Below are 72,089 nucleotides of genomic sequence, written 5' to 3'. Positions count from 1 at the left end.
GGCATAGGTCAGCCACACCATCTGATGCTAGCCAATGTAGCCATGCCCTATCACACTCCTGTAGTGGCAGTACTTCCTTGGCACCATCAGGAACATGGAAGGCCATGGAGTCATGGCCCTGGGTGTTCCCAATAAGGGAGCATGTCCAGCAGACACCAATCACAGCCAGGTAGTAGCATTGACCTTGGACATGGAGGTGCCAGTGCTTCTTCTGGCAGAGCCAGGTCTCATGGTGTGGGGGGGTGACAACAATGAACTGACAACTATACCATGCACAACTCACAGCTGTCCTACATACCAAGAAGTAGAGCTAGCACTGAGCTTGGCTATGTTCATGCACACTGTCACACACTGCTTTCATATGCAGGGCCCCTACAGACACACACAAAACAGTTACATGTTTCAGCCTGTCAGCTTCCCCATTCTTATACACACACACACACACACACACACACACACACACACACACACACACACACACACACACACACACACACACGCACACACACGCACACACACACACACACACACACACACACACACACACACACACACACACACACACACACACACACACACATATAGTCAACAACCTTTATTTTCAGCCTGGGCCTCCTGCTCCCCCCACAACACCCTGTGCAAGTGATAATAACTATGCCATATCCCTGACTTCTCTCTTTTGGATTCAGGGAAACTAAAGCTTTGTGTCTGATGAGTGCTTAGCTACATTATTGCTTATTATATCTACATTTGTGTTGTTTAAGTTTTAATTGTACCTGTGAATTATATTTGCCTTGCCAAGCTGTACAATGGGTATTATCATCACTGCAGTACTATATAATGTATTGTCTTGTGAGGATTGTGAAATCAACAACTGCAATGTGTCTTATTACTTTCTAAGTGTTCTCTTTAATGATTATCCAGTATGAATGTATGGTGCACATCATAAATCAGGAAATCACATTCAGATCCCTGGATTTCGTGACAGCACTGTAGTATAATCTCATCAAAAAGTACAGTATCATGCTCTCTGTTGCATGTAGCTCACCAGAAAAATGCAGCTGCAGGACAAGCCACAGGTCTTTCTTATCAAGCTTACACAGAGCCTACAATGCCATGGTGTATGTGTACAGATTAAAGCACATCACTTTAATCTGTCTTGTATCACATGGTGTTTTGTTTGCCTAACATCAAGGCCACTGTCTGATCATGCCCTAGTGAGATGCATGCATATACAGTACTCTGATATAGTCGATGACATCAGCATGTGTGCTGAGCATATGGGAATAACAGTTTCTCACCTGCTGGTGTAAATGCTGGCTGTAATATCAAGTTACAGCTGACTCACACACACACAGTTGACTGCAGAGAGCATAGAACCCCAGCCTATCTAAGTACACAGATTACAGATCACTGAACATAACACACACACCATGGCAGATGTTTGACTTGCAGTGTGTCTGATAATCCTTTATACCTGATGACATCATCGGCACCTATTGAGGGGAATGTAACAGTTTGTTACCTGCTGGTGTAATATGCACTCTGTAATATCAGGTTACAGCTGACTCACACACACAGAGACACATACACACACACATATAGCGTTTACTGAAGTTTGAATAGAACCCCCTAACTATCTAAGTACACAGACTACAGAACTCAGCACTTTACACATGTAGTACAGCACAAGACTTACTTGGATGTGTCAGACAACACTTTATAGTTGATGACATCAGCAGATTCTGTTGAGGAAAATTTAACAGTGTCCCACCTGCTGATGCAAAATGCTGTATGTAATATCAAGTTACAGCTGACTTACACACAGACACAGACACACACACACACACACACACACACACACACACACACACACACACACGCACACACACACACACACACACACACACACATACACACACACACACACACACACACACACACACACACACACACACACACACACACACACACACACACACACACATGACTGCAGTGAGAATAGAGCCACTACCTATCTAAGTGCACAGAATATGGAGCACAGTTCATAAAGCACATTACATGGAACAAGTCTGACTTACACAGGAATGCAGGTGGACTTACAGTAGATGACATCAGCAGGCCCTGTGAGGGACAACAGCTTGGGAGGCCAGCAAGGAATGACTGTGTAGGGATAAACAGCTATCAAAAATGGCCAGCTATAACTGCAGGATAGCACTTCAATTCTGCTGACTAGACACACACACACACACACACACACACACACACACACACACACACACACACACACACACACACACACACACAATCAAAGGAAGTGAGAACAGAACCCTTACCTATCTAAGTGCACAGACTACAGAACACAGTACTTAACGCATGTGCCATGAAACAAGTCTGACTTATATAGGAGTGCAGGTGAATTTATAGTGGATGACATAAGCAGGCCCTGTGAGAGACAACAGCTTTGGAGGCCATTATGTAATGACTGTGTAGGGAAGAGCAGCTATCCAAAAACTGGCACTCCATGCCATTGGAGAAGTAACAGCAGGATAGCACTTCTGTTTTGCTGACTAGAAATACACACACAGTCAGCTGGTAAGAACAGAGGCCCTACCTATCTAAGTGCACAGACTATGGAACACAGTACTCAATGCATACACCGCAGAACAACTCTGACTTATACAGGAGTGCAGATGAACATATAGTAGATGACATCAGCAGGCCCTGTCAGGAACAACAGCTTGGGAGGCCTGCATAAGCACATAGGGTCATAGTGTCATGTAAGGCTAATAGCCTAATAGCACTAGGCTGCTTAGAAGCCTAGCTGTATAACAACACAAGTACCCTTATTGAGCATATTTGGTTGTTGGAGTTTAGAAGAGCATGGTTGTGAACACCACCAACCGGCACTGTCCATGAGAGAGCACACAACATTATTAATTACACTTTGTCATATGGTTGATATATGTGTGGAAGAAAATGAACCAAGAACCCAGGGTTGTAACACTTGTGGCTGTGTGGCCAACACATGGACTGAAAATCAGACAGCATCATATATACATTTCGCTAGCACATTGGGCCATACCTCTCAACCTGTTATAGCAAAGAATCTGGACAAAGCCATACATATTGAGTTGAAAAAGGGTCAAACATAGGAACACATTTCACATAGTGCTATTACAAAGTTATACAGTTGATAGAATAACATGTTTTGCATTAATGTGAATTGTCTGAAGGGTAGGAGTTCTGAAATTCAAATGTCTGTCATTGTTTTCTGGCTTAAATAGTCAAGTATTTTCAAATTATTTGTCAGAAAAAAAACTGTTTATGAGGAGTAGGGCAAAACTGTGATGTCAAAATCAGGACATTCTACAAATACCTAAACAGCTGAAAGGTGTGCATTGGGAAGCAGATTTACACTATAGTTAACTAAGTGTACATGCATGCAAGATACAGCTGTTCACACATAGATAATCAGTCTGTAAATGAGAGATGCATTATTAATGTGTGACTGCTACACTGCTCCAGGTTTTCATGCTGGCCAAAAGCATTTATTGAATGTATCCAGTTTCAATGTCTGCCTATCTGCTTCTTAGATGATATAGTATTAGTAATGCCACACTTTGTGCAAGCCACATAAGCACAGCCAAACCTGCAGTCATTTGTTTGGTCCATGCTGTGCATTGCAAAAACAGTGGAATAAAGAAAATAAGAAGAAAAGTAGGAAAATAAAAGCAAAGGGAGATCTACGTGAGCTGAGCAAAAGCACGGTATGACATACACACTACAAAATGATACTACTTATCAAATATTTCTACATAGCTCAGAATATGAACTCACACACAACTGGAGATTCAGAAAACAGGGTGGATGTCTTAGCCCTTTGCAGCAAAGAACAGAAGTCATTGTTCACACAAACAAATGCATCAGAATGTACACTGCTATATGATCTTCAGCTGTGACTTGTACTTTTAACCCTCTTTATTACATTTGGACATAGTGCACTTACTGACCACACAACTTGTTAGGATTCTGTTTTCAAATATACAGTTTTGTTGGAACTTGTCTGTGTTTCTTGATACTTCATCAGTTATCTGAGCAGTTCCATTGGACATTCAAGTGTGTAAGGCATTCAATATCCTTGGCCTTAAAATTTGTGCGGATATTAACTGGGAGTTATATGATATGTATTTGTCAGCAAGTGAAGGTCAGGTTGGATGGCACAAACAGCCATATACTGTTCATTTGGGGGGACCATTGTTGAGTTACTGTTAAGGCAGAAGCAAGGTTACACTGCTTTTGGTGAGGGGGGGGGGTGGAGCTCATCTACTGTTATGTACTGTTATATACCTTATAGAAAATACCCTTGTCAATTATAATAGACTATTGCTGGAGCATGCAGACCTAAATGTTTTTCTAGCAGCCCATAAAAGTGTGCCCACAGTTGTCAAAGCAAAAAATGTAGTATATACCAGGCAAATCCAGATGTGTAATCATATGGAATCATATACCACACCTAACATACAGGGATAGATATTCTGTAAACTCCCTGTACCAGACTGTCAATATGCTGACCAGGTATGCAAACAAATACTAGATCAAGTCCTCACTAATATGGGGAGAGCTGCAAAACCCCTTGTGTAATGTCCTCTCTGGTAAGGGCAGACCACAAAATTGTCTTTTTTAAAGGAAATATAAAACCCAGAACCCTAGCTAACCTTGGAATGTTCGAGAACAACTCTAAGGCCAATTTCCTACCAATAAGTGATAGACTGGCAAAATTTCAAGCCCCCATAAGTCCTGAGAACACTGCTGCCTATGCTGACCTATTTACAGAAACCCTATACAAGTGTGTTGATTGCATAGAGACAGCTGTACCCACCAGGAATAAGTACAGAACTAACACAAGAAACAAGCCACCCTAGTGGAATCACAACATCAGTAGGCTGTATAACAGGAAGAAGAAAATCATGGCAAAAATTGGGAGGTGTAGAAGTGAGTAGGATAAAAGCATTCTCATCAAACTAAACAAACAACTCAGCAGACAAATAAAGTCTACCAAAGCTAGCTTCAAGGTACATTAAGCCTCCCAGGCCAAGGACAACCCCAAGGCATTCTTTAGCTATGTCCACAATTTCAAAGTCAATACACAATTGTGTGCAGAGCTCATTGTTAATGAAGCCACCTATACTGAGCCAGAAGATATAGCAAACCTACTGGTAGACAAATTCAGTTCTAACTTTATCTCCTCTCCCTGTCAACATCGCCTCAGGAAATGCCATCAAATATAACTCTCTTTACTATCACTATGGAACAGGTCCTCAGTGCTCTCTCTGAGGCCAATAACACTGCATTGATGGGCCCAGGCAATATCCAAGGATCCATTCTAAGCAGCATGAAACATAACCTAGTATGCCATCTGGAGTCACTATTTAACCTTAGCCTACAACCAAGGTTTGTGTCTCACGAATGAAGAGCACCAGCAGTCATCCCTCTGCAGAAAGGTGAGGTATCTACAGACCCTGAAAACTACTGACCCATAAATCTCAATAGTCTCATAATGCAAAGCCATGGAAAGAATGTGCATGGAAATGATCAATAATGAAAAAAGAGATCTCCAAACACTGGACCTGACTCAATTTGGTTTTGTCAAGGGCAGATTATGTCTACTCAACCTGGTGGATGTCTTTGAAGGTAAAATGATTTACACTGCCTACCTTGACATGGCCAAGTTATTTAACAACAATACCCCACTCAGGTATTGTTGACAAACTCAAGATGTTAGCTATAAACCCTTATATCACCTGTTGGATAGCCAGCTGGTTCACAGACAGGACACAGGAAATTAGTATTGAGAAGCCACCTCAGCAAAGAGTTCAATCACATGCCAAGTCTCTTTGGGATCAGTCTTGGGACAGCAACAGTCATTTTCCTGCAAAAGGAAGGACCTTCCACTGACCCAGGCAATCCATCATCGTCATCATCATCATCATCATAATCACCAACCGCCTTTTTTCACATGTTCTTCATGGTGTTGGTGTGTTGTGTCAACTGTCATCATTTGATTCAGTGCCACTGTCCTATCTTCCTTGATAATCATGACTGACTGTTGCAGGTCTTCCTTATACAGTCCATCCAGCTCTTTGCTGGATGCCCTTGTTTCTTTTTCCCTTCTTTCTGTCTTTCCCAAATCTTCACCATATTGTCATCTGTTCTTTTTTTTTTTTCTTTTTTTTGCACATGGGGCTGAACCACTTTAATCTGTTCTCTTTTACCTTCTCAGCAATTGGAGCTAATTGGACTTCTGCTCTTATGTCTTGATTTCTTCATTTGCCTCACAATGTGCAAGCTACCACCCACCTCAGAAACTTCATCCTCACTACCTCTAGCTTTTTCAGCTACTCTGCCGTTACTGCCCAGGTTTCTGTACCATACAGTAGAACTGGTCGCACCACTGTTTTGTACACATTACTTTTCAGTTTAATTTGCATTCTTCTGTCATACAATACCCCTGACTCCCTATGCCAGTTGGCTGCAGCTCCTCTGATTCTAGTTTTGACCTCCTCATTCAGACTTCCCTTCTCCTCAACTACCCCTCCGTTACACCTGAAGATTTTAACCTGTTTCTTTATTTCCCTTCTATCTCAATGCTCAGCTTTTTCTGATTTCCCCAATTGCTGCCATTAAAACTGTCTTATCTGAACTCAGTTTCATCCCAAGTTACGTCATTTTTGTAATCTATGCCCCTTTCTATTGTTGACATTCTTGTGCAGAGTCTGCCAGTAATGCCACATCATCTGCATATAGCAACTTTGTTGATCTGTCCCATCTGACCTGTTTGCTAATGTAGTCCATCAACAGTATGAACAACACTAGGCTCTGAGCTAAACCCTTATGCACATTCACTCCTACTAGGAACCCCTCTGTGAATCTGAACACTGTTTGCGCTTTTTCCTTTGGGTCCTTGTACATAGCCTGCACTAATTCAACCAATATTTCTGAGAATTTGAACCATCGCAGGACTGCCCAAATCAGCTTTCTTGGGACCTTGTCATATGCTTTCTTGAAGTCTAGGAATGCCCAATCGGATACCTTCCTCAGCCGTATCTTCTTTTCCATTATCTTTTGTTTTTTCAGTGTGACCTTCTCACTCTTTGTTTTTATTATCTTTCACACTGTAAACATCAGGTCATTTGTACTGCATCCTGATCTCAATCCATACTGGTAATCACCCATCTCACTTTTTACTATTCTATGTATTCATGTACAATCACCCTCTCCAGAACATTCATGCAGCCTAGCAGTAGTTTGATACATCTATATTGGCCACAGTTGCTAATGTCCACTTTATTCTTCTACTGCTATACTTGTTCTCCAGCCATCTGGGATTTGTATTTCTCTCCATACTACTATAAGTGCCATCATGAGTATTTTCGCCCCTAACTCACCAGACATCTTAGTGCTGTTCTTACTTTGTCTAAGGTGGGCTCCTCTTCTTCTTTCTCCAAAGGCTGTGTCTGGGGCAGTACAGCTTCTGTGGGGTTTTCTTCATTTAGAAGCTGCTGGAAGTATTCCTTCCATCTGCCTTTGATGTTTCTGGACTGGTAAGCAGATTGTTGCTGGCATCCCTCATAAGGGGTGCCCAATGACTGTCTTCTTTATCTTTCTGTCTTTGCCTTGCAACTTGATAAGAGTTTTTTTCTTGACATCTACTGGGTCACTTTCTAAAAGTTAGGAAAGTGCCTCTGATACCTTCATCTTTGCTGTAGCAATTCATTTCTTAGCTATTTGTTGGCAATCAGTATTCCTTCTTAGCCTGGTCTGTCCTTTCTGTTTCCTACTTTTTCTCGCACTCCTTTCTTTTGATGACTTCATGAACTTCTGCATTCCACTAACAGTTGTCTGATTGTTGCAACCAGTGGTTTATGCTGAGGGCTGACTGTTTTACTGGGATGACTTTGCAATCACTAATTCGACCCCAGTGCCCTTTTCTGACTAGGAAGAAGTCTACCTGAGTTGCATATTGGCCTTTCTTGTACGTGAGTTTGTGAATGTCTTTCTTTCTGATCATGTTCTGGCCACCAAAACCATTTGCCAGGTAGTTTATAACAGCATTTCCTTCTTTATTCCTGTTGCACCACCCATGTGGACCAAGGCAGTCTTCTCATCCCGTTGTGTCTGTCTGGATATGTGCACTCAGATCCCCTGTTATCAACTCCACTTCATGTTGTCATGCTTTATTTAATAGGGACAGTTTGTGATCCATGTTCTCCTATCAATCTGTATCTAGGAGAAATGGAAAGGCAGAGCAACAAAGCCACTTGGCTTGCATCCAGAGCCAATTTATTACTCAGGAGGATGACAGATTAGAAGTGGTGTGTGAATTGTGGTGAAGTGACAGTCTTCAGATGACAGTGAGAGATACTATCAGAATTAGTGACAGACTCATGGCAATCAGACTCAAGAGTGAAGATAGGGCAATATTATTAATCACAGCATATGGACCACAGCAGGGTTGTGACAGGAGGGAAAATAGTGCATCCAAGCAGCAGTTGAAGTATTACCGCCCCAATCCATAAATTATACTTCCTTCCATTCATCCCCTGACCCTAGATGCTCTTCTGTTCCCTAAACCGACCAAACCTAAATTGTCTGATCACTCATTAGCCTTAACTGTCCACCTCCCACCATAGAACTCTCTTCCAATAAATCTAAATCCTCCTCCTTTTCCTTCTCCCTGAAACTAACAATAAGTGTAAGTGAATGACAAATGCCCATTTGTTTACATTGTCAACAGCTAGTAAACACACCCTGTTGAACAAAAAGTTCATTCGGAAATGACGCATGACTTGAACTAACTCAGTTCAATAAAATGCTCCAAAACTTAAAATCAATGGAATATGAATCACAGAAATGAAACCTTTCTGTACTATCTTCTAAGACACTATAAGCGCAGACTGCTAGATATCTATGAAAGAACATTTGGAAAGGTGGATCCTGGGATAAACTGGATATTGATAAGGGCTATGGGTATGCCATAGCCCACAGGGCAGTGGAGGAGACATTGCTACACTGATCTCAGGTTCCACATCTCTAACCTCCTCAACCAGTGGTAGGAAGAGGTCTAATGAGAGCAAACAGAGATGTGGTATGAACATGCATTTAAATACAGTTCTATATGCTTACTGCATACTGTCGGTCAACTGGCTGTACTGCAAAGGTAGAACTGTAGAAACATATACATCATCCGCTAGGAATGCATGTTAGAGATGCAGTCTGCAACATGCTATTATAAAACATATGTTGTTAAATACATTTGCAATGTTTTTTCTCAGTGAAGTTATGTACAAAAAGCTGTGCTATCTGACAGACTGAAGTCCATGTTCTGTGGTGCATATCATCTGGTGTAGGATACTCACTTGGAATGTTTACCATCTATTGTTATTACTGCTCCAGTTGATGTCTTACAGGTAATGCACAGGAATGATCAGAGGCAGTATTGAAATGTTCCATAACAGGAATGTGGAAATACCCTTTCATCTTCTCAGCATAAAAAGAGTTGTACTCATTATATAAAGCTGAAGGAGTTACTAAAAAGCTTTTGCAGTTGTCTCAGAGTAAGCCTTTAAAGTAAACATGTAACTATACTATTCTGTGATTTCTATTCACTGCATACATAAAATCATAGACAGAAAATAGCTATGACATCCCAAATGTTAACTCTCAAAGGTTTAATCGGAAAGACAGACATCTTTTCAACAACACCCTGTGGAGGGAAAAAATTGTAAACAAGTTTATTTACACTGTAACAACTGTAATAACAATAGAAAATAAGAATTCAGTGTAATCAGTTTCACTCTCCATCAATTAAGAAGTCATACAAAACATTATGCAAATAAATAATTCATCGTATGTTTGTCACAGACTGGCTCACTGTATTTAAATTGGTGACAAAAGCCATCATAAATGTTGATAAATGCAAGTTATATTACTTATAATATAAGCATAACAGTGATGCAGCAAGTTATGTAGTAAAGATATCAAGCAAGGTTAGTGATAATACTAGTGAATCCTCTGATGTATTCTAAATGTGCCATTCAGGAAAGCTGAATGGCGTCAATGCTTTTCATCTAATCCTTTAGCTTTCTGGAATTCATAAACTCCAATGCCCTTGATCAACTTAGCCACACCCCCACCAGAAGCAACAATATCCTAGACCTAGTCATTACCAACATGAGTGACCGGTGTTCCACACCTGAAGTCAACTCCTCATTGGTCCGATCCGACCATAAGCTAATCACCCTTGATATCCACATCCCACCCCCACCCCCCATTAAGGAAACCATGGTAAAAAATTTCTCCAAAGCCAACTTCATGCTTCTTAAGACAGTAGTGGTGAACTTCATGACACCCATGCAGATGGACAATACAGTTACAACTGCTGAATCCTATACAAATGCACTCTATAAGCACTTACACGAGTGCATGGATCGTGCTATCCCAAACAGAACCAAGACGCTATCCTCCAAAAAAAGGAAGCCAATCTGGTGGTCCCCTGCCATAAACAAACTGTACAACAGAAGGAAGAAACTGTTGCAAAAGAGAGTAAAATCCCATGAGTGGAGGAGCTCCCTGGTCAGCCTCAATAAGAACTTGAGAGTCCTTATAAGATCCTCCAAAGCTAGCTACGAAAACAAAATCATCACTAATTCTAAGAACAACCACAAAGCATTCTATAGCTATGTCAAGAATCTCAATGGCAACACCCAGATCTGCTCTGAGTTACAGCACAACAGCATGAAAATTACAGAACCAACTGATATTGCCAACATCCTGGCAGATAGGCTCAGTGCTAACTTTACCCCCCCACCCCTTAAAGGGCCCATATCTATACAGTAAGAATGCAGAGTCCCTGTAATCACAACTACACAGGTAGAAGCTGCACTCTCTAAAGCCAAAAACACAGCATCCATGGGACCGGACAACATCCCAGGCTGCGTTTTACACAAACTTCAGAACAAACTGGCTCCCCACTTAAGCACCATGCTCAATAATAGCCTTGCATCAGGCTTTGTGACCACTGAATGGAGCACAGCAGCAGTTATCCCACTCCACAAAGGGGGAGCCACCACTGATCCCGGGAGCTATCGACTTATTACCCTGATGAGCCTGGTCTGCAAGGCCATGGAACGTATCATCATGGAACTCATAAACAAATACATTGGTAACCTCCAAACTCTGGATCCCACCCAGTTCAGGTTTGTGAAAGGCAGATCATGCCTCCTGAATCTGATCGACTTCTTTGAGGCAGTCACCAAAGCTGTAGATGAGGGTAAGGTGGTTCACACAGCCTATCTTGACCTCGCCAAGGCTTTTGACACCATCCCCCATTCTGGAATTATAGCTAAACTCACTAAACTAGTTATAAATCCCTACATCAAAAGATAGGTTGCCAAGTGGCTCACTGACAGAACCCACACTGTAAAAGTTGCAGACTCCAAATCTGACCTCAAAGCAGTGACAAGTGGAGTACCACAGGGTTCCATCCTGGGACATTTCCTGTTTGGTATTTAGCTATGGCCTCAAGCTCAATGCCAAAAAGTGCAGTGTCATCCTCTTTGGTAAAAACTCTGTACCCATGAACTACTACATAGGCAGAAATCTACTAAACACCGAATGTGTGATAATAGACATTGGGACCCAGGTGGACAGTAGTCTCTACTTTGATAGTCACATCGCAACTGTAGTCAGGAAGTCCTTCTACATGGCACACCTCATCATAAAAGGGTTCTCATCCAGGAAAAAAGAGGTCATTGTTCTCCTCTACTCGACACTCATTAGACCCATTATAGAGTACAAAGCCCCTTTTGGAAAGTACCTCACAAGACATCTGCAGCAGCTGGAAAGGCCACAGAAGTACCTCACAAAGAGGATTACTGGCCTCAAACAAATGCCCTACACTGACCGCTCAAAAAACTCCAGCTTTACTCCATAGTATATCGCCTACTCTGAGGTGATCTCTGCCTAACATATAAAGCTGTGTCAAACCCAGAGCTGTTGGACATGCTACACCTAAAGAAATCCCAATCCCTCTGAGCTACACACTCTAGGGACCTAAACCTGTCACCACAATAAACAAGACATGCTGTAGGGATAGATTCCTGTCCCAGAGACTTCCCATACTCTGGAACAGGCTGCCCATCTATGTCAAGCAAAGTTCTTCATTAGCACTCTTCAAGAAAAATCTTGATGAGTGGATGGGAAATAGGAAATACACCCCGGGGATCACTTCTGTGTCTCTGCTCGACAGTGACACAGGAAAATAACTTTCTTGGGTGGCGTAAGCCAGGGAACCTTGTTGGTTAGGCTTACGTAGGCCCTTGGGCTGATAGCCTAGTACCTACCTATGAACCTATGAACCTATGCTATTTCAGAACTTGTAAAGCACACACAACCATCCTCCTCCTGAATTTTATCTAGCTGTGTAGTGATAAGTACTTCATATCTACTTTGACATAACCATAGATGTTTTTCCTCAACTCTAAATTGAGGAACAAAAGGGAAAATGCCATCTGAAGTTGAATACAAAAAAAGGTTATTTTCATCTAATCCTTTAGTACCTTGTTTGTTAACCAGTTAGGTACAATTAAATCACCACAAACTTGCTTGACATAGGTTGGGAGGGTGGCCTAATGGTTAAGGGGTTTTCCTTACATACACAAGGTGCAGGGTTTGAGTCTCACAAGTGATACTTGACTAGGCTTAAAATGGCTTGCAAAAGCAATTAGCCTAGTACTAATCTATGAACCTATGAAGTGAGCACTTTCTACCTTCAGTCATAACCACAAATTTAGAACTGGCATTCATTTATGAAGCCAGTGCTGTATCCTGCACCATAACACATGCCAGCTGCTCCCCCCAACAGACTTCACTGGGGACAGCAGTCCCCTATGATAGATACATCAATGCATTCTGAGTTTAGATAAGTGAGTCAAATATCTCTTTCTTCAAATAAGATAGCTGGCTTCTTTTAGTAACAGAAGAAAGATTATTTCCAGAATCCTTCCCCTTTATTTGCAGTGGATATTTAATTGGAGGGAAAGTAATAGGCTGATCCCATCTCTTATTGCCCACCAAGGGAGATGGAATGCTCTTGGTAGTTTCAGTATAACAACATTTTGCATTTAGAGCTCGTCAAGCTCTCTGGTGATACAAAAGAAAAGGTTTGGCCACCTTTACATATAATGGGCAAAGCAGAAAATTTCAACATTTCAGAGAAGTCTGTTTCTCTCTCTCTCTCTCTTCACTGATAAAGAACTAATATCACAGTCTTATGCCTTTCATAAATTAATGAACAGTAGTCAGGAATTAAACATACCTACTGATGTCCAACTCATACTGCAATTAGAATATCTCTAGCTTACCTGAGAACCAATACTCAAGCAGAGAAATATAAAACCTTAATAATGAAATGCCTGAGCAAATTAAACTACAATTGTGGTATTTTTCTGTGTGTCCATTCTATTACTGGTATGTTGTGCATATTTAACAAGCTCAGACATGCCTTCCTAACAAAGACAATAGAGTCAGTGCCTTCCATGGTTTCAGGCGATTCTATTACACATAGAATGGTGTACCTGGATCTGTTTTCATGGTTTCTGGATCTGGTGAAAGCATTTGACTCGATTCCACATTTGACAGTTGTAGATGTGCTTAGTATTAGGCATCACAATGCATATAGTATATGGTGAACAAGAAAGTTTGTAGTAAATGTAAATCGATGAGGTTTTACTATTTTGAAGTGACACATAGAGCTTCTCAGGGGCTGGTGTTAGACTTTTTCCTGTTTTATCCATTCATGTCAACAATGTCAATGAATATCAATGTTGGTTCTAGAGGTGTGCAGATGATGCAAAGGTATCTAGTATAGTAAAAGCAATAGAGGACCCGAAAATTATACAAGATTATCCGAATTATGTATTTATTTTCAGTTTGATTACTGGGAAAGTCCACTGGGCCCAAAAGTGTCCATTTTCAGTGGAGGCCCGGGGAGAAAAGTGCCATAAAACATAATGCAGTAAAGAATACACAGGTATAAAAGGTACAGTATATAATACAGTTTGCAGATATGTACATTCAAAGTAAGCATGATCAATACATTTCACTGTGATTGATCTAAGGGTTGCACTGTACAGATTATTTGAACATACATTCTTACATTTGAAGTGTGGAAACACTTTACATGCAGTTATTTAAAGCACGTAAGGTAAACACTTTACATACACTCACTTAAAATAAGATGTTATTTACATAATTTACAAATTTGAAATCACTTGGACTTCTGAGAATTTTTTTTGTAATGCAAAATGTAAACTGATGGATATAAGTATAAATAGCACAGACTTCACATATTTAAAAACATAGTGATATCTGAGTATATTCCTTCTTCATGTATTTTGGAATAATAGTTTGAATAAATTAGACTGTACTGATTATGTCATCTCTTGTGGCAGGTAAAACTTTTGAACATTCAGGTTAATTTTTTGCAATATCTTTTCAAGGATTAAAGATGTTTTACTTCTACTGTTTAAAACCCTGATAAGACCAATACTTGAATATCAATCTCTTTTCTGTTTTTCTTCTAGCAAAGACATTACAAAAGTGGAACATGCTCAGAAGTATTTTACCACACAGATTTGGTCTTTAATTATAAAGAACATTTTAAAAAAATCTAGCCTTGTATAGGATTAAGTGTAAGTTTGCAAGGTGAAATCTAATTTAGATGTTTATGTGCTCAGGTGATGAGGTAACACAAGCAACTGTGGAAACAAAGTTCTAGAATCATATGCATATAAGACTCAAAATATTAATAGGTTAATAGAAATCTATGGTATGGCAGGTTTACTAGAAATACATTTCTTTCAGTATAGGAATGGATGCACCCTCTGAATTACTTTAAAGAAAATATTGATTCCCAGTTTGCTTTATATATTTGACTGATGAAACTTTGACCACAAATCCATTACGGTTATCTAGGCCTAGTACCTTTATGCCTCCATTTCATCCTATGGTGCAAATTTATGAGCACCTATGTGAGTTACAGATTAAGGAAATTTTAAAGGAGAATAGGCACCATGACATAACCAACCTTACACAAGCTGAAAGAACACTATTGCATAGTATTTTGGATAGAGGTGATTTAAGACTCATGAAACCCGACAAAGGTGGAGGGTTGGTAGTTATCGACGATACCTACAACCAAAAAATCTTTGAGTTTTAATATAGTGACACATATACTGAGGTGTCTAGAAACGAGCTTAACATAGCCTATAGAAATATTGATTTGACATTAGAAGAATTACATCTCAATGGTCAAATCAGCTTGGAGGTTCATGAGTTTCTTGATGTTAAACATCCACGGATCCCCACTATTTTTGGAATACCTTAGGTCCATAAATCCATAGTTAACCCACCCCTTCATCGAACTGTGGACACAAAAGCTTCAAAGACATTTTGTTTAGCTAACTTTATTGATAAGTAAGGTGAAGCATGTGTCAGATGACAGACAATGGGTGATTAATGATTCTTGGGACTTTTTGGGTAAAATTAAGCCAGAAATGTACGCAGACAATTTAATTATGGTCACCACTGACATCTGCGACCTCTTTTCAGTAATCTCCCATGACTTAGGTCTTGAATGGTTCTATGATTACCTTTGTTTCAATACAAGCATGGACCATAACACCATTCTCATGCTCTGTAGTTGTATGGAGTTAGTCCTTGGTAAAAATTTCATCACATTTGAGGGACAGATTTTTAAGCAGACACAGGGGGGTTGCCATGGGAGCTTGTTGTGCCCCAGTTTTTACTAACATTGTCCATTCTCAGTGGGAGAACTTGTACATCTTAGACTCGGACTTTAAACATCTTTGGGTACTGTATGTCCCGTATCTGGATGACTTAGTCATTTTTTGGAAAGGTTTTTCACCTATATTAACAACACTACTGATTGTCTGAAATTTACCACGGTTAAAAACAATAATTTTTTGCACTACCTTGACATTACGATCAAGAAGGACTATGATAGGAAAGTGTTTACATCTCACTTGTTCAGGAAGCCAACTTACTGAAATTCTTTGCTACATTTTCAGAGTTGGCATCCTCTACACCAAAATAAATCTCTTGTCAAGAGACAGTTTGTCAGATCGGGCAGGATGGTTTCTGACAAAGTCGACTTTTTGGCTGAATGTGACACATTGCAGGTCATGTTGGAGAGAAGGGGCTATCCAACTTCCTTTATTAGCACTATAGCTGAAAAAGTTAGAACAGAAAGGGAGCAGGGGACTTACACTGCACTGTTGTCGACTTGTTTACCAAAAAGGGATGACATTGATCTGTCTGGCAGAGTAGATTCAAGATGGCCCTAACTTTACCTTTTACTATACATTTTTTTAACATCAAACAGGTCATATGTAAATTTTGGTCCATTTTTAATTTTGACAATGAGGTGGTTAAAAGAGTAGGTTCACATCCCCTGGTGGTGTATAAAAAGGACATTTCCCTGAAGGGGCTGGTTGAGAAAAAAAATATGCAATCCAGGTGACTTTGGTAATTTTAAATGTGGGAGATGTGCACAATGTTCCTTTATCTTTGACAATGACATAATGGCATGTAAATGTTTTGGGACGATCTTGCCTCGTAAAAGGTATTATTGTTACTCCAAGGGAATAGTTTGCAATGCATTATGTGACCTATGCAATGTTTTTTATATAGGTAAAACCAAGAGAGCTCTCAAACAGAGACTCTACCAGCATTTATATGACATCAAACAGTATAATGAGTGAATGCACTATACAAGCATATCAAGATGTTCCCTACACACTCTTTTAAATTTGGAGCAATAGATCATATTGATCTGGGTACTTGGGGGAGGGGGGTCCATTTGATGAGAACCTTGAATTTTTAGAGTTAAAGTGGCAAATTAGGACAAATGCCTGTCAACTACCTGGGCTTAATGGCAGGTTGCCCATTAGTTCTTTACTAAGATTAAAATCTATGTATTGTTTTTAACATCTTGGATGTTGTGGTTAACAGATTGACTTAGGTATATTTATGGATATATGTATACATATATATATTATTATATGCATATATGAATTATTTTAAAGTGCGTGTACTTGGTTTTAATGGCTGAGTTTTCTTTAAGAACTTTTATATTGCACAGTGACTAGGGGAAATGAGGTCTTGTGTTATCAATTAACATGTTAATTCCTGACCAATGAATTGCTTGGGAAGTGTTTAAATAGTATTCCTTGCTGATGCTCTTTGTTTCTTGTTCTGAAGAAGTCTGTTTTATCACAAAAGCATTCAAATAAAGTGGTGGTACGAATACATTCCTATTTGGCATTCTATGCTTGACTTGTGTTTTTGAGCTGCATCTTCCTTCTGGATTTACAGTTTTTTTGTTTTTTATGGGTTTGCAGTAGACACCTGCCAGACATATAAAAATAGAAACCGGATGTCATTAATTATTTATTTAAATGTGATATTTAAGCATATTTAAGTGTGTTTGTGTGATGTGGCATGGATCTCAGCACTGCTTATACATATTTCCGTGGTATATGTGAAGTATGTGAAGGTATAGTGGGTTTCTTAATATCCATGTAGCTAAATGGGTAGAGTGATGGCTTCCTGTGCAGTAGGTCTAGGATTTGAATATATGGAAGGGAAATTAGTATTTAGTTTTAATATACACAGTTTGTAGACTACTTTAATAAATAAATCTGTTGCACTCTGCTAAGCTCTGCCAAGACCTGCTTAACCCTGCTAAACACTGCAGAAACATGATAACGGCTGCCAATGTTTGTGCACTGCTCAGCTCTGCTTGGCTGGTTTGCATGCTGCTAAGCTCCACTAAGACTACGATGCTGTGAGTTTTCACACTTCTCAGCTCAGCTGTGCTACTTTGCATGGTGCTAAGTGATGCAATGCTTTTTTGAATGTTGCCCAATGATGTGTAAGGGCTGGAAAACAGCCTATATTAATCCCAATAGGTGGGGAATACAGCAGAATTTGTTGGAGTTCTGTCTCTGAAGGGTACTATGGCTGCTGCTGAAACACACAGTCCTGGGTTCAAAGCCAGTTTTGTCTAGCAATTCAATTACATTATTGTGAAGATAGAAAGTAATGACTGAGTCATGCAATCCTAATCTGCACAGATTATTGCTAGTTAATGAACTGCTACCCACTTTTGCAAGTCAGTGGCATGCAGGTAGGGACACAGTGCACATATCCGTATACCCTAACTATATGTTGCCTTCTACTCTGTTATTGGCACCCTTGCATAACAGACATACCTTAATCACATGCCTCAATTAGACTGTACAGGGTACCCTTACTCTGGCCCTGCCATAATGAGAGGGTTACCACAGCTTCCACAGTTACATGTATAGCTTGCTGTCCTCAAAAGTGTCCACACTCCCCCTATGTGCACTAGGCTGCAGTAGCAGCAGCTGCAGCCTGTAGCATACACAGATGTATGTAAAGGCAGCTGCTACAGATTTATTATGCCTCCCAACCCCCTACAACAAGGGATCTGGACACAGCCATATATATAATGGGGGGGGCTAAGGCCCACAGATAGGGGCATGTGTAATGGTTCATTCCTACAAATATAGTAGGTTGATAGAATAACAGCTACTGCATTAGCATGCATATTTTGATGGGTATGGAGTCTGACACTCAAGTGTGTCTCTTTCCTTACTGACCTCAACCCAAAATGTTTGCCAGTGAACTGCTAGATGATCACTATGTCATGGGACACTAACCACACATATAAGGCAAAACTGTAGACATTCACCATAAATCTCTACAGTTGACAGTTATGGTACCTACCATCTGCGATGCTGTACTCTCCACACCTCAGTGATGTCCATCTTAACAACTACGAAAGGGGGCCAAGTCTACATGAAGGCCTTATATATTGCACTGTAGTGGCATGTTGAGGGCAGCACAGTGGTGCAGCGGTTAATGTTGTCGCCTCACAGCAAGAGATTCTCCCATTTGATTCTCAGCGGGAGTGCCTTCTGTGTGGAGTGTGCCTGTCCTCCCTGCATTCGCGTGTGTTTTCTATGGGTACTCTGGTTTCCTCCCCATTCCAAAGACATGTATCTGGAGCATTTCTCACTGTGCCTCTGCTGAAAATAGGCTCTGTTCTAGTAGGACTTTTCCCATCAACAAACGTTAAAAAAATAAACATAAAATGTCATAGGCAAATGATAGTAATTTGGCTGTTTTGGCTGCAGTTAGCAATTCTAAGTCACAGATTGGTGCAGAGACAATTACCTGTTAATGAGCAGTACCTTAAAAAGGCAAGCAGCTGCTTATGAGGTTCAACTCACACAGAGAGTGGCTTTCCAAAAGTATACCACAAGCAAAGTTCAAAAAAGGAGTATTGGACTCCAGCAGGTAGGTAACAGATTTCTCCATATAACATGATGTGGATAAGAGGATGGAGGTATGGGGAGTAGACATTACAACAGTAAGCCTGTCTTAGATCTATGGTAATGACATGTCACTGATACTCTGCTGTCCTACACCTACAGGTATGCCTCTCAACTGTCCCTGATTATTAATCACATCTCAGCTGTGTCTCTATCAATCCCTCCTACAATGGTTGACTCTTGTAGGAAACTAGTGGTTTACCCATAATGCATAGTGACAATGAAGGTGTGCATTCCTGTAACGTCAAATGATGTACTGTAATTCACCCCCCTCATTCAGCCACTGTCTCACATACATAGTTCTAATATTTTAAAAGTGTCCCTGTATGTCCCTGATGTACTCTGGCTAAGTCCCTGTTTCTGTTGACATATGTCCCTGTTTGGTTGACGTCTATACCTAACATACTTGTCAACCTCTTAGAGCATCAAACCAGGACAAAGCCATAATTTATGGGGGACAAAAGCCCAAACTCCGTGACAGTGTTTGAATATTTGTCAGAAATCCATAAGTTTGTGTGAAAATGACCAAAACTATGAGGCAAACATCCTGATATTCTGCAAACATTTGTATAGCTGAGAGATAAGATGCCTCCAGTGAACATATACTACAGCAGGTTTGCAGTGTTTTCAGTCATTGTGGCACACTGGTGTTGCTGGACTGTCCCCATACAGTTGCAGTAGCACACTGTTAATTGTCTGGCAGTGGCCAGATGATATATTAGTGGGAGTTTGCCCATAGCAGACACACCACAGCAGACTGCACTGCTGGGTGATGGAACATACAGCCGAATCTGTCATGGCACACATGGACATACCCCAGTATTGATACTATCTTGGTGGTATTCACACATGTAGAGTGTTGCCAGACTGTGGTGTATGACAAGTTAAGGAGCAGTGGATAGTGCAGGCCACTACGGGTGTGCTGGATCTGTACTTAGTGGATGTCCATGTATCTGGTCCCATAATATGTTCCCCTTTTTTTGTCTTTCACCAACCATGTACCACCGAAGACATGCCCCCTTCTCAGAGGTGGAGAATGACATGATAGTGGTTGGACTAAGACAGCACCATTGGATCTTGTTGTCCAGGGGGAGGCATAATCGGACCCAGCGGGCAGCATTGTGGGCAGACCTTTTGCAGGATGTCAGTCAGATTGGCCTACATGACAGGAGCTATGAGCAGGTCTGACACCGGTCCAAAGACATGCTGAATGCTACACAATGAAGGGCAGCTGATGTTGCCAGGGATCATGCCACCACCGGTGGAGGGCCTGCAAATGAACATCCACTCATAGCCACAGAGGGATTCCTGCCAAACCTAGGAACACACAACAGCTTCCAGGCATCCATCACACCATACGTCGTGGAGGTGGGTGCCACAGTGTCCATAGCAGGGGAGCATCCAGGTAAGCGTGCTGTGTTCATCAGTGTAATAATATATCAGTCATTGTGGCAGGCTGTACATATGTACATGAGTGTTAGGTCTATCTGTATTGGGGGGGGAGTTAGGGTTTATGCACAGTTGTGCACACATACTCAGAATGTCAACAATATAACCAGCATCACAGTAGGTACTGTACATGTGGATATATGTACATATTACCTTGTAGTGCTGCAACATTTGGTGGTGCTGACAATACCTCTCCCTCACCTTTTCATAGGTCCATCAGGAGTGCCCCAAGTCCATGGTCCTGTACCTGGTAAGTGGGATACAATTTTTTTTTACAGATCACATATACCCTATGAAAGTTAAGGGCTGCCATATTGCCCTACGTATAAATGTTGTGTTTAGCCAAAGTAAAAAATGTGTATGTTCCATTCTGGAACAGATAACTATGGTTCATAGACTGGTTAGTCACAGGTGTGTATTTGAATGATCATCGACACATCTGCACTTATAATTATAAGCAGCTACACAGCCTGGTATACATGGGGCCATTACTCCAAGATGCCTGTTCAAACACAAGATGGAGATGCTACATACCTGAGGCAGTGACACTAGTACTGGCATATTGTTCTCAAGATTGGTGTACTGGGTTTTATGTGTAGGTCTATCACATATAGTGTCATATTTCATACCTTACAGGCAGATTACACTGGCAACTTTACCTGGATGTGGCTGACATGCATGTTATAAAGGGCTTGACTTGTCAGTGTATGGTGGTGTGAGATTACCTGTTGTGCATGAGAGTAGAGATGAGAAGATGTGACTGGTAATGCAATTGTGGATCCTGATTTGTATGAATCTTTGTGGATTACCATACATAAAAGTGCAGGTAGTAATATACTGCTTTTGTCTTGGTTTTCACAAGTGACCGGTGAGGGGGTTGGAATCTGTCCTCCTCACAACCTGATGTCAGTATCTCATTGGACTCTGATGATGATGGTGGCCATAGTGAAGCACAAGTGATGTTGTTGGGGGCTGAATCTGTCGCAGAGGTTGACATACCTCTTCTGCCCCCATTGTCACTGCCCACACATACCCATTCCCCAGAGGCCACAGATATTCTATAGTCAGAGGGTGGCGACATTAAACAGGACATTGTGGCAACTATGGCATCAGTGAGTGTAGACAATGGCAATAGCCAGAGAGCTGGAAAGATCCTACACAGGTGGATTGAAAGGGGTGCTCATAGGAGGACTGCTGTCCATCCACCACCTGTTGCAGGTGTCACATCATGAGTCACTTGGCACATGTTTAGGGCCATCATGGAGGCACAAGCATGTTGTGAACACAACACCAGATGGATGCTTAAGGTTATGGATGCAGCACAGGCTGATATATGTGACTACCTCCACCACAGTGGGAGCACCCTGGATTGGTTCACTGATGCAGTGGACAGATGGTGGACTGAGACAGTGTATGTCTTGGACCACACATTTTCTGTGCTGGAAGATCTGGTTGGAGTTGGGCATTGAACACTTGGACTTAGTTCAGAAACACCATCTGCTGAGAGTCCACGTGGCCATGTGGTCATGCTCCCATAGTGACAGTACCTCCAGCGCTACAGAGAAAAGTGTGCTGTCCACACCATAACATGGCAGGCCGTGGGCACATGGTCTTGGGTAGTCCCGTGGGGGACATAGCCCCAGCATTTTGCAGTCACCATAAGTTACTAGCATTGCGTCTGACCTAGGCATGGTGGTGTCATTGCTACTCCTGGCAGAGCCAGTTCCCGTGTTCGTGGCTGGAGATGGTGAACTGTCCACTCTACCATGTATGATCCACAGCTGTCCAACATACATATTTTTAGGGCTAGCACTGGGCTTGACTGTGTACATGCACACACTCAAACACCACTGTCACATGCAGGTCACCTAAACACACATACAACACCTCTCCATGGCCCACCTAATCCACACCCCTCATGATTCATACATATGCTGTCAACTGTTCAGCACAGCCTAGGTCTACAGCACCCCCACATCACACCCTGTGCATGTGATGACACCTGTGCCACATTCCTGCCACCAATGCCATCGATGCATGGAAATACTATTATGTGTCTGATGCACAGGGTGTCTATATCACTTGACATGTATTGTGTAGTGCAACATTGTTTTGCCATGCCACTTGCTGTGGGCCACAACAGGTACTGTATGCTGGTGTGGGTCATGACTATACATCACACTTTGTGTATCTTTGTTGCATGATGTTGGACTGGCAGTAGTGTTACAGAATGACAGTTGTGTCACGGATCTGTGTATGTTTCTGTTCCAGAAGTCCAAGGGGATACACTATGGACACATGATGGCAATACAGTGGCACAGGATGGCATTGCAGCACAGCAGAAATATGTCATCAGTAAGGTACTGCAGTATGCGTGCATGGCACCCTAAATGCATATATGTAGAACCGTCTATCAGGTCAATGGGGACAGTCAGCATATTCATGCATTTATATTTTGAGATAAGGTCTGCTATCCTGGCTACATGTCACCTGGGTTATCTGAACTTACAAATCTAGGTGTGGTGATGGAGTTGACATGTCTACAAATATCCTGTGTCTGGGTCAGACAGGTGGTGGCCATAGGTTATGGTTATATATAGGAGAGCAATTTAGGGTGAGCAGCTAGTCACAGGGTCAAAAAGTGCATTACCATTGCACTGGGATAGCAAATAAGGTCATGTCTGTAGTGTTGCACAAGGATATATTTATACACACACATACACACACACACACACACACACACACACACACACACACACACACACACACACACACCCAGTGTTGGTCAATGTGAGATTAGAACCCCTGTGTATCTACTATTACACACTATAGCTTGCAGTACTTATCACATGCACCATGGATTTTATCTGATGCTAGATTGTCAGCCAGCACTCTTGAGGTGGATGACATCAGTAGGCCTTGTAGAAGAGGGCAATATAGAGGCCATCAACTTGGAAAAGGGCCATAAAATGCATAACCATTGCACAGAGATACCCCATACAGGCTTGCCCATAGTGCTGCACACAGATATATTTACAAACACAGAGTTACTTGATGTAAGATTAGAACCCCTACCTATCTACTATTACACACTATAACTTACAGTTTTTATCGCATGTGCCATGGAGTTTATCTGATATTAGATTGTCAGCCTGCACTCTTGAGGTGGATGACATCAGCAGGCCTTGTAGAGGAGGGCAATATATAAAGGTCAGTAGCTACTCGCAGGGCCATAAAATGCATAAAGACTGTCCATACGGGCTTACCCATAGTGCTGCATGGGGATATATTTCCACACGCACAGAGTTGATTGATGTGAGATTAGAACCCCTACCTATCTACAATTATACACTATGGCTCACAGTACTTAAAGCAGGCACCAGGGGTTACATCTGTTGTATATGTGATTGCAGACACAGTACTTGTAGAGTAAGCAAAGTAACCTTGTGTTAGCATGTGTGGCCTGCAGACTGTTATTGCATGGTACTGTTATTGTATCCTAGGAGTGAGGTTCCTGTTACTATCCCTGCTATGTGTGTACAGTTAGCAGTATGGCCATATGTGGCTAGTTGCAGTTAGATAGGCAAACATGTGGCCAGGAACAATATGGCTTGCCCAAGGCATACATTGAATCATTGTACAGTACAACACCTGCTTACCTGTGTCTGTCTACAAGTTGACATTCTGCAGGCACAGAGGTCTGTGGGTGAGTGGATTATGTATTTTCTATGCCTTGGTTTGGTTCCTTTGGGCAATTGTTTTGAAGTGTGAGTGCAGATAACCTCAGCATTCAGAGGGTATGTTGGGAAATCCATACATCCCAATATATACCATATTTCTTTGTAAATAAGACCTAACCAGAGAATAAGACCTAGCATGGTTTTCCAGGGTGGTCATGATATAAGCCTTACCCCAAAAATAAGCCCCAGTTAAGATCATCCAACACATGACAGACGTGTTGAATTATAAAATAATATTATTGACACTGTTGACTGAGGTTATCGTACTCTGTTCATCATTTTCAGACTATTCGGAAACCCAACTTCTTCTCTTTGCAGAAAGTCATAAGATTCTTTCCTTGGGAGTCCTCCACAATTCTTACTGTAACCCTAATCATCACTCACACTTGACGGTTAAGATCCTTGGCCCATAAACTCTGGCAGGTGTACTTTTATCGGTCAAAGTACAGACAATGCTCGTAAAGCACATGCACTTGATAACGAACGGCTATGGTTGTGTCCTCTCTTCTTAACCAGTGCCATTTTGTATTACTACACTGGTCTCATAAGTCTTCAATTACCCCCCCCCCAGACAAGATGAGTGCAAAAAGAAAGAGCTATTCTGTTGAGTACAATAAAGGAATCGTGGAGGACTCTCAGGGAAAGAATCTGATGTCTTTCTGCAAAGAGAAGAAATTAGATCTCTGAATGGTCCGAAAATGGCATGCAGTGTACGATAACCTCAGTCAACAGGCCGACGAGGGAAATGCTAAGAAGTGCAAGTGTGGATCAGGTCAGCAAACATTATTTCCTGAGCTGGAAGACATCATCTGTGAATGGATTGCTAACAGGAGAGCAAAGGCTTTGGTTGTGCGCAGGGCTGCTATTCAAGCATTTGCCCTTGCAATGACACCACAGTTAGAAATATCTGCAGAAGAATTCAGAGCATCACAACATTGGCTGGATGGCTTTCTTCAGCGATATGAACTCACTCTAAGAAGATCAACAACACTGTTCAAGCTGGAAGATACTGAAGTTATTAAAAGTGCACTTGCATTCAAGTCCTTTGTTGATGGCATCGACTTTTCTAAATACCAACTCTCCAACATGATTGCTATGGATGAAACTGCAGTGTTTATGGGCCAAGGACCTAAAACAACAATTGATCAAAGGGGGAGCCTCGTCAATCTACATTCCCTCCACTGGTTACGAGAGTACACGTGTTACCTGTATTTTGGCAATTCATCTAGATGGAAAGAAAACCCCACCTCTAATCATTAGTAAGGGCAAGAAAGATAATATTGAACATGATTCAGGCATTTACATTCTTGAAACCAAAAAGCCTGGTGCACACAAGCAGTTATAAGGAAGTGGGTAGATGTAATGCTGCCAACTGTTTTGCGAGGTGGTGAAAGAGGTCTGCTAGTCTGGGATTCAGCCAGCACTCACCATGGTAAAGAAATGAAGAAATTCCTTGCACGGAGAAGAATAGATCAAATAATGATTCCTGCAGGAATGACTGCCTATCTCCAGACTCTTGATATTGCAATAAACAAGCCATTCAAGGACCATTTGCACATGGAACTCAATGACTACGTTGAAAATAGAATGGAGAGAAATCAGCATGGAAACTTTGTGAAGTCTAGCCTGCAAGAGGTCGTGACTTGGGTGAAAATTTCATGGGATAAAATCACTGGCAGCTGTGTTGCCAATGCACTATGAGCAGGCTACTTGGACAAGCAGTGCTCATTTAAGGAAAGCTTCATTGTTAGGCATGACAGATTGGGGCCAATAGTTCTACAGGAAATGGAGTCGCAAGAAATTCAGGCTGAAATTCTGGGTTTGGAGACTTATGACAATGTTCCAGAAGAAGATGATATGACTGTATTTGAATACCTGTGAAAGCCAAGGTGTAGATATTCTGAAGTTGAAATGTTTGTTGCACTGTTTATGTAGAATTCTCACACAACTGTTAACGCGTTACTTAGAACTGTTGTCCAATAACAGAAAAGTACGAAATAAATGTCAATTTATGTACATGAATAAATGTTGATTTTTGTACATGAATAAATGTCAATTTGTGTTCATGAATAAATGTCGATTTTTGTACATGGATAAATGAATAAAGGTAGATTGTTGTATGGTGGGGGTAAATAAGGCTTCCCCTGATAATAAGCCTTAATGTGTATTTCGGCGGGGGAAAGAATATAAGACCCAGTCTTATTTTTGGGGAAATATAGTATATATATATATATATATATATATATATATATATATATATATATATATATATATATATATATTTATAAATGTGTGTAACAGGGACGTTTTTATAAATGGTGTGTGTACATTATGTATATGGCTTCTGTAGATATATGTTGAGAGTCTATTGGTTATTTTAATATATATAGCTATATATATAAATATATATATATATATATATATATATATATATATATATATATATATATATATATGGGTCTACTTCATATGACCTAAATTTCATTTGACTGAAATTCATTTGACTGAGGCCAAAACACTGAAAGTTCAAAAGGCTGAAAACTCATTTGACTGAAACTCATAACACTGACACATTAAAGTAAAAGGTATATGCCCTTTTTCCCACTGCAGTGCAATCCTGGAGTTAGTATAAATAGTTAGGGGGGTGTGGGGGGTGAAGCCCCCACATAGTTTAGGTAAATATTATTTTCTGCAAAGAGTTATTCATTGCAGTTATAAATATCCATGTGTATGGTTTCAAATGTATAAAGTATGTGGGGGGCGAAACTATATATACTAACTCCAGAATTGCACTACAGTGGGGAAAAGGGCATATACCTTTTACTTTAATGTGTCAGTGTTATGAGTTTCGGTCAAATGAGTTTTTAGTCTTTTGAACTTTAAGTGTTTTGGTCTCAGTCAAATGAATTTCAGTTAAATGAAATTTAGGTCATATGAAGTAGACCCATATATATATATATATATATATATATATATATATATATATATATATATATATATACATATCTATATATATATATATATATATATATATATATATATATATATATATATATATATTGGGTAAATACTGATAGATACACTACGCATGTGGGAGGGGGATAGGGTCAGACAGATAAGAAGAGGTAGCTTTCTGTATGTACAGATGTATTTCCACATAGCAGGTCTTTGTGAGGAAGGGGCAACAGAATTGTACTCGAGTTAACTAAGTGTAGGAGCATGCCCAGTGGGACTGTCAGTACTTACAAGGTGACTTCAGGCCAGAGCTACTTGTGCTCCAGGTCGGGATTTTGTGTGATACAGACATTGGCAGCTGCACATGTTTCCACAGTATAGCAATTCCCTGACATTGTTCATGGCATTCCCCGGCTGTGTGTTGTAATTAATATGTGACTGGGATACATGATGTAACACCACATACAGGGTGACAGTCTGCATATCTCTCACTGTATATGTTTTTTCATAACGTCCAGCATTTCACCCCATATGTCTGGCCTGTTCCTCATGCATTTGTAGTGTTCCAGTAAAATGTTGTATAAGGCAGTCAGTGAATAGTACTAACTACAGACAAACATTTGAGTGTTGGACTTTATATCTTTCAGATATTCTGTACTGATGCAACCCGCTTTTATACTAGCCATTATTTAAGTGAAGCAGAGCATCTGAATGTCTGTCTCTAAGTTTTGGCCCTTTGTTCCCCCATTTTCTCTGGCTTTGTCCAGCTTTCATGCAGCAACTGATTGAGGGGTATGACAGTCTGTGAGGACACCGCCATACAACTAACTCATATGAAAAAGATGTGGACACTGCCAGATTCAAACCATCAACACCATCACCCATGCAAAAGTCCCTAGCCTATTGAGACACAGGTTGCCAGACAGGGATGTATCATTCATCACAAAATCAACAGCATAAAGACATACATTGTCACCCCTCTGCGTTATGTGAGACATGTGGCCAGGTTCTATGTCACAGCCTTGGGAATGGCTGGCGTGCTGATATATCATTGCAGATTTACTGTTAAATCAATTGCATGGGTACACTGATGTGTTGGGATTGAAGGATGACCAGCCCATGCTCTGCTGGCATAGACAGTTGTGTGACTGTCATGTGATCCCACTGTTTGCCATCTCCCTTGAATAATGGAGTGGACTTTTCAGCCATGTGGCCTAGTGCATATATTGGATCACATACTATTGGACAGAGTACTGTTGTCCCATGTGGCTGTTAGATCTTCCCAAGTAGCCCAGTAGCACATTATATTCCCTTGCATACATGTAGACTGTCCATACATATACTACCATATGCTAGTACCCCTTACAAGTGGTGAATAGGTGTGTAACTTACCTTGCGAATGCAGCAATTGACAGACCTGTAGTTTGGGGCTGAGTCTGTCTGATGCACATAGTACATAGCCAATAAATGGTTAGATACAGGTTGTGTGGGCTGGCTGGCATCATGTTTACTAATATGTATGCAAGTTGGAGTAAGGTATCTGTCCCTAGGGCCCTAGGTTGTCAGTGCATGTGCTATGTGTTGTCTCTTGGCCAAGGCAAGTGCATACTGGGCACATCTATGTCTGCCTACAGGGACATCCTTAGGGGTTTTCTCCTTGGAGTCCCCCTATGGGTCTGGCTGCGATGACCTAGGCACTGGTGGGGGGCTGTGTATCCCTTCATTTTGCTGATCCTGCTGCAGCTGTTTCCGTGGGATCATATTGTGTAGTATGGCACATATTGTAAACATGTGTGCACATGTGGCTGGAGTGTAGTGCAGGTCTCTGTGATGTTCTTAGTTTGTGCGTGTGCCTCATTATGGCATTCTTTAGTGGGTGTGTGTGCATTTCTGTTTGGTGTCATCATCCACAGTTCCAGTGCATAGCCATCATCCCCCCATTAAATGGCCATGTGGGATGTCCCTCCTTGCAAACATCTGCCACAGCTGTGATGCATGCCAGATATTGGAGTCGTGATAACTGTCAGGGCTGCCAGCACACATTCATGATAATGCCCTGGGCATTGCACAAGACCCGGCAGTTAATGGAGGGATACCCCTTGCAGTTGATGTAGATTCTATCCTCCTCACAGGGTGATGCCTTGATGTGTACATGAGTGCAATCTATGTCACCAGTAACTCAGGGTACTGGTCTACATGGTAGAAATATTGCATTCTGCTGGCCCTTGCCTCAGGGGTGAGGGGAAAATAAATGTGTTCACTGGCATGTGGTAGCATAGCATCCAGGAACTGGTGGAGTATCCTGGATGTTGATGGTTGTGAAACCCCCATCATGTACCCAGCTGGTCTTTGGAAAGTACCTGTAGCTAGTATCCTAAGAGCTACACATACCTTTGTTTCCACTGGGATGGGTTCCACTCTGTTTGGTCTGGGTCTAAGTTGGGGCAGGCACAGCTCAGTTATTTATTGTAGTATGTCCCTGTCCACCCTGTAGTGCTCTACAATCTTCAGCTCATATAGCTCCTGGAAGGTTACCCTGAACCTTCCTCACTCAGTGGAGAGCTGCGCTATGCAAACATGTGATGTGAAGGTAAAGTGTGCTCGTACTCAGTGTACACATGCACATGAAAGGTCACGCTCAGTATGGTGGCACACTTCGCAAACATACTCAAATCTGATGAAATATGCACCCCAAAGGTAAACAAACTTTAGCAGTCAGTGTACATACCCCGCTGTTGAGCACAGCAGTGAGCCATGCAAACACGTGCCACTGAGCTCCAACGAGCTTGCAAGTCTTCAGGAGTACCTGCCTTTGATATTAGCTACCTCTTCTGTGGACTCAAAATGTTTCTGTACCTACACGGATGGATCTGTGGACACAGATACCCATTTGTGCTATCCAGTAACCCCAGCTCATTTGCATAGGGATCTGTGCACACAACCTGCAAACAACACAGTTCCAGGCACTGCCTCCTTAGAAACAGAACCACTCCGCCATTGTAGATAGTCCACAAAGGGTCCTTTAATACATTACTGTCATATACTACTAAATTTCATTTTTACACTTTTTAATATTTTTTTTGTATGTTTGTGCACTGCCGCATGCTGCGCAAACATACCCACATTATTAAAAAATATATATTTTAAATTATTTTCCATACATTTTGGACACACAGTGGAGAGTTTTGTACATATTTGTCTCTGCTATGCTATTTCTACCCATCTACCATCACTTTTACAGCCCCTGTTGTTTTTTTTACATCCTGTACACGGAATGTTTCCGTGTACACTACGGACATGAACACGGGGTCTGCAGGACTACCTATCTGCTTCCTGGATCACTCTATCTTCCTCATTTGCATGCAATTCACCTGCTTATCAGTTGATTTGCATGCCAGAGATACTTATATATAGGTGCATGCGTGCGCGGCACCTAGCTCTGTTTACTGGATCGCACACTTGCTTACTTTCGAGTAAGCAGTGTGCCACTATGCCTATACAGAAAAAAAGTCTGTGTAGGCTTTATTAAATTCCTCCCAATGTTTTCAGAACCTTTAATTTGTAGAATAGGTCTTATAATGAACTTTTAGGTCATTAGCCCAAACCTTAACATTGCAATAAAGCAACATTGAAAGATCTTCTACTATGAGCTTAAGAATCAAGTTTTGTTATAAGGTGTCCTACAACACAAAGTATTTAATTTTCACACAAAGAAAACACTCACATTTTTCTATTTTTCTGTTTTCTCTTTTAAGTGTTTCAGTTGGATTACTGTCTCCTATTTTTTCAATGGGATGAGGCAAATGAGTGTTTGTGTATTGAACAGAAAGGTTTTACATGTTGTTATGAATATAGTATCTATTTGGCAGTTTTCTATAACACTAGTGAGATATGTTTTAGTTTTCTTTTCAGTATTTTGTAATTTTTCGGCATTGTTTTAGTAATATAGCGAATATTATACATGTTTTACTCAGGTTAGTGTCATTTAGTGTACATAAGTAGCTTCTGTTCTTTTTAGTAAGTAATGCTGCTTCCAGATAGGCTACTTGTAGATACAATATTCAATTTACTTTTTATTAGTTAATTCTTTTCAGATTGCTATTAATTTTATTTTGATGTTTCATTTATGTATTTTTTATTTTAATTAGATTTGTGTTCACTTTGTTTCTGTAAGCAATGTGTAATTTTTTTGTACTGATATGAATGAAGCAAAGTCTTCTTCTTCTTTCGGCTGCTCCCGTCAGGGGTCGCCACAGCAGATCAACTGTTTCCATTTCTTCCTGTCCTCTGCATCTTGCTCTGTCACACCAACCACCTGCATGTCCTCTCTCACCACATCCATGAACCTTATCTTAGGCCTTCCTCTTTACCTGTTACCTGGCAGCTTCATCCTTAGCATCTTTTTCCCAATATACTCTGCATCCCTCCTCAGCACATGTCCAAACCAACGTAATCTTGCCTCTCTGGCTTTGTCTGCAAACCTTCCAACCTGGGCTGACCCTTTAATATACTTATTCCTAATCCTGTCCATCCTCATCACACCCAATGCAAATCTTAGCATCTTCAACAATGCCACGTCAAGCTCTGACTCCTGCCTTTTTGTCAGTGCCACTGTCTCCAACCCATATAACATAGCTGGTCTCACTATACTCTTGTAGACCTTCCCTTTCACTCTTACTGGTACTCGTCTGTCACAAATCACTCCTGACACTCTTCTCCACCCACTCCATCCTGCCTGTACTCTCTTCTTCACCTCTATTTCACATTCACCATTACTCTGAAGTGTTGATCCTAAGTATTTAAACTCATTCACCTTCACCACCTCTACTCCCTGCATCCTCACGATTCCTCTATCCTCCCTCTCATTCGCACACATATATTCTGTCTTAGTCCTGCTGACCTTCATTCCTCTTCTCTCTAGGGCATATCTCCACCTCTCCAGGGTCTCCTCCACCTGTTCCCTACTCTCACTACAGATCACAATGTCATCTGCAAACATCATAGTCCACGGGGACTAATGAATGAAGCAAAGTAACTGTGATTAATGATGCATATAGAATGGTTACAAAAATAAAATCTGTAGTCTGTTTCTGATAAATGTTTTTTTACCACAAACATTTATTAACACACTCCCCAGGATTCAGCAAGCTCTACACAGAGTGCCTGAATAGTGTCAGAACTTCTGCATGCAATATGGTCGACAAGGGAGCACTATAGGGTGAACAGGGACATACTATAGCAAATTGTTGAGCTGTGCCAGCCCTGCCTCACACACAGAGCCAACAGAGGGGAACCCATCCCAGTGGATACCAAGGTATGTGTAGGTTTAAGAATACTAGCCACAGGTACCTTTCAAAGGATAACTGGGGATATCATGGGGATCTCACAGGCATCAGCATTCAGGGTACTCCACCAGTTCCTGGATGCCATGTCAGCACATGCCGGTGGGCACATATATTTCCTCAACACCCGTGAGGTGTTGACCAGAAATATGCGTCTCTTCCACCAAATAGCTGAATACCCTGAGGTAGTGGGTGCTATAGACTGCACACACATACACATCAAACCACTACCTGGTGAGCGGGGTAGGGTCTACATAAGCAGCAAGGGCTTCCCCTCCATCAACTGCCAGGTCGTGTGCGATGCCCAGGGCATTATCTTGAATGTGTGTGCTAGCAGCCCTGGAAGCTATCACGGCTCCCACATCTGGCATATGACACAGCTGTACCAGTCATTTACCAGTGGGGACATCCCATATGGCCACCTAGTGGGGGATGCTGGTGATGCACTGGAGCTGTGCCTGATGACATCCCTTAGAAATGCACACACACCTGAAGAAGAACTCTATAATGAGGCACACACCCAAACCAGAATCATAATAGAGCATGTGTTTGGGATGCTCAAGTCATGGTTCTGCTGCCTAGACATATCCGGTGGAGCCTTGCAGTACTCTCCAGCTACATGTACACAAATGTTCATAGTATGTGCCATGCTATACAATATGATCCAGTAAAAGGGATGCCAAACATGACACTACCTGTGCTTTACCATGACTAGGGAGTTTACTATGTGCATTCAACATAGTCAGCCCTCCAGCACCGTCCTCAATACTGTCCCAGCCACAAGGCAAGTCACCCTTCCTATCAGTTACTGTATGGAGTAGTATGTTCTGATAGTTGTATCTATGGTATGTATGTGAGCATGCAAGGAAATCGGGTGGCTGAACGGGATGGCAGCAGATAGTGGACACCTATATGGGCAGCATGAAATCCATAACAAATACTGCTGTCAACATACTAAGCAGTACTAGACAAGGTGACAAATCCCACCACAGTACACTGGTGGCCCAAATAACTGTGTGTGTTCATAAGACACATACATGCATGACAGTGAGTCTCACATACCCACCGTCAGCCTCAGCCAACAGGACAGGTGTAGATGACCATAAAGAAAGGCTGGGCTAAGGCCCCCAATTGATGGCAATAGTGAACAGCCCCCCTCCACATCTACACATACAGACTACCACAGGTCTGGCAGTTGTATGTCAGTTCTGAAGGGTAAGAAGTCTGAAAGATATGTACTCTACTGATATGCCTCCAGTCTGCATGATAGGTCAGAATACAATATGAAATGGAAGCCAACAGAGTGCCTGAAATACCAGTACAGTCACAGCAAATGTTTAAAGTCATCAGGTGTGTCCCCACACAATCCTATATAGAAATGCAGTAACATGTAAGTGTGACGAGTAATATCAGTGTGGAACAAATTAGCCGAGCTGGCCCAATCTACAGGATAGATTTTTGCATGTGTACAATATGCAGGGGTCTGTGTGTTAGGTTGTTGTGTGTTCAATATTGTCTGGAAGTGGTCAGCATGTAGGCATGGAGGGTTGTGTCTCGGTGGCCTATGGGCAATACTGTGGTTGACAAGACCATGTTCTGACGACTGCAGTGCCAACCACAATGCTTTGCAGCAATACCCATGTCAGCAGTCATCCATACTCACTGTCCAGATGTCAATATCTGTCACCGTCTGAAAGATGGACATGCCATGAATGTTGGCCCATACATACACACAGTACCCAGGTGGAAGTACCCTAGACAGAGTGCATAAAATGTAACAGTCAACTGCACACAACTTTGGAATTGTACATACAGGTTAGCAGCACATTAGATGTCTGTGTAGTATGGAATACTGGTGCAGTCTGGCCAATCACTGGCAGACCACAAAAGGCACAGTTATGAAGTAATGAGAGACTGCCTATGACCGCACACAAGTCAGCATAAGGGGAATGTCCCAGGTATATCTGTGAGTCAGCTGCAAGTAGCTGCCATACCACACATGCACTCAGCTCCTCCCAAAATCAGCCACAGGTTTATCACAGGTCATATCCCCACTGTTGGGAAAGACTACAGTATGACCCTACTTCTATATGAGAATACACACAGAATGCAGCATGCTGAAGAGGTGTCCTAAGCAGGTGTGTCCCAAGCTGTAAGCACCACCTTGCCTACATCCAGACCAATGGATCAATATAGACAGGAAGTATTGTCATTAACACCTCACACACTTACCCTGTCACCCTAGGGGAATCCACTGGCTCACAGCCTGGGAATGCCGGAGTGACAGAATGCACTGGCCTGTTACAGCTGGCCTGCATTACTAACAAATGGCCTACAGTCTTCTGTCAAAGACCTGTGCCTCACTCATAGTGCCAGTGTATGGTATCTCATGAAGTCCTAACTAACAACCAAACACATTCAACAGAACACAAATGCAAGGCCATATTGACAAATCCTAGTAGCATGCCCCCCATGTCCTACTGCAAGAAATGTGGACCAATCCATAAATACCGCTGGGATGAAGGGCTAACTATAGGGATATTTCTCAGATATTGCTTGCATTATGTTAGGAAGAGGATAAAATAACAGGGGGGGGGTGTAGAAGCATGGACGTCATGGAGTGTGTGAAGTCTGAAATTCTGATGTGTGCCCATACCACCCCTGCCTGCAAACCCATTAATGGGTGGCTACAAACCTGCTCATAAACCACAATGTGAAGGGGAACTGACCAGATATATGAGCCCTGCCTCTGGGTAACCTGAGTATGGAAACAGCAGGATATGGCCATTCTGTTAAGTCGATATATGTACAAGAAGGGGATCCTTAGCCACCATACTAACAAGGTGCTGGACCATTTAACAGACCCATCAACAAGTGTCTGTAGCTACCCTTCCAGAATGGCAGGGGTGTGCAAGAATGTGTAGGCTGCGGCCCGCAATACTGGACTCAGCTTCATTCATTTTATATTTCCTGGTAAATAACTGTCATCAAATAATTATATGTATCAGTATTTGATGACGTAATACATCACAGTGTAAAACAGTACATAAGTCTGAATATCTCTGCTAACACTAACCATGTAACACAAGCAGCACAGACAGCATTAGTTACAGTATCTCCCTAACTGTTGCCCATTGTGACTCCATATTGTCAACCCATCTACAGATATCTTGCAGAAACAGGTTGCTAGCTGTAGGTGTAGAACACCAAACCCTGGACTGGAGTGCAACCCTACCTGGAATGGATTCAAACACTCAGTACAGAAGGTCATACTGGGTATTTTCATACAGAAATGAAGGCCATGTCTGACAACACAGTGGACTATACATATCTGTCATTTGCAGATATTTGTGCACACACACCAAATTGTACACCATTTATGCTTCACACACACATTGGATAGCAATAGTCACACATATCTAAGACCAACAGACTATAATATGTCAAACATACACACAGAGATGTAGGGAAGAGAGAGAAAGAGAGAGAGAGAAATGGACAGTGACAGAGATAATTCCATTATGAGGCCTGTCCACCCACTACACATCCAATTGGCCTATATCACATGATGTGCTTATGTCAATCACTGTAGACATTCCTTTTGGTAGCCCTCAACCTTATAGTGCCTGTGGTGCTTGTGATAACTGTGTAACACGGCAGTACAAATAAATATTCATGTAGCATTTGTAAACTCAGTCCTGTCAAATGTACAGTTGTGTGTGACTTTGTGTGTGTGTGTGTGTGTGTGTGTGTGTGTGTGTGTGTGTGTGTGTGTGTGTGTGTGTGTGTGTGTGTGTGTGTGTGTGTGTTTCCAGAGGAATGATTTATGGCCCATTCACACACACTGCACTTCCCATTGCCCATGTTAACACTCCTGCTGATGTCAGTCACCTCAAAATAACCCTTTGGAAAGTCTCAGCCCTATAAGCTCCATGGTGCTTATAATAACTGCGTAATACTGTAGTGTAGAATACTAGTTAGGTAAAAGTTCTAATCCCAGACATGACAACTGTGTGTGTTTGTGAGAGAGAGTGTGTGTGTGTGCCTTTGTTGACACCTGATTTTGTGGACATTCACACTCACTACTCTTCCCTTACCCCTTCTTTAGCACTGCTGCTGATGTCATTCACCTTCAAACATACCTTTGGACAGCTCTTCAACGTCTAAGCTCAGTGGCACTTGCAATAACTGCGTAATGTCATAGTGCAGCATACTAGTTAGGTAGGAATTCTAATTTCAGACATGGTAATTGTGAAACTGTGTGTGTTTAAAAGAGTGTGTGTGTCTTTGTTGACACCTGATTTTGTGTACATTTACACTTACTACACTTACTCCTCCTTTATCACTGCTACTGATGTCACTCACCTTCAAAGATACCTTTGGGCAGCTGTCCAACATATAAGCTCAGTGGTGCTTCTGATAACTGCATAATCCCATAGTGTAGCATTCTAGTTAGGTAGGAGTTCTAATCCCAGGCATGGTAACTCTGAAACAGTGTGTGTTTATATGAGAGAGAGAGTGTGTCTTTGTTGACACCTGATTTTTTGGACATTCACACTTACTACTCTTCCCTTACCCCTCTTTTAGCACTGCTGCTGATGTCACTTACCTTCAAAGACACCTTTGTAGAGCATTCCAACATATAAGCTCATTGGCACTTGCGATAACTGTAATACTATAGTGTATCATACTAGTTATGTAGGAGTTCAAATCCCATACATGGCAACAGTGAAACAGTATGTATTTGTGTGTGAGAGTGCATGTGTGTCTTTGTTGACACCTGGTTTTGTGGACATTCACACTTACTACTCTTCCCTTACCCCTCCTTTAGCACTGCTGCTGATGTCAATCACCTTCAAAGATACCTTTGGACAGCTGTCCAACATATAAGCTCAGTGGTGTTTGTGATTCTAGTTAGGTAGGAGTTCAAATCCCAGGCATGGCAACTGTGAAACTGTGTGTGTTTGTGTGAGAGAGTGCATGTGTCTTTGCTGACACTTGGTTTTGTGGGCATTCACACTTACTACTCTTCCCTTACCCCTCCTTTAGCACTGCTGCTGATGTCACTCACCTTCAAAGATACCTTTGGACACCTCTCCAACATATAAGCTCCTTGGCTCTTGCGATAAATGCATAACACTGTAATAGCAATACATAGGTAACAGTTCAAAACTCAGTACTGACAAGTATGTGTGTGTGTGTGTGTGTGTGTGTGTGTGTGTGTGTGTGTGTGTGTGTGTGTGTGTGTGTGTGTGTGTGTGTGTCATCAGTATCCTGTGTGGGTACTGGTGTGATTGTGTAATAACAGGAACCATCACAGTGTGTGTTTTGCTACATTATTATATTGAGGACCTATATGTCCCAATGTCCACATTACTAGGCCAACAGTTGCAAACACCGTAGAGGTTGGTGTAGACAATCCACAGCCATAAATATTTACTGATATGTGCAAAGACTATGTGACGGTATGGATTAGTGGACAATATAGGCAAACCTTATAATACTCAGAGACCACCCTCCACCCATGGATCATACACAAACACGCTTGACTCTTTCTCTCTTTCCGTCCTTCTCTCTGTCTCTGTCTCTCTCTCTCTCTCTCTCTCTCCCTCTCTGGTAGATGTGGAAAAATACATCTGTTCTGCATAGCCAGCAGCTTGACATTTGTAGGTGATGCTCATGATCAGCTGATGGCCTGTACATGAATTAGAGTCCCCCCACTTGCTAATCGCATGTGGAACAGCTTTGGTATCATTCCTATAGCCAATTGCATGGAAACACACTCCCATAACTAAACACTTCATGTGGGTGTTGGCCTTTTTCCTTTACTGTGAGCAAGACTTCATGTGGCAGTCTGACAAACAGCATCACAGAGGGTAGTTGGAAATACCTCAAACAACAAACACTGTGGAGACAGGCCAACAAACTGGTGGGGGATGTTTCAGACATGGGGACAGAATGTAAGTATTACTGTTCTACATATGAAGTAATGTTGGTTTAACAGGATTTGTGTGGATATGGCTGTCCTGCATGATGTAAAGTCTGGCATGACAGTGTTATGTGGATGAGAAAACACTCACCTGTAGGGCTATCTGCAGACTGGCCAGAGTTTGGAGTCTTAGATTTGGTGTGCTACTCACACATAGTCTGTCTTTATAAATGCAGTAGCATACTCTGATGATTGCAGTCACTAAATGGTAACATCCATGTGTGATACTGACTTCATATCCCTTAGAAGAGACATGTTACAACAGACCATGTTACACCAGCAGTTTTCTCAGTTTATAACAGCAATGTGTCAATAGTGGCCCTGTGTTTGTGCCTCTGTTCCCCACGTCTGTCACCCTTTATCCATATGTCATGCAGTAAGAGGTGGATATGTACAGTATGTCATTATTTACTGACATCATTCCTGATATCAAGCCAGTGATATATCAGACTGCCAGACATGTTATGTATAGGAGGCCTTATATTTGAGGACAAAACCTGGACATTCTGTTGTAGTCTGTATAGTAGTGAGGTCTGTGTACTAATGTTGATTGTTGACAGAGTTCCAGTATTGTTAAGCAGTGTATTGTGAATATGTTATTTGGCTTGTGTACAGACCGGGGTAGATGTCAGTGTTCTTTGTCCTATTCTACCTGACGTTGCATGCTGCTTCATTTTCTGTTACCCTATCAGCTTATATGTTTGTAGGGCCAGACTGAGACATGTCCCATACCACAGTCAGGCATCAGACTACACTGTGAAATGGGCCAGTATATGTAGGGTTAGTGTGTGTGTGGCAAATATGATGAAGGATTTTATTCACAGTCCATATACTGTACTATTAATTAGGCTTACCACTATGTGACTGTGTTGAGATTGGTTGTGGGTATGCACTTTCACACTGGTGTCTGTTACTCCATGCTGTTACATGCCTGTAGTGCCTGGTATATTTGCAATTACATGTTTATTCCACCATAGAAAAATAGGGATAGGATTGTGCCAGTCTGCCTTTTGTTTAGACAGTGCTTGGTGACATGCCTAGCAGCTCAATATATATACCCTAGTGTGATGTTATGTCCAGATATTTGTCAGATGTACTGTTGCCAGGCCACCATAGGTGTTGTGTATTACTGACAAAACAGTGGGATGCTGTGAAGATGTATGTCACTGACTAGTGGGAAGTATGTGGACTTGGGGCCTGTGCTCCTCCAGTTAATATATATTAGGACAGAAAGGAGGGTGTGACTGCATCAACTGTGTGAGCCTATCTACTCCAGTATTTGTGATATATGCCCATTTTCATGGCTTTAAATATCCCCTTTGTCAGGCTTAGTCCACATTTCTTGCACTAAGGTGTTCTGTGTATACCTCTTGACTGACCAGATTGTTTCAGACTGTCCATGTTTATTGCTCATATATCTACTGTATTCCACAGGATCATTACTGTGATATGTGTGGTACTTTACTATGATGAGTTTATGATGTTTGTCAGTAACTGATGGCATACATGTCAGGTTTAGGAGAGCCTTCATTCACAACATGTATGTTGACACAAGCCCTGTTACTGTAGCAACATTCTACATTTATAACTGCAATATGTACAGGACGTTTCCTTACACTAAGAGGTTGAGAGTTATGGTGCTGAGGTATGACTCCACTACATGTTATGGGCATATGTTATACATATAAACACACACACACACACACACATATAATATACATATATATATATATATATATATATATATATATATATATATATATATATATATATATACAAACTCCCAGGCTCAGCGCTTCCTGGAATTTATCAACTCAAATGCCCTGGATCAGCTGGTAAACTCCCCTACCAGAGGCCATAACATATTGGACCTGGTCATCGCCAACATGGGTGAAAGGTGTTCCGTACTGGAGGTCAACCCGTCACTGGTTAGATCAGACCATAAACTAATCACCCTGGATGTCCACAACCCACCACCACCCCCAACCAAGGAAACTACAGTGAAAAACTTTTCTAAACAAACTTCACCTTACTTAAGGCAGAGGTGGTAAGTTTCACAGCCCCCACGCTAAAGGATAACACTGCCCAAGATGCAGAATCCTTTACAATTACACTCTATGAGCACCTAAAAGGATGCATGGATCGTGCCATCCCTAGCAAAACCAAGCCTACCTTGATCTCGCCAAGGCGTTTGACACCATTCCTCACTCGCGTATTATAGAAAAACTCACCAGCCTGAACATAAACCCCTATGTCACAAGATGGGTTGCCATCTGGCTTATAGATGGAATTCACATGGTAAGAATAGCGGGCTCCAGGTCTGACTCTAAACCAGTCACAAGTGGTGTCCACAAGGCTCAGTTCTAGGATGCCTACTGTTCGACATATATTTCTCAGAAGTACAGGCAAACACAGGAGGACTATGGCTAACCAAGTTCGCCGATGACTGCAAACTGGGAGCCATAATTGACTCTCCAGCTGACACTGACATCCTTCAAAAAGGACTTACTGAGACAGACACCTGGTGTCAAAGTCATGGCCTCAAGCTAAATGGCAACAAATGCAAAGTCATCCCATTTGGGAAAAACAAAACACCCACGAATTACCACATAGGTGGCAGCCCCCTTAATACAGAAGAGGTAATAAGAGATCTGGGGACCCAGGTAGAGAGTAAGCTCTCCTTTGACAATCATGTTGCCAATGTAGTTAGGAAATCCTTCTATGTGGCCCATCTAATTACTAAGGGGTTTGCATCTAGAAATAAAGAGGTTATAGTGCCACTCTACTCGTCACTCATCAGACCCATCATAGAGTACAATGCCCCATTTGGGATGTACCTCACAAGATTCTTCCAACAGCTGGAAAGACCACAAAAGCACCTCACCAAGAGGATTACTGGCCTCAAACATATGTCCTATGCATCCCGACTGAAAAAACCCCGGCTGTACTTAGTGACATATCGCTTACTCAGAGGTGATCTCTGCCTGACTTACAAAGCCATGTCCAACTTAGAATTGATGGAAATGCTCCACCTAAAGAAATCCAAGTCATTGTGAGCCACGTGCTCTAGTGAGCTAAACCTGCGTGATGGTAAGTGCTGCTAACATATGGTTAAATGGATATGCGCTTATATCATGTAGGCTTTGCTTACCAGTGCACAAATCCGCATAACATTTACATTTAAGCAATGCCTAAACCTGCTAAGCATAGCCCAGCCCTAGTAACCAGTGATCACATTCCAGTCTGATCAAATAGCGGGGAAATGACATCTTTAATAAGTGTATTTAATTCCATGTACATAACATGCTTCTATGTGCTGTCATTACAGTAGCAAGGGGTGTGAGTATACAGTATGGGACACCTAAGTATACATGGGTAGTACCACAATCTTTTCTCTTTGTATGTGTTACATATTTGGGTAGTATCCCAGATCATATGCAGTCACACATGCATGTATTGTCTCATTACGTGACTACTTTTAACAGTGCCATTCCAAGTAAGAGTTGATTGCAGATTGTAGTAGTGGAACCATACACCCCTGCATGCAAAGCTGGGTTCTGAGTACTGACTATTGTGTTCTTGGTGTTTGAGCTGTATGCTTTTATATATCTTCTATTGGATAATGATCTGATATGTTCATATTAACTGTAGACTACTATGTTTTTAGGACATGTCATTGTGGACTGCTGTCATGCAGTAATGGCATACCCATCTGTTTCAGACTCTATCTTTCACAACATTCATCCTAATGCATAACATGTTGGCTATCTACTTTCTGGCTGTCCTCTGTACAGCTGTGCAGATGTCAGATATTCATCTTGGCTGCTTACAGGCAATCTCTGATTGACTGACACTGACATGTCTGCCCAGCTGTGTTATGAATGCCACAGCTGGAAAAAACCCACTCTGTACGCACCACATGCCATGGATGCCTCAACCAGACTACCACAGTCAACAGAACATGTTTGGGTACAGGTCCCAAATCGAGACACTGGCCATGGTATGCAATATATGTTGCATACATGTCAATTGGTGCACCTCACTGGCCCTCTTCTAAAGAAAGCCAGATGAGTGGATGTTTGATATGTGCCCAAAGAGTGGCGTACAGCAACAGTGGTCCCTCTCCATAAAGGTGGTGCCTCAACGGATCATGGAAACTATCGCCCCATAAGCCTGACTAGCTTGGTCTGCAAAGCTATGGAAAGGATCATCATGGACCTCATAAATAAAGATATTGGGGACCTACAAACACTAGATCCTACCCAGTTCGGCTTTGTTAAGGGCAGATCCTGCCTCTTAAACCTGGTTGATTTCTTTGAAACAGTCACCGAGGCCATTGACGAGGGGAAGGTGGTCCACACAGCCTACCTGGACCTCGCAAAAGCCTTCGATACAATACCCCACTCGGGCATTATAGATAAGCTCACCAGCTTAAATATAAACCCCTATGTCACTAGATGGATTGCAAACTGGCTCAAGGACAGAACCCACATGGTTAAAATTGCTGGTGCCATGTCAAACTCCAAACCAGTTACAAGTGGTGTCCCACAAGGCTCAGTCCTGGGACCTCTCTTGTTCGGTATATATTTCTCGGAGGTACAGGCCAACACGGAAGGACTGTGGCTGACCAAGTTCGCAGATGACTGCAAACTGGGCGCCATAATCGACTCTCCAGCCGACACAAGCATCCTCCAAAAGGGCCTCATAGAAACAGACAACTGGTGCCAGAGCCATGGCCTCAAGCTAAATGCCAAAAAGTGTATAGTCATCCCCTTTGGCAAAACAAAGTGCCACAAATTACCACATAGGTGGTAATCCATTAAGTACAGAAGAAGTAATTAGGGACCTGGGGACCCAAGTTGATAGCAATCTCTCATTTGACAACCACATGGCCAAAGTGGTTAGAAAAACATTTTATATAGCCCACCTAATCATGAAGGGATTCACATCTAGATCAGGGGAGGTCATCGTGCCTCTTTACTCATCCCTCATCAGGCCCATAATTGAGTACAATGCCCCTTTTGGGATGTACCTTACCAGACACCTGCAGCAACTGGAAAGACCCCAAAAGTACCTCACCAAGAGGATCAAAGGGCTCAAACAGATGCCATATGCTGCCCGGTTAAAGAAACTCCAGCTCTACTCAGTGGCATAACGCCTGTTCAGAGGCGATCTGTGCCTGACATATAAAGCCATGTCCAACCCGGAATTAATGGACATGCTGCAGCTCAGAAAATCCAAATCCCATCGAGCTACGCGCTCGAGAGACTTGAACCTCAGCACTGAAATAAATACGACATGCAGGAGGGACAGATTCATAACCCAGAGGCTCCCTTCACTCTGGAATAAAATCCCAGTCCAGGTTAGGCAGAGTCCCTCATTGACTCTCTTCAAGAGGAATCTTGATGAGTGGATGGGAGATCGTAGGTTTACCCTGGGTATCACTTCTGTGTCACTGTTAGACAGAGGCACAGTATACTAACCTCGAAAAAGGGCATAGCAAAATAAATTTAAAATGGGTGGCAAAAGCCAAACACATTCTGGCTAGGCTTATAAATGCCCTAGGGCAGATAGCCTAGTATGAACCTATGAACCTATGAACCTATGAATGTAACTGTCACCCTGGGGATCACTCAAGTGGCATTACTTGATAGATGGCCTGCTGACAAATGTCAGGTGGCATGATATCAGTGTACTTACATGCCCTACTGTTCTCATCTCTCCATGGACATTAGCCTGGCACACACCTAGGAACACCTGCATCTATAGTCCTCAGTACTGACAAATGTGTTTGTGTGCATTACTGAGTATAACAGTGTTTGTGTGTTTGTAAACTTGTAGTTGAAAATACTCTGAGGGCCTTCTACACTTAAAAAGGGCTGCTGCTGTAATTCACATTGAATGTACATTGTGAAACTCTTCATCCTATGGGCTACCTGGAGCTTGCAGTATCAGTATAACACTGTTCTACAAATGGGTAGATAGGAATGGGTTATGCTCTGAGTCCTGGCAAATGTGAGTATGTGTGTGTTTGTGTGTGTGTGTGTGTGTGTGTATTTGTGTGCAATTGTGTGTGTGTGTGTGTGTGTGTGTGTGTGTGTGTGTGTGTGTGTGTGCATATTAGTAGGAGACAGCATTCTTAGGCCACATTCTCCAAATACACTAAACCTTGCCATATATTATAAGGGATGGTGATGTTGCTGACATTAGGAAAGCCATGACAAAACTCTCACCCTACTATTCCTGTGGTGGGCACAATAAATGCATATCCCTGTTGTGTATTAGATAGACAAGGGTTTGTATTGCAGTCCTGGTAAATGTGTGGTTGTGGGTATGTTGGAGCATTACCATGGGTTTCAGTGGGTACAATATCCAATGTGGGGTGGGGGTGCTGGGTATACTGTCTTTACACCATGGTATCCCAAGTACATGCCCCAAGGTCCACTGTATGATAACCGCTTTCACCATCAACCATACAGGTAATTGATAACACTCTTCAGCCCAATGATGCATGTGCTGTGTGCAAGAACTCTGTAACAGTATGGGCTCACTGACAAGGTAATCAGCACTGCTAAACCAAGGTCTGGCAAATGTGTCTATGACTGTATACATTTGTCAATGTGTATATGACAGTGTGTTATACTAAATTCTCTATTAACACCCAGTATATCCCCCATTACCAGACTGTAAAAGGCCTGGTGCTGTTTTTCACTTTACAGGAAGCTCGGGACATACCTCACCCTACAAAGTCTGTGGTGTGTGCAATTAAGGCAAAACATATTAGTAGCAAGACGTACCTAGGTAGGGGTTCTAATCTCAGTTTTGCCAAGTAAGTGTGTGTGTTTGTGAACAGATCTACTTCAGTTTGCAGAAAATATATTTCCCAGGAGATCAGTTGTCTGAGAACTAACTGGCAAAAGGTAACATTTCAAAACAATCATCTTGTGGAAATGCATTCCATCAAAACTAGTAGTGGATGTGTAAATGCCCTCTTCCACACTGTACAGCTGTACGTCAGTACTGGAATTGGTATATATAGTTGAGTGTGGTTGTTATGTGCACAGCCACCCACATTGGGTTATTGTTGTGTGTATCCCCCCACTTACTGTGCTGTTATACTGTACAGTTCATGTTAAGTGGTTAAGTAATTATTAATTACACTATGTGTGGTTCTACGCCACTCCACACCTTCTGAAGTGGGGGGGCTGTGCCTCCCACACCAGCACACTTATGTATACCACCTCCAGAATTGCACTACATTGGGGAAAAGGACATATACCCTGCCAGTACCATTTTCACTGACATTAAGTCTGGAGGACTGATTATTTACTGATGTGATGTTTTGGCAATATGGTCTTGGTGGACTTACATAGGCCAAAATGAGTTCTCTGCAAAATTAAGTACATCCATATGACACTATGCATCAACACAAAAGCCTCTGTGTGTGTGTTATTCACAAACATTTGGTGTGTGCTACCCAGTACACTTACCATTGTCCACTGTAGAAGATCTGCTTACATCTGCCACCATGCACTCACCTGTATACACCCCTCAGACCTATTGGTCATGTGGCACATGCAGTAACTGTTATACTTACCTGTTACTTGTGTTCAGCTGTACCCAGGATATGACACAGTCAGTGTGTTACCACAGTGCCACACCCCTTGTAGGAAAGGACAACAGACCAACATCCTCCTGACACACAGACATCTAGAACACAAACAGAATACATTATGGAGACCACGATCAGTCAGTGCTAATAACAACTATAATGCATCATGGCTGGACAGCTACACACCCTGATGTGTAAGCATTAAGCATTTCAGCTGGCAACACATTAAACAGCAGTACATTGCTAAACTTTAGTACATTCACCCTGTGCATCAGAACCATGTTAGCATGTCTCTACATTGGTGGTATGAATGACAGGGATGTGGCACAGGTATCATCATATGCAGAGGGTGTGATGTGGGTTTTCCAGAGGCCTAGGCTGAGCCATTTGGTTGACATCATGTGTGTGTGGGTCAGGGGGTTCTTTATTAAATGGCCTGTGCATATGTGAAGTGTGTGTAGATATGGAGGTGCCCTAGCTGTGTTGGTGATGTGTGTGTGTATGCATGCACACAGTTCTGCCATGTGGCTGCCCTATACAGGGGTATGTTGGACAGCTGCTGACCATTCATGGCAGGATGTACAGTTCACAGTGTCTGGCCATGGACATGGGAACTGTGCCTGTCAGGGGTTGCATGGGCACCACCAGGCAAAGGCAAAGATATGGTACTCTCCCCTGATGATGACAATTATCCACTGGATCTGCATCCCTGTTGGGTCCGGGCAGGACCACGTGCATTTGGTCTGCTGCTTGTGGTGTGGACAGCACCCCTCTACAGTGTTGATGTTGATACTGCCACTACAGGGACGGCCATGAGATATTGCATGTCCATGTAGACCCCCCCACCTGTTGGTGTTGCTGACATAAGTCCAGGTGGCCTATGCCCTAATCCCACCACATGCTCTACCACAGACATCAACTGGTCAAGGATTCCCAACATCTCACCCAACCATCTCTCCATGACCTCTGCAAAATAATGGTGGGCATCTGCATGATCACGGATGTAGTCATGTACAGCAGGAAGTGTAGCCCTCTGGAGCCTCAGACTATATCTGGTGTAATGTTCCTTAAGTGCCTGTGCCTCCATAATGGCCTGAAACATGTGTCTGGTGACACCTGCTGTGGCACGTCTGCCAGAGGCATGATGGCCAGCAGCCCTCCTACGAGCACCCCTGTACATCTGCCTGTGTGGTACATCACCGGTCATCCATCTATGGCTGCTGTGTACAGACACAATTGCCATAGTCACCACACTTTCCTGTCCCATGTCACTCCACCAACTGTTCCTCATCTATGGCCACTGGTAATGGGGTATGTGTGGGCATTGTGACTGTGTGCAGGGATGGGGTGGATAAAATTGGGATGCCAACAAAAGGCACAGATTCAGCCCCTGACAACCCTGCCTGTGTCTCACTTTGCCTATCATCATTGTCAGAATCTGTATGGATGCTAACATCAGTTTGCCTGCAGAAGGGACCCTGACCCAACTCGCCACCTGTGAGGGGCAGACAGGAAATGTAAATTAAGATCTGTATGTTATGGTTTACTTTTACACAGACACACAAACACATGTACACACACACTCACACACACACACACACACACACACACACACACACACACACACACACACACACACACACACACACACACACACACTTGCAGGTGAGGTGACACAAAGATATTTCACAAACCTCACATTACCCAACAGTCAGTATGCATGATATATGGCACTCAACAGCATGCACTGCAGCCATTCATAATCCTTGTTACCAACATTATACATCATTGTGATGCATGAGTTGTGTTAGTAGGTGATATGCCTTCCCCTGGAACATACTGCACCCATGTACACATTATTGCTGTACACCTGTACAACACACTGGCATGTACTGTGCACCATACCTCATATGTATACAGACCATTGCTGAATGTGTAGATGTCTGGCAGTTATGTTTGCTCTGTTGCTCACAGCCCCCTGTGTGTTTGTCTAAAACATACCTGGGATGATATGAGGACTAATGTCAATAGTTTATGCCTGACCTTTGATTTGCAGATCTCATTATCAGCAATGCATGTATGTGCAATAATATCTGGTTACACCGACAACCGTCAAAGCTTAATGTGGATATAAGGAGTGTACACACCCTTGTTGACATGCCAGCCTCTTCTATGATGTGCAATGGGCCCACAATACTGCATTTGTTAGCATTACACGCACCTGTTATGTGACATATGACCTGTCCAATCCAATGCAGTATCAAACAAATGTGTTGGCTGTGGAGATGCTGAATGAGATGCATACAATATGTGGGTTGCATAAGTGTGCACACCCTTAACGCAATGGTTTGTCAAAGCACCTGTTAAGTGAACTGCAGCAGTCACTATTCCTGGAATGGGTATACTGGCATGGCCCTTCTTCAGTTGGCATTATGTGGTCTGTCTGCTCTACAAAGGTCCCCCAACTCTGCCAGATTGCAAGGTCAGCTCATGTGCACAGCCCTTGGAGGTTGCACAGTGGCTTCACTATTGCTGTAGAGTCTGGGTTATGTCTGGCACAATTCATAACTTTGACTGTGTTCAGATGCAGCCATTCTTAGCTAGCTTTGGATGTATGCTTCAGTTCACTGTTGTGTTCCAAGCTGACACCCTTCCCCATCCTCAGCCTTATTTCAGATGCCTGACAACTATGGGCCACACATGAGTGTTATTTTGCAGTGTTCCAAATTCCAACCACCATGTCTACTGGCCTAGTATTAGCTAATGAATAGTAACCCTAAAGGTGTACACTGGCACCAGCAAGCTAAATCTTGGGGATGGTGGCCCTGAGGTGGAGTGTGGTGTTGCTTGTGCACCACACATATCTTTATGGATACTGTCTGTAGGTTTGAGCCTTGGTTTCATGACACCATCACACATTGCAACACATGCCTTTGGAAGACTTGATATTATGCTTATGCTACCTGTACAGAGCCCTGGATGATGTTTCATGTGCGACACATCTTCTGTCTGATTACCCTAACCCATGGGCCACACTTATGCTGAATTCAGGCAATTGCCGACACAGGTACTGCAAAGGCAGTACTTGGTAGACATTCCTGCAACTCCCTTCGTGTTGCTGCATGTCTCTGGGCAGCCTCCATGTCCAGTTTGCAACATGTTTTGTCATCTGGTTTGGATGGGCATCTGTTTATTTTCTACATCACTGTTGTCCCATATTACATACACCCATAGATGATGGTCTGCACATTTTGCCATGGTATATGCAATGGTGAGGTAAGGTACATTTCCCACTCCTGACTGCTACCTTTTGGATATGGGATCCATTTCATGGTTTGTAAGAAGTGTGCAAGCCATGGCTGCCTGTGTTGCAGGTGACTGGGCAAATGTCATGGACATACTACTTGGACAGCAGACCATTACTTGGTGTGACATTGAGGCCCTGTACTTGATGGCAGGTGTGTGCTCAAAAACAGTGAATGCTGTCAGTACATCACAAACTGCCTCCACAATATGTTATTTGGAGTGTGTGCACACATATGCTTCCAGTGTCTTGTAAGGTTTGTATTTGTTCTAACATAGGTTTCCATATTGCACATTCATTGCTCATGTTAGGATTGCATTACAGGTTGTAAAAGGTGTGGAATGTGTTACTGTGGTCTGGCGTTGTATATGTCAGGAACAGTTGCCATTGTAATAGTGGTGTACATACTGTTGTATCCACTGTATAAGGGTAATGTTTAATACATGTCCCTACTTTAGACCATTTGTCCCAAAATTTTGTTTATCTCTGTCCACACATCTGGCACTGACAGGTTGTGAGGTATACTGCAGGACTCGCACATACCCTTCAGATATGCCACCATGGTGACCACTGTGATACAGTACAGTTAACAACATAAATGAACATGTACAACATGCATTATGGGTAGGTGTGTTAAATGTGTGCATGGCAAATAGCATGGCCTTAAAATGGCTGGTGTATTGGCAAACCTGAACACAAAAACTTCATACTCACCAGCTGCAGGCTGCTGTCCCAGTTGTATAACATAGGGACCTAAATAGTTGTGTGAGAAAAGTAATGTCAGTAGCCACACCTGTGGCATTGGTACTGGGTGGAAAGAGGCTTATCAGAACATCAACAGGTCAAACCCCAATACTATGGATCATGCACATCTGTGCATTACTACACTCCAGCAACAGACTATCCTATCTGACATATTCATGTAGATACTTTATAGCTACAAATGGATAAGCAACAGTGTTCTAGTAATGTGCACTGGGGCCTTACCTGCACGCTCCTTGTCCAATGTGTGTGTGGCACCCACCTCCACAATGCTGTCCTCAGCTTGTTGGCATGTCTGGTGGGCAGGTTCCCCAAGGCTGGTGAGGAGCTCCTCAGCATGTGTCAGTGGGGGCTGGATGGCCTGACCCCAACCTGTGGCTAGCTGGTCCCTCACAATGGCAACAGCATGCTGACGGGTGTGGTGGATGAGGTCTGTGCAATGATGCTGCACCTGCTTATAATTTTGGCTGTGCAGGCTGACATAGTTTACCCTGTGTATGAGCTAAATAAGACACTGTGATGTTGTATGAGATGTTGTATAATGGTCTCATTCTCCATGTCAGTGAAGGCAGGGAGCCATGGATGTTGCATATTACCTGGAAGACATAAGCAGGATAAATGGTCACAGGACCTCATATGGTTGTCCACTTGCACATCAACAGTGGATATTACTTGCAACTCATTCAAACTATACCATAACACTGTAAGCTATTATATCTTTGGCATCTTGCATTACACTCCTGGCCCTGACCTGTCTAGTTCCACCAATGTTGGACACTTAATGGCATAATCCACTAATCTCTATTCATTTCTGTGTAGAGGGATGACAGTGGCCATCTTCCATGTAAACACCTTAACCATTATACCAACATCCCAACAAAAATTTAGGTTTATACTTTAGTATTATGCTAATTGCCCTTGCGGTTCATTTTAAGCCTAGTCAATTACCCCAAGTGAGAATCAAACCCTGCGCCTTGTGTCTGTAAGGTAAACACCATAACCATTATGCCAACCTCCCTTTTCTTTTGTTGTGGATGGTGTGTGGATGGTGGCAAGTCTGTGTTTGACTGTAGTGTGTGATGGAGCTGTGAGCACATCCCTAGGTTCATGTAGGAGGCAGACTGTGATGTTCTCATGCCCCATGGAGACTTGCTATTTTTGCCATCAGTCAGCATTATGTACATGCTCACCACTGATGTGGGCGAGGGTGTGGATTATGTGCATATCCCCCTGTACAAATGTTGTGGACAGGGTGGCACTGTTCCCACTTAACCTGTCTGATGCAGGTTGTCTGTATCCATGGAATGTCTATATGAGGTGTGCTTAACCCCCAGTACAGTTTGATCCAACAAGGGTAAGAGGATAGTTTAATGGTTAAGGTGCTTACCTTAGAGACACAAGGTGTAGGATTTGATTCTCACATGGGGTAATTGGCTAGGCTTAAAATGGCCCATAAGGGCAGTTAGCCTAGTACTAACCTATGAACCTATGAATTGTGTTACTGCCTCTGAGACTGACTACATATGTGGAGACATTGTTACAACTGGCCTTGGTGGTGTGGATATGTCACATTTATAGTCATAGTCAGCCTTACAGGAAGTCACCTGTGAACCTACATGCTTGCTCATACTTGCTTCCAAGTTGTGGTCTGCACCTATGTATACATACATGTACTCAGGGGATACCAGGTATACATTTGTCTTCTATGTCAGTATGGCACACTGTATATACAGTCTTGCAGCTCAATCATAATTCTCAACCTGTTATACCAATACTTCTGGGCAATGGTCCACATCGATGGGTGACAACCGGGAAATAAATATTGATAACGTAATAATATAGCTGACATAATATGAGTATATCTGCATGTGACTACAGATATCAGTCACAATTTTGAATATTGTCCAGCAGAGCACTGTACAGTTGAATGTTATTAATTCAATATATCACATGCAGTTCAACACACACATCTGCAACAGTACTTTACTATGCACATGCCCTATATAGGTATCTCAGATTTACAATACAAACATGTATAATACTCATATTCACAGGTAGTATATGGATATGGGCAACATCTCATTAACTATCCTAGAAGTGACACAGTTGCAACTCTTTGACAGACACTGTAGTGGTTGCCATATGTGAGCTGTCCTTTCTCAGGGTGAGTCAGGCTCCTCAGCTGTGATCCAACCTATCCACCTCTTGAAGCATTACATGTGGACAAAGTCTAACTGGGAGGGGGGGATATATAGGGACAGATCTTAAATATGCCTGTTACAAACCTATGAAGTTTGTAGCATAATACATTGTGCATTACCATTACTGTTCTGATGGTGGTGAGGTCTGGATCTCAAGTGTTTGTCACTACTTAATAACTTCCATCTCCAGCTATTTGCCAGACTAATATAGATGTTAGGAGGAACAGGCCAAACACTATGATGGGTAAATCTTGACATTTTGTGAAGATCTGCACAGTTGGCAGGTATGGCTCACTGCAAACAGAGCCAGATGGTATGTTCATAGCAGTTGTTCAGCAGGACATCATTACAGCAAGTCTTGATGGCACATATAAATCTTTCAAAATCATCTGTCCCATTATTACAGACTGAGTACTACATTCAGTTACAGGCTTACATGTTTCACATACCTGGTGTATTATTATTCTCTCTTCTGTGTTCCTGCTGATGTGTTCCTTTTTTGTTTGTTTTTTTCTTTTTTAGTATTATGTTTGTTTCTTCTTTCTTTCTTTTTTTTCACTCTCTCTCTCTCTCTCCACTACAGGGATAGAGCTGGTTTGAACAGGTTGCAGCATGGCTTTTGCAGGTGATGCTCCTGATAAGGTGATGGCCTCTGCACCAATTGGTAATCCCCACTTGCTAATTGCAAGCAGGCAGCTGTGTAGTTCTTCCAATAGCCAATGTCATAGCAACCCAGTACTATAAATGGCTATATCATGTGGGCATTGTCCCTTTAACTTGCCTGTATGGAAGACATCCTTCATGTGTGGAGGTAGCAGTGTTACAGACAGCAGGTAGGAATACATCTTACAACAAAACTTGTGGACACAGGCCAGCTACATGTTTGTATAAGGTTCCAGAGCTAGGGACAAATTGTGAGTATTGCTGTTATATGCTTTGAATACTGCTACTTTTACAGGGTTTTGCATGCTAGTTTTGCATGGAATGCAGTCTGTCTGCATAACTCTCAACTGTGGGACTATCCGCATGATATCCAGAGGTTTGGCTATGCTTTGTCTGTTCCCCACACAGGTGTTGTCCTTGACAAATCAGTGGCATTGTCTCTGTTGCTTGCTATCAGTACATGGCAACATCCATTTGTGTTTCTGACATCATATTCTTCAGAAAGGGTATGTTGCAACCAATCCTGTAACACCAGCAACTTTCACAGTGTATTACAGCAATATTTCAACTATGGCCCTGTGTTTTGACCTCTGTCCTCCACTTATATACCAGGCATTGTCCAGATGTCCTGCAGTAAGGGGTTGATAGGTATATGGTCTATCATTAGTTAGTGCTGACATTCCTGCTATCATTCCAGTGATGGTGTGGACTCCCACACATGTTGTGGGGGTAGGGGCCATATATATGAGGGCTATAGCTGGACAACATGTGTGACCCTGTACAGTCAAGAGGTCAGTGTATAGAGAATGCTGTTATATGCCCTTGTAAGATATTTTACGGGGGAGGGGTATTAAATGTCCTCAACCTAGGCTGTTAGAACATGTGAGGGATATTACTATTCAGAAACATAAAGGTACATGGCTGTACATTTTCATACATTTAATCATGGGGACAGTGGTGAGTTAGAGTTTACTGTTTTGCACACAGTTATGTTTGTCAGTGTGATAGTACAGTTTGAAGTTAAGCATTTTAATGTAAAGGATCCATTTACATTGTAACACTTGCTACTTTTACCCCTAGGGGGCTAACTACAGAGTGTAATTGGAGGCTGTTGAACTAATTCTGTACTTAAGTGTTGATTGATTCTTGTCTTCAAGGCATGTGTAAGTTTTTACTGTTGTACTACTTGAAGGCGTTGGCCAAGACAGCAGAGTATCTTATATTTTGCGGATTACTGTATCATATGTTTACTTTGATAGTTGCATTAATCAGCTATTTTGTATTTCAAACACCTACATGCTATAAGAAATGTTATTCACAATGTAAAATGTACACAAACATTTATGTTTATATATATATATATATATATATATATATAAATATAATATATATATATAACTCTCTCTCTCTCTCTGTATATATATATATATATATATATATATATATATATATATATATACATATATATATATATATGTGTGTGTGTGTGTGTGTGTGTGTGTGTATATCATTTGAATGTTTATTGCTTCCACATTGTACATTCCCTATGGTAGACTGACTGTTCTACATGATATGTTGGAGAAATCATCCCAACACTTTACAGCTCAGATGGCTTACTGGTAACTTGCTGTGGCTATGGTGTGCAGGGTCCTGGGTTTAAGACATGCAAGGGCTAATTATTTTGTTGCTGGGCATAACATGGGCTGTTGAATACAGAGTGGTTAAGGCACTTTTAAGCAGTTGTAAGCAGGTTTGCGCAAGTTTGCGTGGAGGTAACCAATGCTAACTTTTGGTTAATTATGCTTACAGACAGTTAGCATTTAAAAGTGCTTAATCTATGTAGGCATCACTTAGGACTGCACAAACAGGCTTAGTCCTGCTGGCTACTGCTTACTCCCGCTTACCCCTGCACTAATTTCTTAAACAGAAAAGTAAAAAGGGGTGATAGAAAAGTTCATAGGTTAGCACTAAGCTAACTGCCCTTGTGAGCCATTTTAAGCCTAGCCAATTATCCCTTGTGAGACTCAAACGCTGCACCTTGTGTTTGTAAGGCAAACACCTTAACCATTAAGCCACCCTCCCAACCAAAAGTGGTGAAAAATGGGGCATGAAGAGGGTAAAACAATATGACAGATAGCTAGGAATGTGCAGGATGGGTGTAGGGAAGGTCCATAGCTGTCCATTTCTTCTACAGCAACAGCTGTGCATATATACTGAATTTGGAGGTAAATTTGGACACTCAAACCCCTGAGAGAGGGATGAGGACAACAATAATATGTTGTGAAGCCAATTAGGCCAGATTACATGTGTCCAGTGGACATGTGTGCGAAATGGACAGCTATGTATGGGGCGAGATTTATTTCTGAGAACAGATTGCCCTTTTTTTAAGGTAAGAGTGGGATGTTGGGGAAGGATCATAGGTATATTTGGGGAGGTAGGTTGGGTAGGAAGACAGACAAGACAGAGAAAACAGCATACAGGAGTGGTATATGACACGTGGGGTAAACACCTTGGACAGGGTGGGGTGTTTGGAAATCAGACACCCATGAGCCCCGAAATGGAAACAGTGGGACTGAGGACCCCACCCATGGGCCGTCACCACTGCACCTTCATGGCTTTGAAGGTGGCTCTGCTAGGGGCTGAGCAGGAGGGGCAGGCTGACCCTCTAATTGCTCCACATGGCCCTCAAGCTGGCATAGCAGATCTCCAAACTCCTTTCGGAGCTCGCTATGCATCAATCCCTCGACCTGGCTTCGGGTGATGGTGTCCTGTCTGTGCCCGCTTTCGGGGGGATGAGCCCCATACCCTGAGGTGATTCCACCCAAAGTTGGGGCAGGATTAGTGGATGAGGAGGTCCTGGGGTGGGTCCCAGATGTGCTGGGACCCAGTGCCATGGCCAAATGCGGTGGGAGAGGTGGATCCACTGGGACCGGCCTTCCCAAACATGTTATGGTGTTGCATTTTTAGAACATATGTGGGTTAGTAATAGTCAACACAATCCAGGATTAGTTATAACAGCATGCATAGATATTCTCATTAACCCAAAACAACAGATTTTGAACAGTTGCATAGCAAACAGAACACATGCATATATGGAACCACAGTGGCCATTACAACAGCATGCAGGTTACATTGATAGCAACAGGCCACCAATGATAGTATTTCAACATGGAACATTAATATAAACACATTTCAATATTTGTTGAACAATAGGACATATGTCCCAACAGTAGGTTTGGTGTAAAACATACCCATTGCTTTGTGTGTTTAGATTATTGTTGCAGATATGATGGGGGGGGGAGAGTTATCAATTAACAACTTGTATATTCTTGCAGTACTCACAACTTTAATGATCATTGCTATAATTATTAATCTACAGGTATTATTACAATATCCTATGGCCTTGGTTTGTCAGTGGTATGTTTGTACACAGTGTATACTTCAACCATCTTATAGTTACATTCTACTTCTCTTACCTGGTAGACCTGAGGGTGGAATGTTTGTTAACACTACCTGACTGTTTCTACACATATTCCCAGATTTCTAGTTAACATTATGTTACCTCTCAACCTCTTAATGCAAAAAATGTGGACAAAGTTTGACAAAATGGGGGTATAAATAGGGACATATTTTAAATATTGCTCTTAATAACTTAGAAAGTTGCTAGAGTAACAGGATTTGTTTTATTATACATTTTCTGAAGGATTTGAAGTCTGAAACTCAAATATATGTCATTATTTAGTGACTTCAATCCTGAGATCATCCCAGTGATTTGCCAGGAAAAAAGAGGAACAGGACAAAAATATGAGCCAAAAATCTGGACATTCTGTGAAAATCTGTACAGTTGAGAAGTATGCATATAGTGTACTACCACTTCTGGGATTCGAACCATGGCTGTGTCTGCTAAAAATACAACAATTTGCGTTTCATTAGAGTGAGCTATTGAGAAACTGCTGTTTTGTCTTTTAGTGTTTTCTGTCCAAGTCTCTCTTGGTTGTACAATCTGACCTTGTAATTACAACAGTCGTATACAAACATTCCTAGACATATTTTTATGTAGCACAGTGTGGGTAACAGTGGTTGACACAACATTACTATTCAGATATCAGATCTTGGTGACTGCAACATGTCAAGCCATACAATACCAGAGTAAACACAACCTGTCCAGGATTTAGAATTTTTTTGCCAGGCAGTTACAGTTCTCTTACCTGAAAAACCTGTGGGGGGAATGTTTGCTAACATTACCTGACTGTTTCTACACATATTCCCAAAATCCTAGTTAAAATTATGCATACAGCTTACTACCACTACCTGGATTCGAACCATGGCTGTGTCTGCTAAAATGCCCAATTTGTGTTTCATCAGAGTGAGCTACTGACAAACTGTTGCTTTTTTCAGTTTTTTTTTGTCTAAGTCTCTCTTTGTTGTAAAATCTGACTTTGTAATTACAGCATTCTTATACAGACATTCTTAGACATATTTTTACGCAGCACAGTATGGTAACAGTGGTTGACACAACATTACTATTCAGATATAGATCTTGGTGAATGCAACATGTCAAGCCATACGATACAAGTGTAAACACAACCAGTCCAGCATTTAGAACTTTATTGCCAGGCAGTTACAGTTTTATTTAAATATGACCTATATGGGACTATTACTATCATATTGTCTGGTTTATTCAGTACAGACCATACACATTTTTTATACTGCCAGGTGACATTCTGCTCCTTTATATTTATTTGGTATGACTACTTCAAGAAGGATTGTTACTCACCAGCCTCGCAACACAGCCTTTGCAACCTACTGGCATGGGTTTTCTGATTCACAGCTCGCTCAGCTGCAGCTGTAATGGAAATAGAGAAACATTTCGGCATACCTATCCATCACATACATAGGCTGGACTTTGGTAAACAGTTATTGCTATGAATACTTACACACTGCTGGGACATCACCCCTCTGTCTTACTTCTTGGACCCACTTGTCCAAGAGCTCCCTCTTCCTCTGCTTCAAGTCAATATAATAGTACTGGACCTGCTCACCTGTCCAAGGGATTCCATTGGCACTGGTGAAATCACGGGCGAAACAGTCCCAGGCTTCCACTTTATATTGGGAGCCCTAGTACTTGTCCTGTAGCAGTCTCATGTCATGTTTTTTTACCAGGAGTCCTACCATGACCTTGGACTCCTGTATGTCCCGGCACTGCCCCCGAAAGTGCATGACCTCTCCAACACCTGCCATACTGCCTACAGTGGGAGCTGCAACCAGTTATGAGCTATATTCCCACATGCGGGGTTTAAATACAGCCAATTTCCCACCCTTGCTGTGATTGTACGGTTTTGAATATGCTGAGCTAAGCTAAGATATGGGCAAACCTGCTTAACTAAGGTTGGCAGTGCTTAAAGGGGCAGGTGCTGACCACAGCTTACTGGTGTGTGCATCTACTTAGCTACAGTACTTCCTGCTTAGCATTTAGGTTTCAGCAATGCTTACAGTGCCTCAGCTTAGCTGAGCATAACGTAGCATTATTTGCCTTTCATGTTTTGGACTATCATGATGGTGGGTTTCATTAATCGTTTAGCATAGCTTATGATATGTATGTTGACCTTCCGTAACATGGTAATTTAATTCCAATGTGTACTTGGTAATTTAATTTGTATTTGTTAATTGATTAATTGATTGTCTTATATCATTCGACATCCTTGATGGTGAAGTTATTCCTTTGAAGGCTTGGTTAAGCCGAGGTACTTGAATCACCAGTAAAGAGTGGATGTCTTCACCAGTGTCTCAGGTGTGATTTTTTTCTCAGTCTTTATTTTCTTCCATAACATCCCCCTACGTGCTTTGCTGACATATTACATTTTGTGTGACTGCATGCATGGGACACTTGTGTTTATGTGGGGGTTTCACAACTTCAGTACACTGACACCTCCCATGTGGCCCTAATATACTGCTCTGGTTGGGAAATATAAGTTACTTACTACATAAATATACTAAAATAATACATTTGTGATGGTTTCATATACAAAATCAAGCTAGATGCAGTGGGGCGAGAACCCTGCCAGACTACATGCAAAGTATACACTCTAACCACTACAGTATTACATTATTGCTTAGGGTGGCTGTCTATTGCTATTTAACTTCTTGGGCCATGTAAGCTGGCCTATGTGTAGCTAAGCAACAGGCACACCCATGCAGCTATGCTTAAACTTTCCTGCTGATGTGAAAAAAAAACATTATGGACACTTTTTAAATATTGCTCTTATAAACGTAGACAGTTGTTAGAATAACAGGTTTTACATTCACATGTATTTTCTGAAGGGTATGACATTTAAGACTTAGCTCTGTCATTATTTTCTAATTTCATTCTTTAATGATATGCCACTACTTTGGCAGTGGCCACTTATTTATTTCATGGCCATAAACTATACGTCAGGAATCTGGATATTCTCTGGGGATCTCTTCTGTTGGGGGTTTACATTATGTGAAAAGAGCAATCTCGATTTTGTTTACATTGCCGTACGGCAATTCTGGTGTGCAGAGGGAGTGTATCTTGTGAGAGCACTGCTCTCAAACATGTCCCCTGCACTCGTACACATCCCCATGTATGCATTACAGCACGGTCGTGTGCCTTCATGCATATGCATGGTGCACTGCCGTGCTGTACAGGAACAGTCCCTTCCATGCAGGAATAAGTTATTCCTGCACAGACGGTTGCTGAATCCTGGGGACTGATTTACCAAATAGACTTGCATCTTCATGAAATTGCTCTGTCAGTCAACATATCTACTGAATAAACATTTCTGAAGACATTATTTACTAGCATCTGTTTGCAATCAACTCATACTATCATGTCTTGAAATAGTATCCTTCATATAAAGGTACTACAGTATTAACATCTATGTTATGTTTTCTTACTTCAAGGTCTATGTTTACTTCTGTTCCATAAACTTTTCCATAAATGATATTTGAGAGTGTTGGCCACTAGATGCAACATCTCAGTTCAAATATTATCAGTACATTATACTACAAGTGCCTTCTTTCAGTGCACACATCCTATAAAATGTGTGTTTGTAGTAGACACAAAATGTTAAGCCAATCATTCTTATGAGAGCCTGAAAATTAGGGAAGTGTGATGTTAATTTGTGCTGAATCACAATTCAGTGCAAGATATTAATGTTAAATCTGTTGGCTCATTTCTTGTTACTACCTACCTAAATATTTATTTCATTTTACAGACAATTTCTGCACTAACTTTAATTGATACAGTAACATCTCCTTATGATTGAACCTATTAAGAAATTTTGCTTAGTTATGAAGAACTTTTAGATATTTACAACAGAAGTGCTTCTGTTTCTGACTTTTTAGCATTTACTCTACCTTAGTCCCATTTATAATATTTGAAACTGGTCTGTTTTAGAGAAAGCTGTCCACTTTTCTATGTCATCCTATTTTACACACAGTGCATCCAATAAAAATGCAATCTCTTTAACAATGTCATTAATGCAGTCTGTACATTTATGTTAGGCTTACCACCTGTCCCACTTTATAAGGGCAATTGTGTCCTGCAAAAAAAATGTAAAAATAGCAAATGTCCTGAGATTCTGTATCTGAAACACCTAAATGTTATAAGAAACAGAATAAACAACTAAAATGCTACAAGAATAAGCTTTTATTTAGGCAAAAAAGTGAAGTTCTGTCCTTTGTACTGGCCATGGGTATATTTCACCCTGCAAAACCTGACGTTTGTACCAAAAATGTCCTACTTTGGGCATTTGAAAAGGTGGCAGCACTAATTTATGTAGAAATGAATAAACTAATAGCATGGGACATAGTAAAGTGTAACAAGCACTGCTTGTTCCTGAGTCTCTTGGCTCAGTTTCTACCTTGTGTGCCATACTTTAATTAAAGAATTTGCTATCAGTGATGCATATTGTAGTCAAAGTAACAAAAAAGAAATCTGAATTGAGATCCATATAAGGTATACATTAATTAAAATTATATTTTGGAGCTAAATCTGAAAGAGAAACAAGCAAGTGTCATCCATAAGCTAAAATAATAAATTAATTTAAAAAGCTACCTACAAATACTTTTTTATCAAAAATTAATGATGACAAGAAAGCATAACTAAATTACCTGGAAAAGAAGGATTCATTTTTCCTTAGGGAATTTTGCTTGTGAATGATCAAATGATAAATAATCAGTACATTTAATTAGTTTATAGGCCAGATTCAGTGACACCTACACTAAGCGTGCACCATTTGTATTCAAGAACATCCCAACCATATTTTTTCAGCTTTCTAGTCATTCCGAAAGAGTACACTAAGTGCACCTAGTAATCTACACTTTTTGGCAACCTTTATGAATCCCCCTCAATATTTAAAGCTGCAAGAAAATCAGTAGGAAAACTACAATTAGGAGGAAGAAGGTGTGAGTTATGCTTTTTTTGTCTGTTCACTCAGAAAGGAGTACACCCAGAGCTGTTGGATATGCTACACCTAAAGAAATCCCAATCCCTCTGAGCTACACACTCTAGGGACCTAAACCTTGTCACCACAATAAACAAGACATGCTGGAGGGATAGATTCCTGTCCCAGAGACTTCCTATACTCTGGAACAGGCTACCCATCTATGTCAAGCAAAGTTCTTTATTAGCACTCTTCAAGATAAATCTTGATGAGTGGATGGGAAATAGGAAATGCACCCCGGGGATCACTTCTGTGTCTCTGCTGGACAGTGGCACAGGAAAATAACTTTCTTGGGTGCTGGAGGCGATGGTACCTTGCTGGCTAGGCTTACGTAGGCCCTTGGGCTGATAGCCTAGTACCTACCTATGAACCTATGAACCTACTTAGTGAAGATGTTAATGAATCCCAGGGCTTGTCTTATAATGCAGTACTGCACGCTCTGTTCTATCCTGTAATCCCATGTGTCCATAAATCCCATACACTACACTTTTAGTGGGATGTAATATCCTCTATGTCATTTTACTGAATTTCAAATTGTGATTTTATTTTATTTATTCATTTTTTTTGTGAAACTCATTAATATATCACAATTGGTTTCAAAAATAACTCCTATATGATGTTTTGCCATTTTTATACCTATTTTTATCGGTGATTCATAAGTATCAGCCATGTCAGTGGTAAAGTACTATGAAAAGTGTGTTACCTAGCCATTCAAAGACATTGATAATTACTAGGTTGCTGTGAATCCATCACATGATGACTTTATTAACAACATATTATTCCATGCCAACCTCAACTTTTTCAGTGACTTTTTATTAACGTTTTAGATGAAGGAGTACAGATGTGGTATAGATCCATGAGTTAAATTAAGGCACAGACTTTTTATTAACTATATGTTGTAACAGATGCATGAACATATGCATTTTTGGTCCTATCCAACCATCAATGATAAAATAAGTATAGTACTGATTTCAGAAACACTAGTCTTAACTCAAAGGGTAAGTAACATCATTGTGAGAATACCATATAAGTGTTTTATTTATGATTTTTATTATAAAAGTAATCTAGGGACACTATTTATGCTAAACATTGTAATTAAACTATAATAGCATTATCAAAATAAATAATAATAATGATAATAATAATAATAATAATAATAATAATAATAATAATAATAATAGTAATAATAATAATAAAAGTTAACCAAAGAAAAGGAAATAACTGGGGAAATCATGGATTGTTCCTGGAAAGGAAAATTTGCCAAAGACTGGATTTAACAAAGAAAATGTTCACACTGTTTAATGTTAGGTATTCTGTTCCATAGCCATCTAAGTATTCAGAAGGACACACACATGCAATGGCATCTCTGTTCTAAATGTTAAAAGACAAGTTACCTTCCATGCCTCTAGTGCATAATATGAACATTTCCCACAAATAAATTATGAAAATAAATCAAAGTGCAGAGGAGCAAGTTTGTTGTTTTGGAGAGGACCTAATAAAGATTTATCTTGTAACAAAGAAAATATGTGTTTCATTATGGCATAAATTCAATCTAGTATATGTACCAAAAAAAAAAAAAAAAATAATAGAAACAGACTGGAGTGAGCTGAAGAGTCCAAGATAAAAAAAAATATTCAATTACTAAAGAAGATTAAGAATTTGAACTGCTACGAGCTTCATCCTGCAGTCCATGGCCTGATGTTCTCAGCTTCTGTTTGCTTACTGTGTGCCTCTGCATGAGTGAATTAACTACCCAGTGTTCCCTGGTCAGATGTGAAAATAGGCTTATGGCTAGTAGTTTTACATGAATAGCAAATTAATAAAAAGAAAATAAAAACTAACCAATGAAATGTTTGTCACACAAAGCTGACACAGAAAAATAAAAAGTCTGATATACAAAGGTTTTAGGCCTGTTACTGAGAAATAATGCTCTGCATAGCCTAGTGTAGTATTACCAGTTTCATTTAAGAGTTGAATTATGTGAATTTGTAACACAAAGTCTGCTCCCTTATCAACATTTTGACTTTTAGTCTTTTGGTCATCAGTATTGTAATCTTCATCATTTATGGCATCATCACATCAACAGATTGTCACACTACTATTCTGCCTATGATGCACTTGATTGTTCTCTTATATTATCAACACTGACAAAATAAAGAGGGCGACTCCATAGTTAACACTATAGGTAATTATGTGGAATGATGCTGATCAACTTAGAATCTAGCTATATGTGCAAATAAAGAAATTCTAATGTATTAAGCAAGAAAGCAATGGGCAATGTTAGATACAGTTAAACAATTTTCTGGAATTACTGCATTAATGTTAATGCAAGTTGCATTTAGATAAGCATTAAGAAGTAATATTGCAGTTATTTTCTTACATTTCTTTTGTTACTTTTCTTTCATGGGCCACAGATATATGAAGTCAAGTACCAGTCAGTGAAAAACACATTATTCTTTAATCATCCAATCAGTTCCTTTTCGCTCAGTATGTTTTTAGATTTTTTTTTTTCACATCTGTTAAAATATTGTCCATGCAAGAACAGAACTGAATGAGCCATATAGCTTCCCACATCAGGCTATTGTACTTTGTCATTCTAGCAGTTAAGATGGTGACATAATAAATAAAAAGTTGGATTATATGACCATTGAGATGACTTAAATGGCTTATTTTCATTTTCACGATTTAAAATGTATTCATTTCTGAATGTGAAAAGTTTTAACAACATGTTAAGTGGTAAATGAAATTATAAGATCATTATTATTATTATTCATGGTTTATTTGGAAAGTTTTGCTTTGCAGGTTGCACAGACATAAAAGAAGATGGGTGCACATCACTTTCCATCTTACATAAAGTATGGAATAACTTGTGTATTAGAATTTCCATGTATAGTGTTAACTCAAAAATGTCTCACTAAGCTGACATGCTCGTATTTTCAATTAAATGGACTTCTGACAGCACTTAAAAAGAGTTACTTCAATATCAGGAACACACATAGAGTATGTTGTCATGCTCCATAGAATTTATATTGCATATGGATATATGAACTACATAAGAAATAAATGGGGGGGGGGTTGCATTATGTGGCATGTACATGCAGTAGTTTCTTGAATCATCCCTTCTTGGTGTTGATTCTAGAGTGAATTAACCTTATTTGAATTTCTTTTTGTAATGTCTTTCTTATCTCTTTTGTTCTTATTCCATAGATAAGTGGATTTAAAAGAGAAGGAATGATAAAATTTGACAATGACATAAAGAACTGCACAAACTCTAAATTATTTATCCATCCCACTCGTGACTCTAAAAATGTAATGAAGCCATTGATGAAATATGCAAACAATAACAACAAGTGTGTTATGCAAGTATTTAATGCCTTAGACTTAGCACTCCTAGAAGTTTTATATGAAATTCTGAAGATTTGTACATATGAAAAAAGAATAACAGTAATTAATATGACACCATTAATTATTGATATGCATGTTTCATATATGTTATTTACAGTTGCAACTGTACATAATAATTTTGAAAAGGTTAAGACACTACAGTGGATGTCTTGTATAATGCTGCTGCATACTACATGTCCTATAATTGGTGAAATACATAATGTGACAAGACAAAAAGAATAGAGCCATGGTAGTATTAGAAGGATACAGACTCTGACCTTTGTCATGACACTGACATATCTTAAAGGGTTGCAGATGGACACATAGCGATCATAAGCCATTAATGCAAGGAGTGACAATTCATTAAAGCCATATGTATACAAGAAATACATTTGTGTAAAACAACCATAGTATGAAATAGTTTTAGATTCAGACAGAATATCTACCAGAAGTTTTGGAAAAACTGCAGTGCACCCATATATTCCATTTAAGCACAAATTGCAAACAAAAATATACATAGGTTCTTGGAGTGCTTTGTGTAGAACTACAATGGAAATGAACAGCATATTTGCAAAGGATGATATTACGTAAATAAGAAGACAGGCTGCAAAGTAAGAATACTTAAAATGATCAATTTTATCAAATCCAGCCAATATGAGAGCAGTCCCACTTGAAACATTTTCCATTTTTTTTGTTTCTTTCTGCGTTATCTTCATATATAAAATCTAAGACCAGCCTGCAAATTAATAGAATGTATATTTTAGAGAAGCGGGCAGTGGTGCATAAGTATTTAAACTTAGCAAAATTTAAAATTACATACATAAGCGCATTGTGTACCATTTGGATAAGCCATTTTGTTTAATAATAAAAAAATAATAGTTTTTAATAGATCATTGTGAAGTCACATTTAAACTTCAGACTGGTTAAACCCAGAAGAAACATTATTACTCTTGCCATTTGTTGATGTAGTTGTATAATGAAAACAGAGAAAAACATTAGAAACCTATATAATTTCCATAAATTCACTTACCTAAAAGTATTAGAAATGCACTTTCAGTTGTCATCAATAACTTATTAACCCATTTAAAGATGAAACAACTGTTTGATGCTGAGATTATTTTCCTAAAGTCTAAGTCATTTAAAAATAAATACTTAATAGGTAAAATGTAATAGAAAATGAGTACAACACACTAAGCAGATGATTCTTGTAGATTTCTGACTACTGTTGGGATGATTCTTTATTTATACTTGGGTAAAGAAATATATGATATGTATTAATAGCTTTGGAGAGTAATTCCCACGGTATTCTTTCCACTTGACAGGAGTTAATTGGTCTGGAAGCTGCTGCTTTAGTTAATCATTCCTAACTCTATCTAAATGTAAACATGCTCTCAGATTCAAAAATATTATTTGGCAATGTTTATCTTCTACTACATCTTTTGTTGTATGACTTTAGATTAAGGCTTATCATAATTAATGATGTAATTGCATAGCAAAATTAGATGACATGAATAATTTCTTCTTTTGAAGCATGCATATTTTTAACTATATATGCAATCCTTTTCCTACTAGGTTTACTGACTATTAAGTTAGTATGAAACAATGGACCCACAAGTCAGTAATAAGAATAGATTATTACTGCACTGCATTTGACAAATTTTAGTGCTCACTTTTATCGCATTTTACATTTTAAGCATAGTGATGGTTTATTGGAAACATATTTCTATATAATAAAAATCAGAATCTATTTTCAGACTTGTTGCAGTTGTAGCTTTTTATAGGCTGTATTGCACAGTTTCTCAATTACTTTCTGGCATATACAACAAACCATGAACTTTCAGCCTTCAAGCCCTTACTAAAACATCATTTAAACCACTTGTGTCCAAGCACATCTCCTCACCTGGGAAACTACATTTTCTTTTCCATCTCACACCCCCTGCCCTTTTGTAACCTCTAACCCCTTGTGCATAACAAACCTTTCTACCACTCTGCCTCAGATTACCTTTCTGTACTAATCTCCATTTTACATTTCAGTTTAATCATCTTCAAATACTCTCCACAGCTCTTTATAAACTGGTGCTGTGTTATTACATATCCAGTTTTCTTACCCCCACTATCCTTGACTCATCAGCTGTACAATGCATCTCTCACTATTCCATCTTTAACTATGATCTACCTTTTGACTAATGTTTCAAATCCCTTACCTCAAATTTATTTATTCCTAGCTTCTATACTGCAACCCTCTTTACCCATGGCTTATAAGTAATATCTAATGTCTATTTGTTACATATATTGCATATAAACTGTTTACATGCTAAATGTTTTACACTTGAATTTGATATCATGTATAATGTTACAAGAGAAATACATGTTTTATCTTTGTATAGTGTCAATATAAAACAATTACATATTTATATCTAGACTTCTTCAGTGATATCTATGTAATGTGACTATGTAAAAAAATGTTTTGTCATGAGTATCTTAAATATAGCTGCTAGAATTTTTCTTCCAAAGCCTTCACTGAAAATAGGCTTTGTCCTGCCAGAATTTCCTGGTCAGCAAAGACAAATAAATTAATAAAACCAGTCTCTCTCTCTTTCTCTATCTGCATCTTCTCATTTGTGTTTCATAATATACTGTATGTCTATTTGAACCACTCAGTTGTCAAAAATGAATCCAGGCCGTGTGGTTTTAGGTAGTTATATACTATCTAGGACATTCTCTCCTGAAATAATTTAGCACAATTCATTTTCCTCAGTTCTGTTAGTATCACTGATTGAAGACTTTATCAAATTATGACCAGATAATTGGCATTATGGTCAGTATCTTTTCTTAGTGAAGGTCATTGCTCTCAAAGTGTAATAGCAATTTTTTTTCTACAACTCTACTATTAAATTTAAGGAAGCACAGAAATGTCTTTCATGGTTATGTTGCCAGTTATTACCATAATTTGGAAAACGTATGTACTTTGACAGATTTAGTGCTTCAGCGTAGAGGGCTTATCACTTAATGAAGACACGGGGCACTGAATGACTTTATGAAGATTACCTTTACCACAGATAAATGTATTGCATGCTTAGAAGTTTTCAGTTCATGAATAATATTTACTTAGGGTTAAGCACAACCTCACCCATCTGCCTCACTACCTATCCCTTTAGTTTTTTTTACCTCACCATTTTGTTTCACATTCCTCTATCTCACTCTCTACATATGTATATGTATATCAAGTCAAGCCAAAAACATAGACTATAAAGTGCCTTGCAGGCTTTATGCATGAGTTAATGTTTCCTTAATGAAGTATGGTCTGTTCTACTCTGTGAACATTGCAAATGCCACATTTGCAGCTGTTCTGTTTTCCATTTCTACATGTTACTGTGCTGTTTTCTATTACTTTTTTATGATTTTCCACTTACATCACTCTTTTCAACATATTTCCAATGAGCTTGCTATCACAATTCATGTTGTAGCTACACCATGGAAGTGGCAAGATAATATTACGACAGCCAAACTTAGTTATGTGATGATTACGATACAAAAGTGCAGGTCAACACCACGATGAATTAAAACGAACCTTTATTAACAAAATATGAGTGCTTTCGCGTGCCCACAACTGCACGCTTCTTCAGATGAATGTAACATCATAGTGAAACCATTCACTATATATACAAAAAACTGTAATTACTAAATATGTTGATTGATCCAATTATTCAATTATATTGTTTAAAATGCCCATTCATTTAAAGCAGTAAAGCAGGACTAGCAGAAATAAAAATGGTTGTTATATCATATCCCCGATCATTATATTTATCTCATCAAATGATCAGTGATCACTATAAATAATATAAATAACTACACATAATCATATTATTTCTTTCATATTACAATTCCTGTCTGTCTAAATATCTATATCTAATCAACTGTCAGCTATTACAAAGACCAGCACATATAACATATCCAAGAATGTAAAAAAATATATATAAACGAGTTTGCAGCAGTATAAAGAAAGAATTGTGTGTGTTATTAATTCCTGTTGTACAAATAATTTTAAATTAAAATTGTTAAGACAAATATATACATAATTTTATTAGTAAGTAAACATCAATAAATTGTTAAGTATATATATATATATATATATATATATATAATTATTAAATAGATAATTCAATAAATAAATAATTCAATAACTATATGTTATAAATTTTTTTTTAAAAACACATATTAAAACACAAATTGACCAACACTTATAGTTCAATATATATCAGATTCATCTATCACATGCATTGAGTGTTGAGTATATTAATTACTGATATACATAGTATATAACATCTTATAAATATTAAATTAAATTTTATTGATTGAACGTCAGTGTAATTATAGTCACTCAATACATCTATAAAATATGAATATGAATATATATATATATATATATATATATATAAATATATCAAATACATGTATATATAGATGTAAAAAAGAGAATATATAAATAATTTTAAATAAAATGATATTCATGCATGTGACAAATGTTTATGAATATTCATAAAATCATATAGGTGCTTTTTATAGCTATACATTTTTACAAAGCATTTAATAGTCTATTGGGGTGATTAACAGTGTATTAAACTTTATACAAAATAGCAATAATAATGTCAATAATAATGTAAATAACTAACTATATAAAAATATAGTTAATAATATGAATTAAAATTGCTACTATGCTATTTGAAAATAAATATATATATCAGGATATAAGCTTGTATATAGGCATATTATTATTATTATATTGTTAAAAATATTTATGTAAATATTTTTCATTATTGATTACATATTTTCTCTATGGTTTTCAATAAATATAGACTATTTGATTGGTTGATATCTTATTGTAAAGGACTGGAAATGGGTATATATCAAAATATTTATTTATATATTCTATGTTACTTAAAAGTTGAACATATATATCTATTTATTCATCAAATTCATAAAATTAATGATATTTCCGCTTTTTCAAAAATGACCTAATGCTAATATAGCTATTTAGGCCAGGATATTGCTGTGCCCGAAATCTAAAAATCCAATCCAATTCTAAGTTTTCTAAATTATTAAAATTATCCCCTCTCCTATTATTTATCAGTCTTTTTTGTATCACCCTAAAGACAAATTTATGTGTTGGAAATTCTATAATGTGTTTCGAAAGGGCATTTTTGGAATCTGCTTTCTTTATGGCATATAAATGCTCCTGTATCCTGTCTTTTAATTTCCTTGTCGTCATCCCAATATAGAAGGCAGGACACCACTCACATGTGGCCAAGTATATTACATTATTGTCTTCACAATTAGCAGAGCATTTAAATTCGAATACAAATGGTAATTTAGGATGCACAAAGTCTTTGCCTATTGAAATCCATTGACAGGAACTACATTTTCCACAAGGATGAGTGCCCGTATGTGTCCTATAATACATTATATCATTTAGTTTCTCATTGCATAATATCCTTTTTAAATTTTTCATATTTTTATAGGTGAAGGTAGGTCTTTCACCTACTATTCTTTTGATTTCATCATTGGTAATCAATATGGACCAATGCTTACTAATGATGTTTGTTAAGTATTTGTTATCGCTAGTATAACTAATTATGCACCTAACCTGTTTAGGATCTTGTTGTTCATATTGTTGTCCTTCTAATTTGGATCTGTAGAATATTTTTGACACTTGTCTAGATCCACTAATAAAATTCTCTTTTATAGTAGCCACTGTTTTTGGATTGTATCCTCGATCTATAAATAATCGTTCTAATTTATTGAATTCATCATTGCGTTCATTTTCATTCTGGCATATCCTATGTATCCTAGTATATTGTCCTCTCACAATATTATTAAAAATAAATCTAGGATGCATACTCTCATGTTGTAATAATGTATTTTTCCAACATTTTTTCCTATAAAAGGGATGATGTTAATTTTCCTTTTCCATCTTTTCTAATATTCAAATCTAGAAAATTAATGTTAGAATACGAATATTCAATCGAAAACCTTAGAAAATCTGTTGTTTTTTCTAAATCATTAATAAATGTTTTTAATTCCATTGGACTTCCATCCCATACTAGCAGTATGTCATCTACAAATCTATAATAAGCAATCACCTTGCAATAATCAGGATGTGTAAATAGATTAGTAGTTTCCCATTTATAAACAGCCAAATTCGCATAAGTATTCGCGCAGGGTTGCCCATGGCCACCCCCCACTGTTGAATGTAAAATTGGCTGTTAAACATCATTACATTGTTCGTAAGAACTATTTCAAGTCAAGCATTTATTAGAATCTGTTCATGATTATTGTAAGAAGAAAGTCTATTCAATAGAAATCTTATTGCTTCAAGTCCATAGGTGTTGGGTATCGCCGTAAATAGACTTTGAATGTCTAAAGTAACCAATAAATGTTTATCCTGAATTTTTCCTGATAAATTATTAAAATTATTAAGTAGCTGATAAGAGTCCTTTAGGATGGCCGGAATTCCATTAACCAATGGTTTTAATTTTCTTTCAATAAAAATAGAAATATTTTCTGTAACCCATTGATGTCCAACTACTATGGGACGTAATGGTGGTGGCATGATGCCTTTATGCATCTTGGGTAGTCCCTTAATATATGGTATAGTTGGTTGTTCAATAAATAAGAACATATAAAAGTCATAACTAATTTGTCTGGTTAGCAATCAGTC

Source organism: Protopterus annectens, chromosome 5.part1 (genome assembly GCF_019279795.1).
Source record: "Protopterus annectens isolate FY-2018-M chromosome 5.part1, PAN1.0, whole genome shotgun sequence".
Classification (NCBI taxonomy): Eukaryota; Metazoa; Chordata; order Ceratodontiformes; family Protopteridae; genus Protopterus; species Protopterus annectens.
The sequence above is the reverse complement of the archived record's forward strand: the minus strand, read 5'-3'. Positions refer to the sequence as shown.